At 43.7% G+C, this 60,948-nt stretch overlaps 1 protein-coding gene across 1 annotated transcript; it reads right to left on the bottom strand.

Annotated features, from left to right (window-relative positions):
* Positions 1-543: 543 nt before the first annotated feature.
* On the bottom strand, positions 544-31,682 carry ADGRF5 (adhesion G protein-coupled receptor F5; the record flags this gene model as incomplete). Its single annotated transcript, XM_075707746.1, has 21 exons — positions 544-623; positions 1,738-1,822; positions 5,453-5,512; positions 5,609-5,650; positions 6,553-7,917; positions 9,373-9,552; positions 12,912-13,108; positions 13,688-13,840; positions 15,029-15,247; positions 15,490-15,708; positions 15,841-16,005; positions 17,501-17,734; positions 19,283-19,495; positions 20,285-20,427; positions 21,102-21,160; positions 21,633-21,760; positions 24,220-24,399; positions 25,723-25,893; positions 27,928-27,988; positions 30,205-30,332; positions 31,646-31,682. Coding segments are annotated over 21 exons (4,119 nt in total), but the record flags the coding sequence as incomplete, so codon positions are not given.
* Positions 31,683-60,948: the final 29,266 nt, after the last annotated feature.

Here is a 60,948-nt window from a genome sequence, read left to right as displayed (position 1 = left end):
AGATCTGAAATGGACCTTCTCAGTTGTGAATCTTTGGTTCCAGAAAGTCTTAAATAGAAAGTGGAGAGCACTATACCTTATGCCTTTTCCAGACTCTAATATGAGGAGAGAAGCTATGAGGTACTTGTGTAGCTACACAGGCCTTCGGAATCATTCAGAGAGTTGATAGGGGAAATACTAAAGCCACTGGACAACAGCTAAGTATAGCACTAGAATTCATGGCTCAGTACTGCATAGTGCTAAGCACCCTCTTAAAGGCTGAGAATTCTTTACTGCCAATGTCTTTTCCAGCACTTGAAGGCCTTCAAATCCTTCTGAGTTTGAAACACCTTGTCATCTTCTGGGATTGGCAGCCCCTGTAAAATTCCACCTCTCAAAGCTTCCTGCCTTACACATTAACCAGAAATCCAGAAGAATGCACCAAGGCACAGTTTAGTCAAAGTGAAGCAGTCCACTTCTTGATGACTCACAGGTGCTTTTTGTGTGTGTCTTGGAAAGGGCAGAGGTCCTTTCAGAGTTACATGATTTAGCATTTGCAGTGCCTCAGTTAAGCAAAGAATATGACTTGGAAGTGTTTTCAGAGAAAGAGCTGGATGGCTCTGAAGAAGACACTCTGTATTTTCCTGCAAAAGAAAGCATAGTGGTTAGACATAAGGACAGATAGCCTGGTACATGTTGACACGCCAAAGTAAGGACAGTTAGACCTGTCCTGATGACCCAGGTGGCTTTGACTTGGTCTGCAGCCCTGATACTACCTGGATTACAGCAACACAAGCAACCACAGAAATCAATGTGTTCGGTGACACAGCCAGGATATGTCAGCTTGAACTGCCGATCATGCCATAGGGTTGTAATTTACTCACACAAATGGAGGGGCTTACTGGTCTTCCTTGAGCATGGGGACACATCTAGATGAATCCCAGCTCCCTCCCTCTTGTGACCATGAGGTTCTGAACTAAGACCCAGGTGCACAGAGCCCACAAGCAGAGTGTGGAAGGGAGTGCTAATAATATGGGAGTTTCAGGTGGCAGCAGCATGGAAGGCAGTTGTGGGCATATCTCATTCTTGTGGTGGGAGGCCTCTGTATCTGGCTAGTGTACTCCTGTAAACTTACTGTAGCACAGTCAGAGAGCAACTTCTTGTTTCATTATCTAACTAATAAACAGACTCTTAAAAAGCAGTTGCTTGCATACATTGAACTCCTTCATATCCCACTTTGACCAAATGTCACCATCTTCTCTGAACAATGGTTGGATGCAAAGATTACACATTTAGGAATGAAATTATTCATATTTTCAGCAATGCTTCTTGCAAAATAAAGTCATAACTGAAATGATGACGTCCATAAAATGGCTGCCAGAGAACCTTTGAAGAGATACAGCTCCAAGGTGGTGAAAAGTACATGAACAGTAAATGAACTGAGGAGCACTGTGTCATGGTATCATTAAGCTCAAAACAAAGCTCAGTTAGTGGGATTTAGGACTGGTGAAACATGCCACCATCCAATACTTTTTTTAGTGTTAAACAATTACACTGCTAGCATTATGCTACAATCATGAGACATTATGCTAGTGATTCCAATGACTTATTACAGTTCCTTTGTATTAGAAGCTGCAATACCATCTGTGGATGGATGGATAGACAAATAGGTTGATATCAGGATAGACAGACCCTGAGAGTGAGAACACAGGCAAAACTTTGTTTGTGCTTCAGTAGGAGAGATCTGTTGTCACTTACCTGCTTTCCCACGTAAGTTGTTAAAGGGTCTTGAAAATGGATAGGTCATAGCAAGCATTGGCGTCACCAGGATCAGGGAGGATGACTGTAAGAGGGAAAATTGCTTTTTGTCAAAAGCTTAGAACTTTCTTTTTAGCCACATTGAGGGGAAAAAAAAAAAAGGTTACAATAAAATGTTGTTCAGTAGTACAAGCAGGCAATCCACAGAGGAGCAAGTTAGATGTTTGTGAGGCATCAAAATCACCCATTTGCATGTTTATGATGGTGATGAAGGAGATCAACTTTAAAAGAAACTACAGGACACAACCAACCTGTCTCTAACGGTTGGTTGGGGAAGATGGCTTAGGCTCCAGAGTCTGTCATATCAGACAGTACAAAGTTCTGGTCCCTTATCTGAAGGAGTATATCCATTAAGGTAGCCAGAAAAGCTAGGATTTATATGCTAATGGATGATTAATTGGTTTAGTGGTGGACTTGGTAATGTTAGGTTAATGGTTGGACTGAATGATCTTAAAGGTCTTTTCCAACCTAAATGATTCTGTGATTCTATGATTCTATGATTGTTGAAGGCCAATAGCCTGAGATAATCAGAGGCAAATTTAACTTGACACACTAGAGGGCATTGGAACACAACTCTACAGTCCAGATGGGAAGGAAGAAACTTTTTGCTGCTGAAATGAAGTTTCTTTTTTTGATTCTGGAGTGGTCTGAGAATTTAATGGGATTCCTCCAAAAGATGCCTTAAAAAAAAGTATGGAAAACACATCTTGCTCTGTTCAATCCCTCTCTATTCATTAGGTTGCACCACAGTGGGGGAAATTAGGCAGTTTTGTGCATTGTCACCTATATCGTAAGGTGGTAGAGGAAGAAGGTAAATGAATCACATCTAAAAAGTTTGATCAAAGACTTTGATCTTTCTTTATTTATTCCTTATCAGCAGAACTGCCAAGGAAATATACCAATTCCTACTGCCTGGGGCAGCTTCCACAGTGTCAGCTAGAGCTGCAAGTGCCTGGCCCAGGAGATTTTGTCTGAAAAGGAATTTAGAATTGGGGTCCAAGACTTAACAACTTGTTCTCTCTACTTTACTCTGCTAGGTGTGTCAGTACAAGAGGGAATGAAGAAACTGACATGCTTAATGATAGTTGTATCATTTATTCTTTCCTTCCAGTTTCCTGGAAAAAGGAGTTTTTCCCACAGTCAGAATAGCACCCCATCAAGCAGATGTCATTTTCAAGCCAGAAAGAAAGAACGGTGCTTTAAAAATGCATTAGGAAGTGCTCCCAGACCTGGATTCCCAGGGTTAATCCTCTTGCAGAAAATGCTGGAATACTTGGGAGCACCAGTAAAAAAAAAAAAAACAAGGGGATGATTCTGGGGATCCTAAATGAAGAAATGTGAGACAGAAACTGCCTCCTTCCTGTCTTGTCCTGACACAAGATCTGAATGTGGCAGATGGTTGGAGCACTTAAAACTTACAGCACTGCTCTGCCTGGCTAATCACAGGCTGCCTCCTCCCAGGCCTTCAGCACATTGCTGGAGGGGACATGCAGAGAGGTCAGTACTGGGTCCAATACTGTTTTAACATCTTCATTAATGATATAGACGATAGGAAAAGTGCACCCTCACCCAGTCTGCAGATGATACAAAACTGGAAGGAGTGGCTGATAGATCAGATGAGTCTGCTGTCTTTCAGAGGGACCTCAACAGGCTGGAGAGATGGGATGGCAGGAATCTTATGAAGTTCAGCAAAGGGAAATGCCAAGTCCTCCTGTCCCTGTCCCCCATGCACCAAGATATGCTGGGAGCAGTCTGACTGGAAAGGAGTAAAGACAGAGCAGGACTTTTCTCGCTGGTGCCCAGTGAAAGGACAAGAGGCGGTGGGAACAAGTAGAAATATAGGAAATCCCACTTAAGAAGAAACTTTTTCATTGTGAGGGTGGTCAAACACAGGAAAAGGCTGCACAGAGAGATTGTGGAGTCTCCATCCTTGGAGCTACTCAAAACCCAAGTGGACATGGATGGCCCTGAGCTCTACCTGACCATGGGGTGGGAGGGTGGTAACTGCCCATAGGTATGCTGAGCGACATGCAAGATCATTTGAGAAATAAACTCTGTGTAAACATGCAGCTACAGTGAATCATCTCACAAATCACAGTTGGACCCGTGTTTGAGATGTCAGTCCTAAGAGACTGTTTCATGGAAAACTGGAAAATGATTTTCTGAAAGGAGTTCGGTTTCACTGTAGGTACATCCCATTTAGTCTTAAAAAGCCATGATTCTTACACAACGCTGAGATTAATTCCAGCAGCAAATAATGCTGCCTATGGTGCCATGAGACCTGTGGAGGTGAAGGACACAGGGAGGGAGGAACCAGGATCTGCTAAAGATCAGAAGGTGTGAAGGGAGCAGACACATGGCTGACACAAGACATTCTAGCTCCATGGCTGCCCAGTAGCTTATAGCAACTGAGCCCTGGTTTACCCTTTCAAACAGCCACTGAGTAATTTTTTTCAGTCTTGATCTCTGGTGCACAAATTGAAATGGAAGAAAGTCCATTTAATCATAAGAAAAAGCTTTTTTTTATGCTGCGGGTGGCAAAACACCACAGTTTTTTATCCAAAGAGTTAGTGGATTCTCCAGCTCTAGAGACACTGAAAACCTGATGGGACTATATCGTAAGCAACCTGCTCTAGTTTACCTTGCTTTGAGCAGTGGGTTTGGAATAGATGATCTTTGGATGTTCCTTCCAACCTCAACTGTTCCATGATTCTGTGACATCTCTGATCAGCAGAACGGCCTGCATTTCTGTCCTAATTGTATTCCTCAGCAGTCATTTTCCTGAGGCACTGTGCAAACTTTATGTTTTCTTTCAAAGATGGAAGTGGAACTGGTTTCACCCTTTAATGCGAATGCCTATCTCTAGCAGAGGCATTTCCAGACACCCATTCAAGCTGTGCTTCAATGCAGGGAGGAGTGCCAGAGTCATGGGTCCAGAAAAAGTCTCTGCGGATGGGAGAGAAGCCTTCCAGGATCTTCCTTAAGGATCTAGTCCCTGTTTGCAACATTATTTCTTTTTTTTTAGGCACTGAATATTTTGTCTTAAATGCAGGAATCTGCTGGGTATTGAACTCAAGTCTTTCCTGTTCTAGGAGTGTGTCCAGGACACTTGGTTCCCGAACCACATTCATTTATGTTCTATCTTTTGCTCATTGAAATCTGAGTCTTTACCACATGTAGACATGATTTTGACAAAAGATTCATACTTCCTCTCATTTTCTGTTCCCAGCATAGAGTGGAGGCTAACATGACTCCTTGTCTCATGAGTTCAAGTCGCAATATCTCCATCCTTTCCTGTTCATAGCTGAAGGGCATCTTCCCCAAGAAGTTCCCTTTGCATTTTTCTTAGGTTGTGAATGAATAATGGTGCCACTGAAATTTTCTGTTGTCTAACTTAAAGTTTCAGTTGCATTTTGTGGTTTATTTCTTGTGGAATTTAGAACAAATGTCCACCATTTTTTACCAATTATATGTGAAATAATGAACTTTGAAAAAGGGGGTATATTCATATTTACATTGTTAGTGTCTTATCTTTCTCTGACTAGTTCTAATAAATAATTCAGAATATGAAGTGCATTCGACTTAAAAGACACTTGGAGAATGTTAGACTATTCAGCAGTAACTCTGACATACATTCTTAGGTCAAGGATCTAACCTTTGTTTGCTGTGAACTCCATTTGGACATTGAATTCCTCTTCAGCAGGGCTTCTTGTATCTATTTGTTTTTTAAAAAAAATCAATCAGTAAATACAATTATGTTCAAATTCCAACAGTACTTTCACATAATATAAGAAATAGTTTGAATTCTTACCTTCTTGTCCCAGAGAGTCCCAAACACCAAAATGAATAATCCCTAGGAGACAGATAATTACATGCAGTTTGATAACACCAACATTTTAATTGCAGTACCTCATAATTATCTCAAACATTGTCCATGTTGACTATCTGAACTCCGAACTCTTTGATAGAGGGCATTTTTCTAACTGCATCTCACATAGTGGACTGCTGATGAGGTAGGAGTTCTCCAGGCCTGGCCTACTTAAACTGTGTGTATTTCTGGTCTACAAAAGTGACACAGATAGTTTGCTAGCACTAAACATATTTGGAAGAAGGGACCTTTGTGTATGGAAGACATGCCCTGCTTACGCTCCCCAGATAAGCTAGCAGGCTCACAATATAAAAGGCAAGTGAGTTTTGTCTGAAGCATACAATTTTGAGGTGACTCTTAAGAGACAGAGTATTTATAATTATTGTGTCCTTAAGAAATCCCATTGTACTGGGATCCTACTGGCCACCTAAACATGTTGTTGTAAAAATCGTGCTAACTGAAAACTCTCAGTCATGTGTAATTTGGTCAGTTCTTCTCTTTATTATTAGTACTACTCAGCTGTTCTTGGTGACTTTCATGTTGGTTATTACTTGAACCCACAAGAGCATAATATGATGCCTCCAGATGCACTGTAAATGAGACCAAACATGCTGAAGCTTGCCCATGTGAACATAACAGGGCTATTTTCCTGACCTTCAGGAATTAAGTTCTTCCCAAAGCTACTGGCAAAGTTGGAATTTATGTCAGCTTTATCTGTAAGGCACATCTGTTAAGGCAGCTGAGAATGCGAAACACTGCTGAATTCCTGGAATGGGTTTCCCAAAGAGCCCTTTGGGAATAAGGATGTGTAAGCACAGCACTGCAGGAATGTCACTACATGTTACATGGTCATAGAGGAAACAAAACCATACATATGTGTAACTCACCTGCAAAGCATTGAGCAGAGTAAAGAGAATGTGGAAAGCTTGATGGCTGTTTTTGAAGATAGTGGCAAGGCCAAATCCCCAGGTGAGGCCTAACAGTGGTGTCAAGATGGCCACACTTTTGCCAATTTGAAACAAAGAGTTCCTCTCCTGCTTTTTTGACCTATCCCCAATAGTTGGCCTCAGTATTTTTATTATAACGACTGCAGTGATGAACAAATTCATAGCCACAATGATCAGGGCAGGTATGATGAAGGCCAAGAGAGCTTTGCTGTCCTCCCAGTTGAGCCAGCAGACATCCTTTCTGGTGTAACTGTTCCTTGGCAGTGTGACAGCAATGGTGATGACTGCAATGACAAAGGGGCACCCATATCCCAGACAGAATGCCACTGTTTTCTGAGTGGTCTTGCTTGTGTCATGTAAGATGAAGACCAGTCTGTACAAAAGAATGAGTCCGAGGCTGAGCATCCAGAAGAAGACACATAGGTAGAATAAATGGATGAAGAAGGTGGCCATAAAACAGATACCTCTGTTCATCTGTTGGTTTTGGTCATTGATAGAGGCAGTGACAATGAACCAAATGTCAGCAATCAGGAGTGATGTAGCTATGTTGAGCATACAGACATGGCGCATATAGGAGGTTGTGGTGTTTGTCACATATTTCCAGACTAAGGATTCAATTATAATGCAGGCCGCCAAACTCAAGATTGAAGTGGCCAGGCCAATGTAGGTAATATAATCTTCAAAGATTACCTGGGAGTATTTACCAGGTGCCATCAGAATGGAGAATGATGTCAAGTGATTGCAGGAGCAATTGACATAATCTTCTGCTTCTGTGGGTATGCAACCATGAGTATCCCAGCCCCCTCTATCGTTGTTGAGCGCGAAGTTCCAAAAGACACACTGGGGCGTTTTTAGAGATGAGTTTTTCTTTGCAAAGGTCATGCTAATATTGAACTTCTGGTTTCTGTTGCTGCTCACAGTTGCTATCACTAAGCCATTCACATACTCGGACTCACTCTGGGGCAAAATATGTCCAAATTTTGAGGACATCACACTGACAATGGTTGAATTTTGGGTTAGAGTCTGAATTACAGTTTCACCAATAAACACATTAGCTGTGAGGTTTTCTGTACTGATGAAGTTCTTATTATAATCTGTGTTATTTTCTGTGACAACTATACCTTGTAGCTGAAGGGTGTTTGCAAAGACAGAAGGAATGATATTATTAACTGGTTGGAGGTGCAGGGAAAATTTTTCTACTGACTGCAGTAGCAAAGAACTTCTGTTTGTCTTCTGTTTATGCAGGTCTTCCCACACTTTATTTGTGGAATCAGCAACAATTAAGTCCACTGTGGAGAGGAAATTCTGGAACAACAACAGAATAATGTTGTTACTGAAATCCCATACAAATCATTGTTGTTTCTGATGGTAATTTCTGCATGGTCCTAGAAATTACTTTTGAAAAAGCCCACCATTTTCTTATTTTGCTCAATCCATGTGAAACCTTCAGGGGCTAACTCTCTGCATGCTCTATTTTCAAGTTAGGGTTTCCAAAAGTGGTGCTGCGTGGCTTTTTTTTACATATTACTTAGTATTTTTTCTTCTCCAGCCTTCTTTCCCTTCTTTCTTAGCCTTTATGCTATCTTTGATTTCTTGCTCTCTCTCATGTAGGGTTTCTTCAGCTACAAGACATCAAGTCTCTTCACACTTTTCTGCTCAGAAGAGCAGTGCTTTTCCTCTGTACCTCACAATCAAGGTTTGCAAGTATTTCTAAGATATGTTTTGCCATTCATTTGCTTTAACATCTAATTAATTTTCCTTGCTTGATCTCTATCCTTATTTCAACCTTTTTTTCTATTTCTGCTCCTACTCATAGAATCATAGAATCACAGAATGGTTTTGACCCTTAAAGATCATCTAGTCCAACCTCCCTGCCATGCGCAGGGTCATCCAACCTGACCTTGAGCACTTCCAGTGATGGAGCATCCACAAATTCCCTGGGCAATCTGTTCCAGTGTCTCACCACCGTCATTTTAAAGAATTTCTTCCTTATGTCTAACCTAAATCTACCCTCTTTCAGTTCAAAACCATTGTCCCTTGTCCTGTCACTACAGGCTCTGGTAAAAAAGTCTTTCTCTGCCTTTCTTATAAGCCCCCTTTATGTATTGGAAGGCTGCAATAAGGTCTACCTGGAGCCTTCTCTTCTGAAGGCTGGACAACCCCACCTCTCTCAGCCTTTCCTCACAGGAGAGGTGTTCCAGCCCTCTGACCATTTTCGTGGCCCTCCTCTGGACCTAACAGGTCCATGTCTGTCTTGTGCTAGGGACTCCAAAGCTGGATGCAGTACTCCAGGTAGGGTCTCACAAAAGCAGAGTGGAAGAGTCACCTCCATTGACCTGCTGGCCACGCTTCTTGTGATGCAGCCCAGGACACAACTGACTTTCTGGGCTGCAAGCGCACATTGCTGGCTCATGTCCAATTTTTCATCCATTATTCCTTGTCCTTCTCTCTAGCTTAGAATGCTAGAGATGTTTATGGGTCCCTAGAGGTTTCTAGTTGCTAAGCATACAGCAGTGTCTCTTTCATGCATAGGCTCCTTGTCTTCAACATTTTGACTTTCCATAAACTCTTCTGTATCTTTGCTGTCATTTTGTCTTTGCTGTCATTTCATCTTTGCTGTTATTTCATCTCATTCCCTTAATACTTTCCATTCCTGACCCTACCTAACTGTGAAATTTCTTCAGGGAGAATGTCGTCCTCTGTGACAAAAGGAGCCAAAGGGCTTGATAAGTATAGGTAAGACTTAAAATAAAACCTTACTTGAATAGTGAGCTCCTCTGCATTTGCTGGGATAGAGGAGACCATATCCAGGATGGTAATGATTGCATCTAGGTTTGCAGGAGATCTGCTTATATTGCTTTGCTCTTCTTCTGTCTTTTTCTTAAGCTCTGCAAGGTAGGTAGGTAGCTTTGCTTTTGAATTAGGACTGTTGACCAAGGACTGGAACAGAAGATAACAGGACATCACATGTGTGCAATTTGCATGGAGCTTGATCCTCTTCATAATAGCTACCCTTGTACTAGTAAAATAAACAGAGCTAGCATCATTCTAGACATGCTGGTGGTGTTCAACTCTGCCTGTCCAGAACAGGGTATCCTAACTGCCTGTTGAGAGTGGTCTCTCAGCTGTGCTAACTTGCAGACTGCTCCTGGGAATTTTGGGGGAGAAAATAGTTGACCTGGGCCCAAATCATGTGAGGGAGCAATCTAGCAAGTTAATACATACTTGAGTAGCTGTACCTCTGCTTGGACCTTGCTGTGTCGAATTTACTAAAATAAAGATAGGAAGTATTTGATGAAAGAAGGATAATTGTTCTCATCTCACCTCACTGAGAGAAGGGCAACTCTGGATGTTTTGTAGAAGTGAAGAGCACTATGATAGGGTACCTAGGCTGAAACCCGAGGCCCAACACCTATCTGTGAAGTGTAGTAGCTGAGGGGGCATGCTAAACAGGGCCTGGGTCTGAGGTTGGGCTGTGGCCCGGAGTTGTCCCTACTGCATTGTTGTTAGTGTACTCTCTAGCATGCTTTGGGCTTGTGCCAAGTAGCGTTCACCGAGGCAAGGCCTGAGCATGGTTCAGGGGACACCCCAGGCCAGTGAATGCGCCCGCTGGACGCTGTGAATAAGGTCACCTTGTCTGGGGGAGAGAGCGTTCATGTGTACGCATGCCTGCCATGCAGTGCCACATGCGCTCTGGGCCAGAGAAGGGCACCTAGCCTCTTTCACTGACTTGTGTGGATATAGCTGATCATTCTTTAGAATCATAGAATCATAGAATCGTTTATGTTGGAAAAGACCTTAAGATCATCTTAATGATCTTAATTAATTAATGACTGGATGATCTTAAAGGTCTTTTCCAACCTAGATGATTCTATGATTCTATTCTATTCTATGATTCTATGATTCTATGATTCTATCATCCAGTCCAAGCATTAACCTATACTACCAAGTCCACTCTAAACCAATCAAGGGTAGACTAGACTAAACCATGTCCCAAAGTGCCACATCTACCCATTTTTTGAACACTTCCAGGGATGGAGACTCCACCACCTCTCTGGGCAGCCTCTTCCAATGCTTGACCACCCTTTCCGTAAAGAATTTTTTCCTAATTTCCAACCTAAACCTCCCCTGGCGCAGCTTGAGCCCATTTCCTCTCGTCCTATCACTAACTACGTGGGAGAAGAGACCAACACCCACCTCGCTACAACCTCCTTTCAGGTAGTTGTAGAGAGCGATAAGGTCTCCCCTCAGCCTCCTCTTCTCCAGGCTAAACAAGCCCAGTTCCCTCAGCCGCTCCTCATAAGGCCTGTGCTCCAGACCCTTCACCAGCCTTGTTGCCCTTCTCTGGACACGCTCCAGCACCTCAATGTCTTTCTTGTATTGAGGGGCCCAAAACTGGACACAGTATTCCAGGTGCGGCCTCACCAGTGCTGAGTACAGGGGGACAATCACCTCCCTGCTCCTGCTGGCCACACTATTCCTGATACAAGCCAGGATGCTGTTGGCCACCTTGGCCACCTGGGCACACTGCTGGCTCATGTTCAGCCGGCTGTCTACCACAACCCCCAGGTCCTTTTCGGCCAGGCAGCTTTCCAGCCACTCCTCCCCAAGCCTGTAGCGTTGCATGGGGTTGTTGTGACCCAAGTGCAGGACCCGGCACTTGGCCTTGTTAAACCTCATACAGTTGGCGTCGGCCCATTGATCCAGCCTGTCCAGGTCCCTCTGCAGGGCCATCCTACCCTCGAGCAGATCGACACTCCCACCCAGTTTGGTGTCACCTGCAAACTTACTGAGGGTGCACTCAATCCCCTCATCCAGATCATCGATAAAAATATTAAACAAGGCTGGCCCCAATTCTGAGCCCTGGGGAACACCGCTCGTGACCGGCTGCCAACTGGACTTAACACCATTTATCACTACTCTCTGGGCTCGGCCACCCAACCAGTTTTTTACCCAGAGAAGACTACGCCCGTCCAAGCCATGAGCTGCCAGCTTCCCAAGGAGAATGTTGTGGGAGACGGTGTCAAAGGCTTTGCTAAAGTCCAGGTAAATGACATCCACAGCCTTTCCATCATCTACCAGGCGGGTCACCAGGTCATAAAAGGAGATCAGGTTGGTCAAGCAGGACCTGCCTTTCATGAACCCATGCTGGCTGGGCCTGATCCCCTGGTTGACCTGCACTTGCCTGTTGAGTTCACTCAAGATGAACCTCTCCATAATCTTTCCCGGCACTGAGGTCAGGCTGACAGGCCTGTAGTTTCCCAGGTCCTCCTTCCGGCCCTTCTTGTAGATGGGCATCACACTGGCAAGCCTCCAGTCATCAGGGACCTCCCCGGTTAACCAGGACTGCTGATAGCTGATGGAAAGTGGCTTGGCAAGCTCCTCTGCCAGCTCCCTCAGCACTCTTGGGTGGATCCCACCTGGCCCCATAGACTTGTGAGCATCCAGGTGGTGTAGCAGGTCGTTAACTGCTTCCTCCTGGACTATGAGGGCTCCATTCTGCTCCCCATCCCTATCCTCTAGCTCAGGGGCCTGAGTACCCTGGGGATGACTGGTCTGGCTGTTAAACACAGAGGCAAAGAAGGCGTTAAGTACCTCAGCCTTTTCCTTGTCCTCGGTGACAATGTTCCCCCCTACATCCAGCAAAGGATGGAGATCCTCCTTGGCTCTCCTTTTATTGCTAATGTACTTGTAAAAGCATTTTTTATTACCTTTTACAGCATTGGCCAGATTGAGTTCTAGCTGGGCTTTTGCCTTTCTAGTTTCCTCCCTGCAGGACCTAACAAGATCCCTGTACTCCTCCTGAGTTGCCCGCCCCTTCTTCCAAAGGCGGTAGACTCTCCTTTTTTCCCTGAGTCCCTGCAAAAGCTCCCTATTCAGCCAGGCCGGTCGTTTTCCCCGCCGGTTGGTCTTATGGCACGCGGGGACAGCCCGCTCCTGCGCCCTTAAGACTTCCTTCTTGAAGAAGGCCCAGCCTTCCTGGACCCCTTTGCCTTTCAGGACTGCCTCCCAAGGGACTTTCCCAACCAGGGTCCTGAACAGGCCAAAGTCTGCCCTCCGGAAGTCCATAGTAACAGTTTTGCTGCCCCTCCGCTTGGCATCACCCAGAAATTTAATTGAATTTTTCTAATTTAATTTAATTTTTCTAATTTAATTTTTTAATTTTAATTTTTAATTAAATATTTGATTCTTTAACACTTCATATATTTTAGATTATGTTAAGCAAAAAAACACCCAACAAAAATTTTTGCTTTCTCCTGTGTGCCCACCCCAACCTCTAGAAAACTCATAAATATTACCATGGCACTAGTCAGCAGGTTGTTTATTGGTGCAGTCAGGCATTCATCCTTTTCAAGCTCCCATGATTTGCTGGAGCACTTGTAAATTTTCTTGCCTTGGGTAAAACCATCTGGAATAGCTGACTGATAGCATGGCTTTGTTAATATGTCCCCTTCTATTCCAATGCCCAAGCTGTTTGAGCAGGAAACTTTATTATCTGTATTGAGAAAAAGACATAGAGGTAGAAAACTAGGAAGCAGGGAGATTAATAATTTACCCCCATCAAATCTGTGACCTCCTGAAGTTCAGAGTTCTTTAAATTAGTTAGGATTTCAGCTTGCTCTCTTCATTAATTATGACCTTTCCAGGTGTACATGTCTTGCAGTCCGAATTTTTTGGAATAATGATCATAATAATGATAATAATTTTTTGTTGGTGTAAGCTGGGAGCTGCATGACCATGTTTTAACACCAGAGACAAAGCTTGGTGGTGCAGGTTGCACCAGAAGAAAGTAGGGACAGAAGATGGCTGAACTATAACTGCTTGGGAACGTACTGGGACCACTGTCAAATACAGTGAAGACAAAACTTCTTGTCTATTTATTTTTTAAAATTGCAGCAAAATTGATATTTTCCTCTATATTTCAAAATTTCCTGTCAAAAAAAAGGAACAAAAATTCTTGGTTAGCAAAAACTGCTCCTGTTAGGTGTCACCAGTGAGAAATTTATGGCATCTGATTTAACAAAGATACTGGAATTTCCTATTTAACAGCTTTAAATAGTAACTTTTTTCTTACCAGGTATGAGGTGCAGACTTATATTTTCACTGTTGACTTCCTGTCCAATGCGGTTAGTAAACTTGCAATATGCTGTGAACTCTTTCTCTTTGCTGCATTCTGTTTCTGTGTAATTGTACATGTAGCAAAACAAATTTCCGTCTTTCTTTTTTACTGTATGGAAGGATTAAAATAGGTTAACACAGATTTGGGGTCAGTCAGCTAGCAGACAGCAGAAAGCTTCTGCAAAACTTTCTTTTCTGTGGGTCCTAGAGAAAAAAAAAATTGTGGAAAAGCTTCCTTTCTGTATGCTGATCTCTGTCTCTTACTCCCCACCTAATAAATCTTCTGGCACCTGCTGCATGATCAGTACCTTTTCAATTACTGGTGTATGAGCAAATCCTGCCCAAGCTCTCTTTTACTGTGCAGGAACCAAAATTTGCTTTAGAAAACGTTTTGGAGAATACTCTTCCTGTTTCTGCTTTTACCACAGGTTTTTCATTTAGGCTAGGATACTTTTTTGATGTTCTTATATGGTTCTTTTGAATTCAGGATCTGTACCACACTCCCAATGCTTTTCAATACGCCTGCGCCTCAGGGTCCCTGACTGCAATCCCTTCAGGCATTTTTCTCAGCCACCGAAGGACCCCTCAGTCTCCACCTGCTTTACGCTTCACCCTGTTGTTTTTGCACTCCTGCGTGTTTCCTGGGTTAGTTTAGGTAGCTCTTCTTTGCTTTTTTTCAAACTAACTGTTTTGTTAAAAACTTGAAAACTTCTGGTATATAAAAACATGCCAGGGAAGCTGCAGAACTGCCCTAAATTTGAGGACATAGAAGCTTAGGCTTTTGTGCTGTTAAACATATGTTACCTGTATCCTTGAAGAAAATAGAGTAGTTCTTTGAATTGCATTCTTAATGTGTTATTATATATTTTTCATTAATTATTAGATCATCTCCTTAAATAATGTTTCCTTGATACTCAATTCAAAAAAGTGGCAGAGTGGAAGATAAAAGCAAATAAATGGAGTTCAGCAATTTCTAATCTGAACAATGGTGAGGATGCTCACTTCTCACTGCCTGGCAAGCCAAGCCAAACATTGAATTTACCTATTATGTATTTTTCACTACAGCAGTGACTTCAGTTGCTCTTCTATTAATCTCAACCATGATCCCCAGGCATAGCAACCATCCTGAAAAAAGTCCATTACCCTTTTTTTACGCTCTCAGGAGTACTTGTGGGTTGTCAAAATAGCAGTAAGCATGAATTGGTTACACAGACCTAACTGAAAACAAAAAAAAACCCCAAGGACTGGGTTGTGACACATAGTGCAACTAGTTATTCGCAAGTTTATTGTTTCTTACCAACTGGAAATTCATATTGTTGAACCATGAATGTAACATTGTAACTTTCCATGGTGCCAGCACTTATGCAGCACTGAAGGGCTTGTTGCACTTTGCACTGTATAGGTGCTGTAATGGGGTCTATCAGGATGTCCTGCTTCAGAAGCGAGGAAATAACCTCGATTGTCATATTGGCAGAACTCTCCAGGTACTTCTGGGAGAATGTGCAGATGTAGGTGCCTGAAAGAAGTGACACAAAAACCATGTCTCAGTCAACAGAGGTGCTCCTCAGCTTTTGCATGGTCATGAGCCCTAATACTGAACAAGTACAGAGTTGTAGGCAGCATCATGTCTTGCTGTCCTCCAGTAGTTATGATTTTAACTCTTTTTTATTTACTGTGGCAGGGCTAGGGAATGCATGTAAATGATCTGGTATGGAGATTTCATTGCCTTTGTAGTCAATACAAACCAGGTTCACTCACCGTTCCAGTCCTGTGTGGCACTCTTCACTGACAGCACAGACGTGGCTGGAAATTTGCTATTTTTGACGCACATATGGCAGTCTACTGCTGTTGTGTTATTTCCAGACTGGATTTTCCAACTGACACTGTCATAATTGCTCACATCACTTTCACACGTTAGATTGAATGCATATCCCTCAGAAACTGATGCGCTTATGCTTGAAGATATTGTTACATGGGCTGAGACAACACAAGATAAATGTCATATTATTGAGAGTCACTTATAATCATTTGCTTGCAAACGACGTGTGCCACAGAGGCCACCTACATGTTAAAAAGCTGATGGTCTGTTACATGCTACCTGACTCTTACCTGTCTGGAAGTACGTCACGCTGATGTTTTGACTGCGCCTAGCACCATGTCCAGTCTGCAGCTCACATGTATATGTCGTCACTGTACCTGACTTCTCAGGTGCACATAGTGATTGACTGATGTTGAGCTTGTAGTCAGTGCAGTTTTCACTGAAATTGGAGACTCCTAAAGAGAAATAAACATTCCTTGAAGGGCTATGGATGTCCAAAAATACCTGGGCTCTGGGAAACACAAGCAATCACTCTAGCTAAAGAAGACCTTGTGGGTTTGTATGTAAACTTTGACAGCATGGCACTTTTAAGTCATCGTTGATGAAGTTCATTCACATCTTTTACTCTGGCAACACTCACAGTGGTCTTCCAAAGGCCTGAAGATGGCTCTCAGCATGGTACTGGGCACCTCCTGCCAAAACCTGTCTGAGAGCAACAACATTGCTTGGATACCTCAGGATAAGCCAAAATGAAGAGTATTCTCGTTCAGCCTAACCTCATTATCTGTGATATTTAGGATGAGTAAGATAAGTAAACCGGGAGTAAATACTGCAGATTTTATTGTTTTCTTATTTTGAAATAAACAGTTGGAGGTACTTGACAGTCATTCAACTTTAAATCTAAGACTGCGCGTTTACCTATAAGGGGAAAACCCCACTAAAGCTGTCCCATGGTGCAGCTGAAAGTGCATCTGGCATGACAGCAGAGTTTCTGGGGGAAAGCCTGACCACAGGGAATCAAGGGCAAAACAGCTCATTACAGTAGGCCAGGATCACCCCTCTCTCTGCAACCACTGCTGCACACCAGTACCTGTCCTCTGTGGAAACGACTGTGCACATGAGCTCTGAAGGTTTGCTTTCATTTTGCTGTCCTGCTTTCTGCTAAATTTCATTTATAACAAACAGTTAACAATAAACAGTTAATCCATACCCATAAAACATTGAGGGCAATAGGCTGTTTATTACTGAGGTTCATAGACATTTATGAGCGTTTCTATTGATGTTATTTTGTAACTCTTTGTAACACATTTACTTGGCGCTTTATTAACTCTTTATATCCATATTATAAGTAAAGTCTTGTGGGATGCCACTGACTCAACTGGCATGTGATGTATCGCAACTACAGTTGGAGAGGGAAACTATGCACTCAGTATTTAGCTATGGTGCAGCTGTTTCCAAGTGTACACCTGCCTCTCTTAGTTGCCAAATCTCAATATGTGGTACACAGAAGCTTTTCATATCCCAAGGGTGATTCTGGAGACAGTAGCAGAGACTGATGCACTCATCCTTGCTCTCAAAACTAGACAATGCAGAAACAAGTTTTTTGGAAAAAGTCAGTATGATGCTGGTCCAGGCAGCTGTTTCCAGAAAAAAGTGTTTTGGAAAAAGTTGGTATGATGCTGGTCCAGGCAGCTGTTTCCACCTGGGATGGCACAGTTTTATGGATCAATGTCTGCACAGTGCATGGAGATGCCCAAAATCCCACTGGCACCTGTGCAACACATATGGAGTCTGTACCACACTGTCCATCCATTTTCCTTCCCACACCCCCCCTTTGGAGCATACTCCGTATTAATCCTAGGACTTGGCCTTTGAGGTAGCCAATTAGGAGGAGATCTTTGAAGAACGAACAAACCTAGCGGGTGAAAGATGATCTTTTGTTAATCTTACCTGTAATACTGATTGCTCCATCTACTTTCCAGTCACCAGTAAGTGATGGTAAGTGTCTGTCAATGCAACAGGACAGCAGAGGACTGTTTGTCTGCATTTCAGGACTGTTGCATATAACATCGATGTTATTTAAGTTTGCAGTGATGGATAGTGGAGAGACTGTTATTGTTTTCGTGGCCTTGTATATCCGTGTGTGAAAATCATTTCTCTGTTCGAAAGTGCACCTATAGGAACCTGTAAAGCAAAGGTGATATCTTAGCATTGAGAACATGTTTTGCTGTTTTTCCTCTACATTTGGAGTTAGGAGCTGGGAGCTACTTCCACGCCTAGTTTTCACATCTCCCTGCTCTGCAGTGGCTCTGCTACTTGATAATCAAAATGTACCCTCAGGTGATCTGCAGTATGCTTTCTGCAGATTCCTGGTGCCAAAGGTATCCAAATTAGGCAGCTTCAATATTGATGGGTACCTGAGAAGACACCAACACTCTGGGACTGAAATACTTAAAATCTGGCTGAGTTGATGTTTTGGGGATCTGTATATGGCCCATAGTCCACATGGCAGCAAGATGTCATGGTAAGAATGTAGACTGACTGTGCAAAAGGTTCCTACACAGAATGGGTGAGAGATAGGTGCCCAGGGTGGGCTCCACAAGAGCTGGCACTCTGAGTGTAGGCACATAAGCTGCTCAGAAGCTACTGCCAAAGAGAGCAGAGTATTTATCAGACACATTCTCAGGCACTTGTCTCCTAGATGCAGCCAGGCTTCCTTCTGAAATCGGGAATCAGAGCTCCAAACTTCCTTCACACTTTAGGTACGTGGGTTCCCCTTCCCCATTGGGATAGTCAAATGAGTAGGCTACTTACATAGGAGTGGAGACACCAAGGTTCAGGGCATCCTTAGCCTAAAGAAGTTTGGACCCATGACTCCTACCTTGCATATGTGTGCCCAAATACCTGGTCACAGGCTACCCGTTTTGAAGTTGAATGTAAAATTCATGGTCCAAAGAGAAGAACTGAGTGGGAGCTTGAGTCAAAGCTCTGATAATACATGGTGATTCCCCTGATAACTCCTCCGAGCAAAATGCCACCAATTTACCTGTTTCTGATTTTCAAAAAGGCCTAAACGTGAACACTTGAAAAACTGTAACTCCGAGCTCTGATTAGTTAGCTTGTGTTTGCAAAGGGGGCAAGGGCCATCAAGGACAAATTCAACCACAGTCTCAGGTTACCACACTAGAAGGGTGGGAAGGCCTCACAACCATGCGGTCACCACTGCCTCCTGTGATATGGCAGTGAAGCCTGGCACTGAGAATACCCAGGCCTGTGAACTTCAGTCAGTTCACATCTTACCAGCAATGCCAGTCAGTACGTAGTTCATTAAAGAAAAAAACCCAAAACACTGGAAAATTATGAGGGAGAATGTATTTTTCACATTTACTTTAGGAAAATCATAGAATCATAGAATCGTTTAGGTTGGAAAAGACCTTTAAGGTCATCAAGTCCGACCATTAACTTAACACTACCAAGTCCACCAATAAACCAATTAAGAGGAGAGTAATAATTTATTTCATGTTTCCTGGCTTGGTGGCTGGATTATTTTTTAATGAAAGTAAAACTTGGAATCATTAATGTTGGAAAGGACCTCTAAGATCATCAGTCCAACCATCAACCCAACACCACCATGCTGCATTGTGATACCAGTCACTGCATTGCTCTTCGTTTTTTATAGAACTAGTCACACTAGAGATTTATATCTGCTGTTTTAATGACAGAAAGTCATACCAGAATCGTTCACCGTCGTGTCACTAATTTTAAGAACTGACTCTGAGGTTTTCATTAAAAATTTTCTCTCCATCGAGTAATGGAAGCTGGGTGAGATGATCTGATCGAAGTGATACCAGGTCGCATTCTCAGATTTTGAATTTATCTCACAAATCAGTCTTACTGTATCCCCTTCAAAAAAGTCTACAGGACTCACAGTGAAGTTTGTCTGATCTGGGAAGACAAAGAACAACATTCTGCATTATTGTCATTTCAGCTCATGTCTATATGGTGTCTTTCATGTCATGGGAATCCTAGATGCTTCACAACTAATATGCACTCAGCATCAGTTGCAGGGCACTACCTCTGATACGAGCTATGCAATTTTCCTGCAACATATTATTCTACTATCTTTGTTAGCCAAAGATCCCAGAAGGTTTTACGCAGAGAGCCAGAAATATTATCACCACCACTATTTTCTAAGTAGATAAACTGGGAGGAGAAGCAACCAGGTTGGAGTAATCCTCTGATACAGACAGTCCAGCACTCAGCGCACTGAGAATACAGCACCTGTGGGGCACTTGATCAGGCAACTGAATTGTAACACACTGTCCAGCAGCAGCATGGAAAATGTGCCAAGGAAGCTGGGGAACACGTTCTCATGTAAACTGCAAGAGGTTTTTGTTTTGTTTGAAGAAGTGGAAAGCGCTGGCAGCCTGATACGCTAAAAGTTGTCTCAGTTCTGGAGGTGAACTTAAGGATATTCAATCTCTCTCCCATGGAGAGACTGCATCAGGGTTCAGTGGAGTACCTGGAAGGATTTGGTTTTCCGTGGGAGGTACTGCGTGCATGGTCATCTCATGTAAGTCCTAAGCTTTGGTGGGACAGGATGAAATGAAACAGCCAGAGAAATAAATGTTTTTTGAAGATCCAGTACCAAATACTCAACAGTCTAAGACATGGTTCTGGCTAGAAATACTAAGGTAAAGGTTGAAGGAAAATACTGAGAAGCTTTAAACTTACTAGTTATTTCTTCTGTGAAGGTAGCTTTGTTTAGCTGGTATGATGAATTTAGAAATTGTGGTACAAATGTGTTGGAAATTGCTGTCTGATCAAAGCTTGCTGGTCTTGCTTTTACTTCGTAGTTCACAAAAACACTTCCAGGCCTAAACAGATAGAAGAATAAGAGAAGCACCAGAATGAAATATTCTTGCATATTAGTGGGTTTCTATGTTGTGGTGACCCATCTTGCATGGCTAGGAAGGCTTCACAGGGCTAACCTGTGAAGGCTTCTGTTGTGACTCAAGACTTGCTCTGGTATGCAAGAAGGTTGTGCTACAGCTCTTCCCAAAGCAAGAACACCTTTATGTGACATCTCCTTCATCTGCTATCTATTTCTAATAAACTTCCCTTAGAAAACCTGAAATACAGCTGCATTTAAATACATGTGGACTTAAGTAATGTCTCTTTTATCCAAATCCAATGTTATATCCAGAGTCAATGTACTAATTCATCTCCCTGATAACCTGGGAAATAATGTTAGGTTTACTGGCATCCTTTTACCCTTTTGGGTGGAATTCAGTCTTTCCCACAAAAGGTTTTAATCTAGATGGAGAATGATTATGTTTCTTAGACTTTTGCACAGTACTGAATTTTACCTGCAGTCTTATTTCCATGCTAATAGTTGGGCTTTCCTGTGCAGCTATTAAACTGTTATTTAGTATGTATATACTGGGCACAGGCTCTAGCCAGAGTGAATGTAGTCTTTGCTGACTGGTGTCTCCCTGAGACTTGACAGAAAGATTTGTTTCTTCCAGAAAATATGAAATTGTTTACTTACCTGAAAGCAGTTACTGTTGCCGATACAAAACCTGGTAAACATCTGTAGCTAGCATTAAACTGTAAACAAAGACATATTACATGACATAAGTCCTCTGTATATTGATCTAGCATGCTTAAAATAGGAAACTTTCCATTCAGCATTGCTGTGAGTAAGGGCATGTAGCATCTCTCATAGAACAGGCCTGGTGCTCTCCCCACTGTCATGGGTCAAATTTGTGTTGATGGTTATATTCCGTGTGTGCTCATGTGGATTTAAGCTAGGACCAATAATGTGATTTTTTTTCATGCTTTTGATGCAAAAGATTCCTAAATACTTCCCTGTCAGCCAGCATATTAAAGTGAATGGGAATATTGTCATTGCCTTTCAATGGAGGTCAGCTTTGGCCAACTTTGTAGCTACCACTGCTGCATACTTCACAGATCCCCACAGAGACAGTGACAGCGCACCCTCTTTCCCAGACACTTAGGGTAAACACCATATTTCTTAGAGAGCTTTCTGCCTTCAGAGGTAGAAAACGAAAGTCATTACCGCTTTTTCAAGGTCAGCTTTGTATCTTTTGTATAATTCAGAAGAAGAATCCCTGAGATCATCTGAAAAGTTTTTGTTGAGTCTGACTGACATATTCATTACAATAGGATCTCCCATGCCACAGGTGTCTGTAAGGAAAAACATAAAATTAGATGTAAAAATTAAAGCAATGCTTACAAAGTGATTTCTTAGCTTTTTCTTCTAACTTAACCATAGATTCTTAGAATCATATAATGGTTTGGGTTGGAAGGGACCTTTAAAGATCATCCAGTCCAACCCCCCTGCCATGGCCAAGGACTTCCACCTGACCTTGAACACTTCCAGGGATGGGGCCTCCACTACCTCTCTGGGCAACCTGTTCCAGTGTCTCACCACCCTCATCGTAAAAAAATTCTTCCTTATGTTCAATCTAAACCTTCCCTCTTTCAGTTTAGAGCTGTTGCCCCTTATCCTGTCACTACAGGTCTTGGTGAAAAGTCTTTCTCTGTCTTTCTTATAAGCCACCTTTAAGTACTGAAATGCTGCAATAAGTTCTCCCTGGAGCCTTCTCTTCTCTAGGCTGAACAACCCCAACTCTCTCAGCCTGGCCTCATAGGAGAGGTGTTTCAGCCCTTGGATCATTCTTGTAGTCTTGTGCTGAGGGCTCCAGAGCTGGACACAGTACTCCAGGTGGGGTCTCACTAGAGCATAGTAGAGGGGCAGAATCACCTTCATTGACCTGCTGGCCACGCTTCTTTTGATGCAGCCCAGGATATGGTTGGCTTTCTGGGCTGCAAGCTCACATTGTTGACTCATGTCCAGTTTTCATCCACCAGTATCTCGAAGTCCTTCTCTGCAGGGCTGCTCTCAATCCCGTCACCCCCCAACCTGTGTTGATACTGGGGATTGCCCTGACCCAGGTGCAGGACCTTGCACTTGACCTTGTTGAACTTCATGAGGTTCACATGGGCTCACTCCTCGAGTGATCAAGGTCCCTCTGGATGACATGCCTTCCCTCTAACAAATCAAGTGCACCATTCAACTTGGTGTCATCTACAAACTTGCTGAGGGTGCACTCGATCCCACTGTCTATGTCATTGATGAAGATATTAAATAGTACAGATCCTTGAGGACATCACTTGTTACTGGCTTCCACTTGGATGTTGAGCCATTGATGATAACTCTTCGGACGTGGCCACTCAACCAGTTCTTTATCCATCTAACAGTCCATCTGTTAAACCCATATCTCTTCAGTTTAGGAGCAAGAATGTTGTGGGGGATCATATCAAAGGCTTTACAGAAATCTAGGTAGATGACACCTGTAGCTCTTCCCTTGTCCACTGATGCAGTCACTCCACCCTATAAGACCACTAGATTAGTCAGGCACAATTTGCCCTTGGTGAAGCCATCTAATCCTAAATAAAAATCTGTCAAGTTGCCAAGATTCATCTGTATAATAGGAAAGTTGGGATTCTCCTAATTTTCTATACCTAATTTAGATGCCTGGCATCTATTAGATATTTAGACTCCGTCTCAAGTTGATGCAAAGCTATAGACAACTTCAAAAGGTGATACATTCAGAAGGTGATAGACAGCTTTCCTACAGTGGTTGAATTGCTACATTGCTCCAGTTATAGAGAGTTTGGATGAATAACTTTGATCAGATACTTAACTTTTACATAGTAAAAGTTACACAGGTTGAATCTCCACCTATGTTTTACTGAAATGAATGGAAAAATCCTCAATGAAATATTCTGGGTGAAGACCCATCAATGGGCATGAAAGATCATAAAATGCTTAGAGAGATACTGAAATTTTCTAAGCTGGGTCCGTTTAAGGACATGTCCATACCATGCAGTGGAGGAGTATTGTACCCAGGGCCCTGGACTTCTAAGGGGTGTGCGACTTCCACATGGAAGAGATACTAGCTCTAGTCCTGGAAATAGTACAGCAATATTGATATGGGGCTGCTCTGTGATAAAAGTATTGCCTCTAAGCAGAGTTCATTAGAACAGGCATGGTGACAACACTGGACTTCTTCCAGCTCTAGGGCTGCCTCTGGGTATGTCTGCATGTCACTCCATCACAAGTCAGAGGCAGAGCCTCGTGGGTGTTTGTCTTGGATTGCAGAGACAAAAGATAGTGCTCCACCTCAGTGCTGCCAAGCCTAAGTATCCAGTCATCAGTCAGGTTCCTAAAAACTCATGGGCACCTTGTCACGAGAGTCATGAAATAAAACCAAACAAAAGATATATGCTGGGTTCCTTTTCTTCTTTTGAGCACTATGGCACACTTTGGTCACATTTGTAAGTTCCTCTGTTGAAAATCTGATGAGATGAAACTTCCTTTGCTTAACAGAAGCTGAAAGTCCCAAAGAGGCATGTGAGTGATTCCAGGAGCTGGGGCTGCTGTATGGCGCTAAATCTGCAATTACCCACATCACAAAGAGAAGAGCTCTAGACCACCTCTACAGACTTTCCACATTCATAGACAATGTGGTAGCCAGCTCAGTCCTGCCATGTTGCTTTATCACACCTTTAACAATATTCCATCTTTTAACCAGTATATGAGTTGTACAATGATGAAGTTCAGCACTGTCTCTCCTTACCTTCAGTCTGAGGCTCACAGTAAGGCCCGTAGAAAGGCATTTCCTTCACGTAGCCACAGGGCAGGGCAGGTGCTAGGCTGACAGAAGGGCAGGTTATCAAATCACTGCACACTGCACTTGGCCAGGCATATCCATTTTCACAAGAGCAACAGCTATTGTTCTCACCACTGAGCAGACAGACTGGTGTCAAACAGACAGAGAAATACTATGAGAATGGTAGACAGAGCATAACGTATCACATGATATATATTTACCCTGCTATATCTTTATGCCAGTGATCTCAACTAAATATTGCCCTTCTTGTGAGTTCACTTCAGTGATGCAAACATGATAATCTGATGCCTTGCAAATCTTACTACACTAATTATAAATGACTAACCAGAAATGGGAACCAGACTGGTACAGGGATAAGTCTGATCAATTATTTTTAAGTAGTTGAATAGACATGTGAAGCCTGATCCTAAAAATTTACCTGGCCTATTAGCCAGGGTCCTATGATAGTTTTCAGATTGGATATTTCTATATTGTCTGGGCTGAAAGCAAATGTATAGCCTTTTAAAGATTGTAAGAGCATGTATAATCATTCAAAGTCCTGGTGGCTAGTGAGATGCTGTGTCATTCTGACTGTATCCTGACAGATGCTGCATGAGAGAAGGTGACATTATCACAAAGTGCTTTAAAAACAAACATTCCCTCTAATTAAAAAAAAACCAAAACACTTCACTGTAAGTTTTTCTGCTCTTAATGTGCCATTGGCAAAGTAAGGTATTAACAAAGTGATTTTTACACATTGCGTGTGACCCTGAAGGCCTTTAAAAGATCCATTTGCATGTTGTTTTGAGAACTGATGAACACTTCCTTTCACTGCTTTATGGGCCAACAATAAGAAGGTACCACATCTCTTCCTCTGCTTGGTGTGTTTGTATATCCTCTGCTGTATTAATTACTTGGATGTGATGTTGCATAACCACAACTCAGGTAATAAAACCTGTCTGATATCTTTCCCTGTAAGAATATGTTTAGTGAGTTATAGCATGAAAAGACTGCATTGCATGCAGCCTGTCTCTGTCAGCATCAGAGTACAGCCTCTTACAACAATTTACGTTCCAAATCCAAGTGGAGGGAAGTAAACAGTCTGATAACTGCTGTCGCAACTTCCTGAAACTTGAAAGTAACTCAGACTGCTTGTTAGTCAAACTGGAGCAAAATCCTTTGGCTCAGGCTTCCTCTCGCTTTGTCCCTTCCTTAGGTAAAGAAAAGCATTCAGGGCTATTCCTAATGCCTATGTTATATAAAGAGGAGTGGTGGGATGCAGGCAACAAAACCTGCTGTTGTGTGCTAGAGCTTCATTCTTGTTGGGTCTTTCAGTAGGCAGCAGAGACAGCTTGGTTTTGCTGATTTCTAAGGGTGATGGATGGTAAAACTGGGAGAGATCAAATATTGGCAAAAAAGCATGTCACCCAGAATATAAAAATAAATAACCAACCCAAACAAACAACTCACCTGTTGTAATGTTGATGTTTGAAACTGTCACATTTACATTTGAAATATTTGTTGAAACTGTAAAAGTAAGGTTTTTGAAATACTCTTTGATTGGCTCCAGAAAAGTTGAATCCATAAAGCTTACTTCAATGTCAACAGTGTACTCCAGAGTGGGAAGGTCAAAAATAAACACTGAAAGAGAAATAGCATGAGACTGCAAAGGTGTGTGTGAGGATAAATCACAAACTGCTGGTTTCCAGTTTGGCATTTGGGCTCTTTGTTGCTATTCAATGGTAGCTTAGTGTGGCACTCTGCTTTGGAAATCTTGCTTCCTACTCAGCAGATATTCTGCATACATTTTATCTGCTGCTTGACTGACAAAAGCCAGATTTCTTTGGTCTCAGAGCAATAGGAAGCTGATGTAAATGGCATAACTTATACAGAGAAAAGCTGTCTCGTCCCTTCTCTCCTTTGACTCAGCAAGAGGATGGGTTGTCAACCATAGACTGAAGCCATACAGGATTATCTTGCGTCCCCTGTCCTGCTAAGAGGCTCGGGTTTTTAATACACCGTGTCTTTGAACTTGCATAGAACTTGTGCTCATATATGTCATCATATGGATGCCATCCAGAGGGACCTGGACAAGCTTGAAAAGTGGGTCCATGTGAACCTCATGAGGTTCAACAAGGCCAAGTGAAGGTCCTGCACCTGGGTCAGGGCAATCCCCAGTATCAGCACAGGCTGGGGGGTGATGGGATTGAGAGCAGCCCTGTGGAGAAGGACTTGGAGATACCAGTGGGTGAAAAGCTGGACAAGAGCCAGCAGTGTGTGCTCAAAGCCCAGAAAGCCAGCCATATCCTGGGCTGCATCAAAAGAAATGTGGCCAGCAGATCAAGGGAGGTGATTCTGCCCCTCTACTCTGTTCTCATGAGACCTCACCTGGAGCCCTGAGCCCAGCTCTGGGGTCCCCAGCACAAGAAGGACATGGACCTGCTGGAGCGGGTCCAGAAGAGGGCCACAAAAAAGATCAGAGGGTTGGAGCACCTCTGCTATGAGGAGAGGCTGAGAGAGTTGGGGTCATTCAGTCTGGAGAAGAGAAGGCTGCAGGAAGACCTTACTGCAGCTTTTCAGTACTTACAGGTGGCTTATAAAAAGATGGGGACAGACATTTTAACAGGGTCCGTTGTGATAGGACAAGGGGTAATGGTTTTAAATTAAAATGGCATAGATTTAGACTAGATATAAGAAAGAAATTTTTTACAATAAGGGTGGTGAAACACTGGAACAGGTTGCCCCAGAGAGGTGGTAGATTCCCCACCCCTGGAAACATTCAAGGTCAGGTTGGATGGGGCTCTGAGCACCTGATCCAGTAGAAGATGTCCCTGCTCATTGCAGGGGGGTTGGGCTAGATGACCTCTAAAGGTCCCTTCCGGCCTGAACTAGTCTATGATTCTATGATTCTATGTCAATCTCTGACAGGACAAAAGTTTCCACCTCTTTTGTTTGTGCCTTTACTACTGTACTGGTTTTGTCTGGGGTAGAATTAAATTTCTTCATAGCAGCTTGTATGGGGCTGTGTTTTGGATTTGTAATGAAAACAGTGTTGATAACAAAATGGTTTAGTTGTTGTGGAACAGTGCTTACACAGCATCAAGGTTTTGTCTTTTTTCCCCCTTTGTCCTCCCAGCAAGCAGGCTGGGGGTGCACAAGAAGCTGGAAGGGGACACAGCTGGGACAGCTGACCCCAACTGACCAATATGATGTCATACACCATATGACCTGGAGTGTGATGCCTACACCATATGACGTCACACTCAGCAATAAAAGCTGGGGGAAGAAGAAGGAAGGAGGGGACATTCGGAGTTATTCTGTTTGTCTTCCCAAGTGACCATTATGCGTGATGAAGCCCTGCTTTCCTGGAAATGGCTGAACACCTGCCTGCTGATGGGAAGTGGTGAATGAATTCCTTATTTTGCTTTACTGATTAAACTGTCTTTATCTCAACCCATATGTTTTCTCACTTTTACCCTTCTGATGCTCTCCCCCATCCCACTGCAGGAGAGTGAGCAAGCAGCTGGGTGGTGCTTAGCTGCTGGCTAAGCAGCTGCAACAACTACTCCCCCTTGATGACTGGGGTTCAGTAACTCAAGAGGTGCTGCCCCCAATAGTGATTTCACCGTTGGCTTACTAGAAACCTGCTCTGTTACCATACATTTGTGTACGTACTCTTTTGCTTCTGGCTTTGCATCTCTGTCTGGAAGCTTTCCTCTCCTGGCACACTGTCAGTCTGTGGAAAAAAGAGAGTGAAGGTCTGTGAAAAAATGAAGTGAAGCTTTAGCTGCTGTTGTTGGCATGAAAGAATTGTGACAAAAATACCAGCACGGATAATTTTTTTCCTTCCACCAATCTTTGCTGCTCCCCGCTCCCCTTTTCCTCTTTAAACAGAATATTTATATCTTCCAAGCAGGGAAATGTTAAACACTAGCTGAGGGATGTACTGAGTTTGTAGGTGTCTGCATATCTCTGCAAGGCAATTGTCTCAGCATAAACTCTGTGTCTGAGCTGCAAACCTGCCATGGGGCAGATGCAGTACTCTCAGTCATGGGCCAGCCTTGCAAACTGCTTGGGAGACCTGGTCACTCAGCCTTTGAATCCAGAAAGTGGACTCATATTGTCCTTTGCTTTCCTCTTTGCTCTGAGCTTCCAGTTCTGCAGCAGCAAAGCCAGCCTGAGTAGGAGTAGAAAGGGGATTGAAATGTCTTGGCTCCAGCTTAGGTGTCAGGTCAGCTATTTTGTGGGCCATCAGTAGCACGCAGTTGACCAGGGTGGTGGAGACACAATTTCGGTATGACTGGGTTCACATAGAGTGTGCCAAGTGAGATGCAGACAGTCTTATTTTTTTTAATCATGCCCTAAAAGTACATTGACACCACAGTAAGCAAGAAAGGCTAAAGAACAAGCAAAGACACAAGCAGGAAATTTGCAACTTCGCCAGTTTCTTGAGTTCCACTGAAATCTTTATTTACAGAAAGGGTGAATAGCTTGGCAACTCTTAAGACATCTTTTTACATAAAGGAAGCATCTGGTGTGTGATTAGAGCCAGGCTTCATATAACAGCTGCACTGGCACTGAAGACCCCAAGGTGCATTGACATTTTTGCACTGCTAGGGGTACTACCTTTCACCTTAGAGGTTAGCTGCAAAAGATACAGAAAGCCCACTGTGATCCACTTCTTCCCCCAGGTTTGGTCTCAGTGCTGTCCTTTTTTATTCTCCCAAAACAACTACAGGGTATTACTATGTTGTTAAATACTTCACATATTTCACACCATTAAGTGATGACTCATTTGTAGGATCAACCAGGGATCAATGATGCTAAAAAAATAAAGTGTTACTCTTTCAGTGAAAATGCCTAAGTGCTGAACTGCAGAGAGTTTGAAAAAAACAGAGCAAACAAGATACTTGGTCACTATTAGACATCTGCTGAGGGGCAGACTGGAACCAGCTATATCTTGGTTTGCCAAGACAGGGGATGGTGGCAGAAGCAGCTTAAGGAGTTCCCACCCTCCTCTTCACCTCTCCTTGCCTTTTTGCAACCTGCTCAAAAAACCACATTGTGTTCTGGTTAGTCCCTCAGAACTAAGGTCCCTGTGGTGTTAGGGGTTGAATAGAGATGTTAGAATATGTTTTGGCTTGATAGGGTTCATAATGTAGAAGACAAAAGAAGTATTTTCTGGTCTAATAATAACTGTAATAGACCAAGAGCTGGTAGATTTAGACTAGTTTTCTTTACTAGACTATTTTAACTTCCATTTTGTCAGTCCCTTTGTTTCTCTGTTCCTCTTTGGTCATTTCTAGTTAGGGACTATTTCTGCAGAAACTGCCTGTTACCAAACCCATATACAGGACGAAGCACAAAACAGATTTCCATAATTCACACTACTGATGAAGCAAAAGAGATAATGTGAGAATTACTGAAAAAGTGGGAAACTGAAGTAAAGTCTGAGTCCAAGTGCAACATCTAAACACAAATCACTCAGGAGTGGTGTTTTGGTCATGTGCACTCATGTCCTACTGTCAAGACAGTGGTGAGTCTCCTATCACCTACCTATAAGCACCTCTGTGCCTGAGCTAGTTTTGTTGACTTACTTGGTTTCTCTCTCTCACAGGATGGGTGAATCCCATCCAGGAACAGTGCCCATGTAACTGTTACCTATAGCCACAGGGACAGCAATTTAAATCCCTTGCAGACTAAACCAAGTGAGAAACCAGAAGTTTTGCTCAGTTCCTTCTGGAGAGGCTTTAAGACTGGGAAGCAAGAGCCCAGTTCCTGGATTTCTCCATCTCTTTTACACACTGGTGAGACTCCGGGTTCAGTTTCCCCACCTGATCTTACACTGACTTCCTCTAAGGTTTTGTGGATGTAAAGGAGAGATATAGCAGGTGGGTGCCACAAGCAGAGACCAAATGAAAACCAATGGGTCTGGAAAAGGATACTCACTACGTCTTGGAAGAACGGATGAAAGGTTGAGTCCTGTGATTTCTGGCAACATGCTGTGACCAGTAGAAATAGGCAGTGGAGACCTGCAGTAATCTGGGACGGCATTTTGTCCAGTGACTTTGCTGTACAGCCTGAGAGGAAAATGAAGGAAAAGGATTGGGGAATTTTCAGCTCACTCACACAGTAGGAAATACCAGCACACTCTACAAAAAGAGTATGTTCAGACTTCTTCAGCACACTCTGCCTGTTCACTCCATCCAAGACAGAGCACGGAACAAGGTCTGTAATTATTCCTCTGCCACTGTCACCAGACTGTTTCCCTCATACCTCCTTTTTTCACGTACCTACTCAAAATGGAGGGAGAAAGAAATCGCTTGGAGAAAGCAGGGTCCTAAGTAGATTCCTAACAGGGACAAATGAGGTGCTAGAAATTCATCTGCCATGAGAAAAGTTGACTTTGGATCTTCAAATATTCCTCACAGTGGTATTTGGCAAATGCACAGCCAGAACATGAGGGAACAGTGAGAAATGTTGCTGTAAGTAAGGGCCTGTCCCGTTGCATCAGGGAGAGCTCTGCTATCGGCCTTGTCTCACTCTGGAGAGGGCTGCAGTAACATCATGGGCTCAGCTAGAGATTTCTGTATGTGTGTTACCCCTTGGCTAACAAGGGAAACAATGAAGAGTGATATTCCTGGAAAAAATCCATGTAATTTTGAGTTTTTAGTATACATCTCCATTAGTTGCACTGAAGATAGTAAGTAAATAACCTAGAAGCCATGAATACTGACGCACCAGAATATAATGTGGTGCCTGAAATCAAAACCCAGAAAAAACAACCCTAATTTATTCATGCAGTATCTTGGATGTGGAAACATAAAGGGAGAGGTAAAACATGCATGGACCCTTACAACAGGTGCTGACACATTTATGCAACCAGAGGGAATAGAGAAAGGGAGTTGAAGAATACGTAAAAATACGTATTTTGCTATGAATATGCACTTTCTGATTATTCCTACCAAAGCACTTCCCTAGCTCCCGAATGAACAGCTGGTAGAGAGAGCTACAGGAAAAGGCAGAACCCAAGGAGATTGTGAAAATCATTGTAAGAAAGGAAGGCACTGAGAAAAGACTCTTAAGAATAGTACTGAAGAGTACCTGATAACATCAGCTTGATTGAAATAATAAGCTTTTGTAAAATAGTGATCTTTTTGTACTGAAAAAGTTGTTCATACAAACTCAGGCTTTGAAAGGCTGTGAATCACCAGGTGAAAGCAGAAAAAACAGCGCCTCCTGAGATGATAATGAACATTGGCCACGTCTGCCTATGCCACCACATTGCATATCAGAGCTGGTACTCCCAAGTAGACAGGGCACTTAACTGTGACTTTCCTGCTCAAAAGAGCCCATGACAGAAAACTAATATGAGCACGATCTGTGGTCTCACCTTGTGAATGGATAGAGGACAGCAATGAGCTTATAGCCAAGCAACGTGTTTGTCGTCACTGATGTGGGTTTCCAACAGGCATTTGTCAGGGTTTCTCATCAAAAGTGGTTCTTAGAGAGATTCATCTGCAGTGAGAACTTCACCCAGATACTGACCTGGTTAAAAGATAGGAGTCAAAAGTCAGAAGAAATTATTTGCTTTTCCAATAGAGAGATGTTATCACCAGAGCTCCACAGGAAGGTGTGCGAAAGCCTGCGTCTTACCCTCCGTTCTCAAGTGATGTGGGAAAGGCAGTGATTAGTGACACAACACTGTGGAAAACTTTAAATGGTTGAAGCTAACAAAAGCAAAGTCTGCCTGTGAAGATCTGCATAGGGACCTCAGGATACTGAGTGACTGGGTCATGAAATTCAGCACTGATAATTGTAAGGTAGAAAGAAATGATCCTGATGTTATGTATTCTGTGATGGACTCTGAACTGACTATTACCACTCATAAATGGGGTCTGAGGAAATGTCAACTGAACTCTGAGGAGCAATTTAAAAAGGAAAATTAATTTTAAGATATTCTAGCAACAAAGGGAAAAAACACAAATCAGAAAACTATGCTATCTGGACATTTGAGCTGACCCAGTATGGCTGCTCTTATGCTCCTGTATAGGAATAACCAGAAAGCAAGACATCTCACTGATTCAGAATATTTTCCCAACCCACCCCAAAATCCATTTAAAAGAAAAGACTGTTACAGGGTTTTTTTTAATCCAATGGATGAATGGCTGGCAGAATTGGAAAAAAAAACCCCAAACCAATCCAGGGAAAATGAAGTGTCTGTTCAGTTTCCTGAGCCTGTCCATCAGTATATCCAACATTCTACAAAAGAGACTATTTTGCTATTTTGAAAACATCATCCACTTGTGACAACCTCGAGACTTCCATGGATCTGGCTGATCCCAAGTCCAAGATGGATCCCAAGATCCAAAATGGATCAAGAGGGAAACATTGCCAAGTTATAAGCTGTGACACAAGTCCTTGAGATAGTGACATGAATTAACAATAGAAACACTAACAAAACAAAGATTTCTGATAGTTTTGTATGTACAGCATCTGCTCCCAACATACAGTACAATAGCTTAATCTGTTCAAGGAACTTGTATTTCATTGGTAACGGGTTGATAAAACAGATACTAGAAAGGAAAAAAGGTCATTAAACAAAGTTTATGATGAGGTTAAACAGCATCTGCTACAGTTTTGCATGTATATTTTGCACTGTTCACAAACTTGCGTTCATATTCAAATGTTGTGGGTCACCCTCTATTTTCATATACAACCTTTGTGCAACCATGTAGCTGAGACCAAACGCCCTGTTAATTGTATATATAAGAAACCATATAGATGACAACTCATGCAAATGAGAACTGTGCTGCTACTCAGGCTTTGATAGCTAGTCAAAAGTCCAAAAATCCCAAAGCAGTATCTAGAAAGCCAGAATACAAGCAAACAAACATCACATTGCAAATGGGAAAAATATTAATGTCCTTCTCAAGTAATGTAGCTGTTCCCCTTGTTCATTTGATGTTTCATTGAAAAAAGAATCACTGCAAATTTTTCAGCAAGCAATTTCTCAAGTCTCTATGTACTTTCTGTTGCTACATAGAAGCTATGTGGGCACATTCATCATTTCTCATACACACTGTCTCCTGGGAGGCAATAAGTATCTTTGACTTATAAAACCCCAGAGAGCTAAAGAAGCCCAAGTTTGCTACCAAATCTCTTCTCCTCCACAGCATTCAGGCTGAAAAATGTTTAAAATTAACTCTAAAGTGCAGAAGATTCATAGAGGTAAATAGCAAGGTCTCACTTTAACCCAGAATATAGGTGATCTACATGACCTCCTTTTTACTTTTTCTGTAAGTTTCTTTTTCATAAATATTGCAAAATAATTACACCCTCTCTTGCAAATCCACCTGGCACAACACTTACTATCCCATATGTTTTAGAAAATAAAGATGACACCCAGAGATATAATATGGTTTACCTTCTTTTGTGATTCAAATAGAAGATCTCCTAATTAGATCCATCTTAAACATCCTCTGCTTTCTGTTACAGCCCAGGCTGCTTTGGTCTCTCTCAAAGGGAAACCAAGACACAGGAACTTGTATAATTAGCTAAACATGTTATTACTGCCCAGAAAACGAGCTGCCTCTTGAGCCTGCACTCAGTTTTCAAGTGTGAGGCTGACCAGAGATGCCACTGCAGAAAACCCACAAGGCATTTCAAGAGGAGACATTTCCTGGTACCATTCATCAGGCAGTACTTATTATTTCCCCTCTGCACTAATTTCTTCTACATCTTATCTGCAGATTACTTCATCAAGTAGACTAACTTCTTCCGCTGCTGTTACTTTACCTGCTTTGTTCTAACAAAAGAGGGTTTCGGGGACTGGAAGCAGTGAAATCATGTTTTGTAGCTATGGCAAAATATTTGTGGCCTTTGACTTAAACAAGGGAGGAAACCCCTGAACTTTTCGTACCGAAGCTGGCAGCGTGCTTGCTGTGGGCTGGACCTGGCAGGCATTAGGGACACGCATTGGTGCCCTTGGAGAAGCTGCACAGAGGTGCAGACCTATGGCTCTGATGACTACCATGGAAGGTGGGGAAAAGCAGGAAATTCCCAGAAACCAGACAAAACCCTGATGCCTTACGTATGTTTCTACCTTGAACAAAATCTGGAGCCAGGAACCCACTGCACAAACAGGGGACACCTGTCGCAGTAACAGTGGGGTCCTTGTCCCTACAGTGTTCAGTCACGGCTGGTTTATCAATGGAATTTGTTTCCACAGCGATGCGTGTGAGGCAGTGACTCACTGAGCTTGTGTAATTCCTGTGAAAAGTTTGGGATTAAACCCACGTTGTGGGGGATTATTTTTTAAGCAGTGATTAATTCAGGAGATAGGTCTATGAATAGAGTTCCTGTTCCCCCACAAACTGGAAACGGTCCCTGTGGAGATCCTGACTCAGATCCAGACTCATTAAGAAGTCCATGGGGGGCAATAGCCTCATGGTGTAGGCAGATGTCCCCAGGATCTCCAGAGCCACTGTGCAGCAGCTGAAGGCCAGGTGACACACACCAGTGCATCCCAAATGGGCGTGCGACTCCAAGGTAGACAATTGTGTCAAGCTGTAAATGCCACTTATTGTCACACTGCAGAAGGAAAATGGAAGCAAAAAAGTCAGTAAGATGATGATAAGGTGACAATGCCTTTCCCACTTCTACACTAGTTCCCACTTGTCACTAGTTGTGACATCGGGGCTGGTCCAGCAGTTACAACAGGGTCATGTTGCCAGCTGACATTGGCTGTGTCAGGGGAACAGGAGGGATGGCTGTCATGGCAGCATTGGGCATAGTTTGGGTTGCTCTTGGTGGTATCCATCTAGAGTAGTAGTGGTCATTTTTGTGTCACAGTGAGCTTGGACCAGGTCTTCAATCATTTATCAACTGTCTGCGGTGAGTGTGCTGGTTGCTCCATTTCTAACAGCCCTAAAACACGTCACAGCATTTTGCCTCTTGCTGGGTCTGAGTCATAAAAATCAAAATGTGTGTTTAGCAAAGTTTGCCCTGCAGCCTTTGCAGGTGTCAGCATTTACTAAGGATGCTAAGGATATCACAGTATGTGACTGTAAACTTGCCTTCAATGAGCCAACTTGAGGGTGCATTGTCCTTGGCAGTAATACAGCTTATTCCTGTTCCTTTTTCTGCAAACCTGGTCACCTGCTGCTCCCCACAATGTGGTGAGTCAGCCCTCAGCCTGCCATTCTGCATCAGTTTTAAGGTGATAAATTGGCATGATTGATGCTGTTGTTGCCCTTACAGCTTGTCCCTGCTGCTGCAGTGGCATCGGTCTGGTTTATTGCCCACTCAAGCTGGTTCAGGAATCTGAACAAGCAGAAAACGGAGGCTACATCTACAGCACTAAATGCAACCACCTGTCTCTCTGCACACGGGTTTTGTGGCTGGCCTTGTGCTGGTACCTTCCAGACCCCTCTCTGACCCAACTTAACTCACTGTCCCTGCAGAAAACTAAGCCAGCAACGAGGCGTCTAGTTTGCTTTCGTCTGAGCGAGTTTAATCAGCTCAGCGCCAGGGCCAGAGCAAGGAGAGCAGCAGATCTGTGGCCCCAAGCAGGGAAGGGGGAAGGAATAGAGGTGGGTGGGAAGGGCAGGAGGGTAAGGAGAAGGAGAACCTCTTCCTTTCTGCCCTGACAAGCAGTTCAGCATGAGCCCATGGTCTATCCCTACAGAAACAGCTGTGTCGTATTGACCCAGTGTTGCTCCCTTGGCTGTCTCCTTGCAAGTTTAGAGAAGCAGCAGTGCCAGCGCAGAGGATGAGGTGAAGAGGAGGGCAGGCTTGGCTTAGACCAAGCTAGCTGTGGTGAATCTACACTGTTCACATTGCCAGCCTTTGACTGGAAAACCAACCAGATTTAAACCCTCCCTCTCCCCCCCCCCCCCCCCCCCCCCTTTTTTTTTTGTTGCTGTGGCTTTCAACAATTTTAACCAACAGCACCTTGGGGTGTGGGAATGGAAACGAATGTCAGCAATGGGAAAGGATTCCTTAAAAGAGGGTTTCTGCTCAAGACACTGTATCATCAAACTGCAGCCTAAAGGTATGAGATATCTTATAGAATCATAGAATCATAGAATCGTTTACATTGGAAAAGACCTTTAAGATCATCCAGTCCAATCATTAACCTAGCATCACCAAGTCCACTACTAAACCAATTAAGGGTAGAGTAGCAATTGGTTCACTTTGCAGGAGAATGTGAAAATTGCACAGTGTCAGAGCATTAGTTATGTAATAAACTTGGTATGTGAGCACAGGGGGGTGTCCTGATCATCCTGCTCTTTTTTCCTGTATTCATTCATCATGTACTGTCATGTCACCGAAACTGAGACCTTCCTGAATTTTAAAGTTTTAAAGTTCCAACCCCAGAAGACTTTTACTTTAAACATCTGAGACTGTACTTAAAGAGGCATCACAGGCTCAGGAAAGCAAGCAAAAAGTGTGTTTGAGGATATCTGCTCTGAACGAGGAGCACTCATCCAAAACAAGGCGGAAGTACACTGATCTTATAATTCACTGGAAATGTGCCATTACGAAAGCACGTGAACACATTTCATCTGGCATGAACACGATAGACCAGTGTAATGCTTCCACATAGGTGCAACCTGAGAGATACCATTCAAAGCAAAAGTAAATATGGAAACAACTTAGAAATGAAGTTAACAAGATAACAGCCTTCTTGACTCACCCACCTTCATTCCAGTCCTGGCTGTTAGCACTTCAGTCTCATCTCTAGAATATAACCTCAGCAATTTGTGTAACCAAATCCTATTGCCACTTGTATACCAAACTCAGAAAAAGACAGCAAAACCTCTCCAAAGCTGGATGCAACACTGCAGGTTCTTACACCATTTGCCATTCTTACTATTTTTGAGTCTGAATTTTACATGGTCAGCCTCTCAGAGAAACGTGTTTTAGAAATGGAAGGGCAGAGTGAATCCCATGCATATTGGAATTAATAGGCAGATTATTTTGAGATAAAAGGTTTTGGGGTGAATCTGGCAATGCCTGGGACTTCATTTATTCTATCTCTCACATGACTTTATATCTTTTTGCCTGCCTCAATCTTGCAGAAAAGAATCTGGAGTGAGTCCTCGCAAATTGCTACCTAACTCCACTCAGCATGATGTTGTTGAAAACAAAGGTAATCTCATTCTTAAGTTTACTAACAAGTATTTTTATTTTAAGACCTGGAAGGTAACAAGAGTACTCAATGCTCCTTGGCGGGAGTGCTGTGTCTGGATGTAGCTGTATTGGAGAGCATCCAAAGGAGACCCACACGAATGCTAAGACATGAGCAGAGTACGACCTTGTGAGGCTGAAGGTTGTTCGGTTTAGATAGGAGAAGACTTAAGTAAGCACACAATAACAGTCTGTCACTTGGTAAAGAACTGACATAAATGTTCACAGCAATAGCTGGGTGAAGGATGATGTGAAATTACACAATCTGAAGCAAAGATAAATAAGATGGTGATTATGGAAAATGTGTAATTGTAAAGGTTACAAGCACTGAATTATGCTACCCAGGGCAGCTCTAAAGTTCCCTTCAGTGCAGGTTTTCAAGAACAGACAATAAAATCGCTGACATGGAAGAGAGCCCTTGATTCTGCCTCCATGTGAGTTTGTGGCAATGGGGCACCAGGTAAATTATTTACTGACCTCTTCCAGTTACGCCTTTCTGTTTCTCTACACTGCTTCGATTTCTGTGCAATGAAGGAGTTCAAAGAGATTCAGAGAAGACATGCAAGACCACAGATCTGTGTTTGGACTTTGCTATATCCATCTTAGACAAGTTCAAGTATTCCTTTCTGGACCTCTCCAGCACAACATTCCCACTGGTTTAAGCACAGAGGAGGTGAACTGTAGCTACAAGATCAACTGTATCTATCAAGGGTTTCCCCAAAATGATATTTTCAGAGAAGTGTTCTGGTTCACACCCTCTTCTACATCAAGTCACATTTTCCATCCTTGTTTACAAAGTATATACTTTTCCTTCTTGACCTATAACTTTAAATTCCTCTGCTCTTCTGTAAGCCTTCCTGTGAATTGGTGATGACCTTTCTGCATACTCAAATTGTCTGCATGGAAAATTAAAATAATTTAGTCCCAGCTATCTGCAGATCAGGCTCAAATCATACCATGACCAAGCAGGACTTCCTTTAAGACAGTAGCTCTGCAAGACTCATGTTTGCAAGGCACAGTAGCTGAAATAGGAACCACTCAGACTTGAATTGAGAGCATAGAAAATACTGACCAGCTGAATGGCCAAATTATCACATCCTTCAAGCACTCCTAATGATCTGAGAGCAGCTGACAGAATTTTCCATGAGCATTTCAACATAGTCTGGACAGTACCACCCCGCCCTGGAACGTTGTCCTAGCCCTCCCAGAACAGTTCACAGCTGGACTTACTACTTGTCAGTGGAGAACAGCAATCTGCTGGATCAGTGAGGGTATTCTAACGTGAACAAGCATTAACTGCAACAGTTACTAGCTAAGCATTAGCTAAGAGAGGGAGGAAGGTGCGAAACAGTCTGCCACATTTGGCAAGACATTAGCACTGTCCCAGTTGCTGGCTAGCTGTACAGCTGACCTGTCTGGGAAGCTGCCATGCTTCTGGCCTACCTCTCTCATGGGGCTAGGTAACAAAGTTCACCTGCACTTACAGCCATTTCACTCTGTTAGGATAGCAAAGGCCTGCTGAGAACTAACTTTTCTTAGAGTAGGTACCTCCATCATTGGCAGGGAGATTATGTCCACATAGTTCGTGGCTTCTATGGCCTTACCAGTGTAGCATGGTGCAGAGACAGCTGGGTTGTACCAGAGCCAGAAGTAATATATTGTTTGCATGATGTATAATCCCTTGCAGCAGGGTTTGGCAGCTCATGTCTGGTGGCCATACTGCTTCTATAGACACTCTCACAGCCCTGTGGCTCGTTACTTGGGTTCCCCAGCTCAGGTAACCTCTGTTTAATCAATGGGACCTGGCTTATTCCACCTTATCCTGTCTTACTCCCAGATTTTCACTCTCTTGTCTCTTACAGGCAGACACATTTGGTAGCCTCTCTTAGCCTGCCCAGCCATGTCTTCTTTCTAGAGTCTTTGGGAAAACATTTCTCATTTGATACCGGACTGAGAAGATTGATACCAGATGAGAAGATTTCCTGGTTCGGGATGCATCTGAAGCACAGTGTCAGGTTTTCAGGCTCCCCAGTGTGAGAGAGACATAGACATACTGGAGTGAGTCCAGCAAAGGGCCACGAAGATGATTAAGGGGCTGGAGAACCTGTCATACCAGCAGAGGCTGGGAGAGCTGGGACCGTTTAGCCTGGAGAAGGAAAGGCACAGGGGGATCTTGTCACTGCCTATAACTAACTGATGAGGGGAACTAAAGAAGCACCCACCCTGGAGTGGCTTCTTTGGTGAGGGATTATGAATGCAGAAACATTAAGTTGAAACAAGCATTTCTGTGTTAGAATACACAGAGTTATCCACCCTCACGCAGCCATCCCAGATAGAGATATTTTATTGTTGTTGGCTGAAACTTTTCTATGTTCTGTGTCTTGGAATGTGTCCCCTTTTGTTCAGAAGTAGAGATGAACACACCTTTGGCACCAGTGAGAAGAGTAAAACAAACAACTCTGTAGCCACAAGATGTCTTCAACTAGCAGAGTTCCTTGTGAGGTGAATATTAGTCCATAGCCTCAGCTCTTGGTCCTCTCCTAGGGCTGTAAGACACATCCTGGGTCACTGAGGCTGTGAGCCCCCTGTGTAGTCAGCCTCCTATATTCTGCTTTAGAGGTTTGTCAAGCCTTATTGTAAAAGCAGTTAATTCTGTGTTTTTCCTGCTTTGGTCACACTGAGATACTGTTCCCCAACACCTCTAATGGGTAGTGTTTGCTTAATGCCATAAGCAGATTTGCACTCGGTTGGATCCAAGGATCCTCTAGCCCAGTCACTTCTTATCCAGAGGGCTACAGCAGAGGCCGTAGGGAAGAGTTTTACAAAAACAAAGTAAGCTTGTAGCAGCAGATCTTCAGAAGGTTGTTTCCACCTCTCGTCGTCAGAAATATGGGGACTTCTGGAGGCAGAGACAAGACCTTGGTGTTCAATAGCCCTTAATGTCCTATTAAGCTTACACAAAATGATGCAAACTATAAGAAAACCTAGGAGAGTGTCAAACATCCACAACATCCAGGAGCAAGGAGGTCTAAATCTCCTTCAGTTGCTTTGAATCTGCCACTCATTAGGGTCAGGTCTGGTCCTTAATTATCAAACTGGATGGCACACTTGCTCCATGGCCTCATAGCAGCACACATCACTTTTACATTCCCCATCAGCTGTCTAGGCTGAAGAGCCCTATGTCATTCTAGCACAGCAGTCATCCCACCTCTTCGGTCCTTGTTCTGCTCTGCATCTTCCCAGTTGGGCTATATCTTTTTTGATCTTAATTAAGATCATTTGTCCCCATGCCAGCATTTTTCTGTGGCTTAAACAGCTCTGCCTGCCATCAGGCATTTTGGATGAAAGGCCTATGATGCCACGAGGTCTGTGGAGGTAAAGGATGCAGGGAGGGAGGAACCAGGATCTGCTAAAGATTAGAAGGTGTGAAGGGAGCAGATACATGGCTGACACAAGACAGTCTAGCTCCATGGCTGCCCAGTAGCTTATAGCAACTGAGTCCTGGTTTACCCTTTCAAACAGCCACTGAGCAATTTTTTTCAGAGACTCGATCTCTGGGGACAAAGCCCTTGTTTTCTGCGACCGTCCAGTTTGTTCTTCCCCAGCCACAACAGAAGAAGTTTCCCTTCTGTGCATAAAACATGACCTTTGGGTAGTGCGTAACAATTTGGATGATCGGACAATGTTTGTTTCAGACATAAAACACACAATGACTTTAAGAAACACACACCCAGGTACAACAATATTTCATGGGAGAGTTGGCTGAAACGGAAGGGGGGACAGGGGAAGTTGCACTGACCTTAGATAACATATCTGAATGAAAACAAAAATAAAATAAACAGCAATTAATCAAGGACTCCAAATCGAACAGTTTAGTGATAAGGATTCAAACTGGCAATAAACAGGCTGTGAGATACTTTCTCTGTGATGTTTGAGGAACTGTGTTATTCCAGCTTTGTGCCTAGCATGGTGCAGGGGGCTGAGCTAGCTGGCATGCTAAGGGATCTGTAGGACTTGAGCAGACGTTTTGTTTTCAGGGGGACTGTGGGGGCAACTTTTATGAGTTAGTTGTGTGCAAGCATATGTCATGGCACTCATAAGTAAAGGGATGAATTCTCCCCGTGCCACAGGCTGAAAATAGGGGTAGCTGAAACAAAAGTGAAAAAGGCAGTTAAATCAGCACTTTACTGGAAAAAGAAAGCCTTGCCCGATTCTTGCCCTTTTCCTGGCATTTCTTCCTCATCTCTACTCAGGAGGTTTTGCTCAATGCCAGCTAATGGCTCCTGCTTGACCTTTGTGTTGGAGTTTTGTAGAAGGAACAAAGAAAAAAAAAAAAAAGAAAATGTAAGACAATGAATTCCACTCTGCTATTCCAGCTCTTTGCACATAGCTGAGTACCATATGTTTTGAAAGGCTGTGGAAAAGCATACACAAGCATGCATTCACTCAACTCTGATAGATAGCTGGGATGGGAGAAGGGATGGAGCTATGAACTTTCTCTTCTCCCTCCTCATCCTTTTTGGAGCATCTGCAGTTATTAGTGGCAGGCCTATCTCACAGCTAGAATCAATGAAACAAGACATTTGGAGCTCAGCTGTGCATGGGTACAGGGAAGGTGGAACTCTCCATGTACTCACTCCCATATCAAAACAGTGAAGAGTGAGGTCTAACAACATCCGTTAAAGTGGAATTTCTATGGGCTTCAATGACTTTTGGATTAGGTCCCTAAGTCAGGCCAGCCACGGGTTACTTCTATAGACCAAAGCACTAGAAAGTCTGATGACTGCATGCTTCCTGCACGTTTCGTTTTATTAACCTCTTGATTTTTTTCCTGTTACTTCTGCAAGTGTAGCTGGCTGTATAGGAAGCTACTGCAAGTTGTGTAGGTGTCAGCCACAGTTTGTATAATCCTGCTCTGGACAGCAGGAGTTTCCTGCCTGAGGGCCTGGCCTGTCACACCTAACAACAAAAATGTAGAAGTACAAAATAACATCCACCTTTCAAACAAAGAATCATATAAATGCAAGGAAATCCCCTAGACCTGTGAAGGCAGGTCTCTGTTGTCCATATCTCATAACTGTCTTCTGTAATGATCAATCCTGAGAGAAAAAAATTGTTTATATTTTGTTCCACTGATCTCGCTTCCAGCCTTACTGTTTTTCTACTGGTCTGTATTCCAGAGCACAGGAAAACTCAGAAATGACAAATAGTGTTAGTATTTAACTTCTTTGAAAGCTACATTTGTCTATAATGTTTTCAAAATCATCAGAGCTCTTTCATCTTCATCATTGGCATTAGGTGTGAGATCAAGACAGAATATCATCAGCGTGGATGGGACTAGTTTGTTTTACTAATGTTCAGAAGACTTGAAGGAATATTAGACTTCAGATAGATGCTTGGCCTGGTTCAAAATGGCATCACACTTCAGCTTTAGACCAGGGATGGTCCAGCCTTGTGAACCCCTACGGTGCATGCTGGGCTCACATGGCGTAAAAGCATGGCAATGCAAAGACAACTTGCACCTGACAGCAGGTTTACTCATGAGATCCAACACTGAGCTGGGTAGAAGAGTGGCATTTCTCAGGCCCCGGGGTGCCTTTGGAGAGCTTGAACAAACCTGCTATGAGATGTAAGGCCAGAGTAGATGACCTGCTGAGGTTTCTTTCTGGGAGACCCAGTCAATAGTTAGCCTGTTCCCTGTCTCAGCCAATGCCAAGATTCACAGAAATGATTCAATGGACAGTGTGGGCCAGGGGCTGTTTGAGTCAGCCACACAGCCTGGGATGTTTTGTTTCAGAAGGAAAAGGAGAGTGCAGGCATATGGATGTGAGCTGTGCCCTGACAGATGGCCTCAGATTTAGGGAACAACTCTGGTCACTCGCAATGCACTGTTGCTATTGCATGTGTTTCTGCTAATCCTAGCATACCCTAAGGTAAAATGCATGTTTCAAGATCAGGAATATTCTTTAGCTTCCCTGCCCTCAATGAGATGAGGTTGGTGCCTAATTTTGATGGCATCTCCCATGGCAAATCTTCAGAGGCACTTGTGTTTCTCTCTGCTAACTGTACAGGCAATCTAAGTCTTACTTCAGTAGGAATCTCCTCTGCTTCAACACCCTCAGAAGCATCTGCACATACATAGGGACAAGGGAAGCCTTCCTTAACTGCCATCGGATGGATTAGGTCTTCACCAAGTTTGGTGCTATGATGCTGAAACAGTGCTGGAGCCACCATTGCAAGGCTGGCCAGAAATAAGGCATTTAGGAAAAAAAGCAGGCATCTTTTGAGACAGGTTTGCATTAATAGCATAAAACACCTCCCCTATGAGGAGAGGCTGAGAGAGTTGGGGTTGTTTAGCCTAGAGAAGAGAAAGCTCTGGGGAGACCTTATTGCGACCTTGCGGTATTTAAAGGGGGCCTACAGGAAGGATGGGGAGGGACTCTTTATCAGGGAGTGTAGTGACAGGATGAGGGGTAATGGTGTCAAAATGAAAGAGGGTAGATTTAGATTAGATATTAGGAAAACATTCTTTACTGTGAGGGTGGTGAGATGCTGGAACAGGTTGCCCAGAGAAGTTGTGGATGCCCCATCCCTGGAAGTATTCAAGGCCAGGTTGGACCGGGCTTTGAGCAACCTGGTCTAGCGGAAGTTGTCCCTGCCCATGGCAGGGGGGGTAGAACTAGGTTATTGTTAAGGTCCCTTCCAAACCAAACCATTCTATGCTTCTATGATTCTAACATCTTGTGTGTCCCTACTGAGATAAAGGTCAGTGCTTATCAACGGCAGTTGGACTTTTTAAGCCATAGGCTTGAAACAGGACAGATAGTGAGAGGAAGGAAGGAAGTGCCATCAGTCCTGTTTTACAGCTGGAGAGACTTGAGTCATGCACAGGCTCATTCAGGTTCTCAGCCATAGGATCAGTCAACCCAGATTTTAGGGACCCCATGTAGGAATTTAAAGAATTTGTCCCTCAAGAAGGAACAGTAAAACAATTTCAGGAGCAAAAGGCTTGCTGTGAACAGCCTGTCATAAGGCACATAGAGGCAGCTTTGGAATGAAGATCGTTTTTACACACTCAACCCGATGGCTGTCAAGGGCCAAGCCTGTGGTCACAGGAGCGAGCTGAAGAAGGAAATGTAGCAGACCTTTTCCTCTGTGCATGAACAATTGGGGGAAGCTCTGCAGTTATGAGGAATTTCTAAGGACAGTAAATTACATACTAGATCACAGCTCTATTATGGTTTTGGGGAAAACATTTGGAAATTAATATTTCGTATTAAGATTTAAATGGGGAATACATATGGCTCTGCTACTCACAGGCATCCTCAAGCCTAGCCTACTGCAGCATTTTCTCTCCTGTTGAGGTGGGTTGAAATGGAGCCTGGGTTGACAGCAGCCAACCATGCAAGCAGACCTTCTCTATCTCTGTGCCTCAGTTCTCTGCTGCCGAACAAGTATTAGCTGTCCCTACTTCACAGAGTGTTTAGAGAGAACCTGGGGCAGAAATAACCCATCAGTGCTTGCGCTAACAGCCTGATAAAGCAAGAGCTGTAGAAATACCTAGAAGGCAAATGAGACACAACTCCCCTTTCAGCCAGAAGGAACGATTTCAATGCCAAGAGGGGTCCATTGTAGGTGACCTTTGAGTTCTTCCTAAAACAAATACAACTTTGCGTAAAACAGGTGATTGAGATGACAAAAGGGAGTTAAAGGTTTTTTCTTGGCTGGGAAAACCCTTCTGTTTATTCAGAAATGGTCCATTAGAAGGTGTCTAAAAGGTGGGATAGACATTCTATTGTGGTGGGTTGACCCTGGCCTGCAGCTAAGTACCCACACAGCCACTCACTCCCTACCAGCCAGTGGGCTGGGGGAGAGAATTGGAAGAAAAAAAGAGACTACTAGCGGGTTGAGATAAATACATGTTAATAAGGGAAAGAAAGAGGAAAGAAAAAACAAATGATGCAAAGGCAATCACTCACCACCTCTGTCAAGCAGACAGATGCCCAGCCAGTCTCCAAGCAATGGCCACCTTGCAAGACAACTCTGCCCCCCACACCTGTTTTTTTTATTGCTGAACATGATGTTATATGGTTCGAAATATCCCTTTTGTGAATTCGGGTCAGCTTTCCCAGCTGTAGCCCCTCCCAACCCCCAGCCCACTCACTAAAGAGTCAAAGTGGGAAAAAGAGAAAGCCTTGATGCTGTGCAAGCGCTGCTCAGCTATAGCCAAAACATTGGTGTGCTATCAACACTGTTTTAGCCACAAATCCAAAACACAGCACCTTATGGGCTGTTCTGAGGAAAGTTAACTCCATCCCCACCAGACCCAGTACTCCCATCTTGTTTGGCCTGCTCAGATGGGAGTTATGATGGAGAGGGGAGCATTTTGGGGCAGAATTCATTACAGGCTTCCACAGGCATAAAATGAAGTTTGGAGAGAAGATATGGGCTGGGTGCAGAAATGGTGGATTAAGTTTACAACATCCATGCCATGTCGTAGGATTGTTGTCAGAGTGAAACCTCTCTGACAGGCCACCACCATAAGCAGATAAGCCGTCAGAATAGGCTGCAAATATAGTCAAAAATTCCTTAACAAAGTCCACCGGTGCAGCATTATAACATGCAAATATAGTACTGTAATTACTAGACAATCTGATACAGTGAGTTAGCTGCTCTGCAACAACTGCCCTTTCCTGCAAAAAATGTGGAGTGGATGATTCCTCCGTCAGAGAGAAACAAGCCATTGCAGATCACCTTTTGCAAGCTCTTTCCCATGCTCCCTGTTTCTGCACACCTACCTTGTGCCTTCCATCTCACCCACTTTCCTAACCAACCCCTCCAGCCCACTGCAGGGCCACCATCACAGCCGTCCAGTTCCTGCCCTCCCCCAGCGCTGGCTCAGTCCTTATGCAGAGTGCTGCCAAGCACAGGTAAGGGGACAAGCCACTGCTACATTACCACACACAGCAGGTGCTGGATCAGATTAGTTGTCGGGTCGTAACTGCCCATAGGCATGCTGAGCAACATGCAAGATCATTTGAGAAATAAACTCTGTATAACCATGCAGCTACAGTGAATCAGCTCACGAATCACCGTTGGATCCCTATTTGAGATGACAATCCTAAGAGACTGTTTCATGGAAAACTGGAAAACGGTTTTCTGAAAGGAGTTTGGTTTTACTGTAGGTACATCCCGTTTAGTCTTAAAAAGCCATGGTTCTTACACAAGGCTGAGATTAATTCCAGCAACAAATAATTTCAGTTTCAAGTGCAAGTGCATTTCAGCTACAACGTGCAAATATAGCCTGAAAACTAATGATGCCCTCACAGATGATGCAATTCACATCCATGCTTGCCTACCGTAAGCCCTTGTTTCTTCTGGCAAACTGCGAATTGCAACCATGAACGGCGGCAGCAGCAGCAGGGAGGCTTTCTTCATCAAGATGAATGGGTTAAAAAAGGAACTCTAGTAAAGGCTGCGCTGGTCTTTTGTGTTTTAACAATGAGAGGAAGCTCTGCCTAGTTTGAGGAATTTCCCACGTCTCCAATTCAGACTTTGGAAAACTACTTTATTAAGCCTGCCTAAGAGGTGTTAAAAAAATAAAAATAATCAAGGAGATTAGGACAAAGATATCTTCCCAGAGCCTACGCATGTTCTGTTTGTTTGGTTTTTAAACCTGGATCACCAGAAGCAAACTCAGAGGAATCGAAGGAAGCTAAATAATGACAAATGTCAAATACTCACACTGGGTTCCTGATGAGCTGGCCGAGTCATTACTGGGAATTCAGTCAAGTGTCATTGTTACGCAGATGCTAAAGAATTGCCCCTAAATTTCCTTCTTATGTATCACTTCATTCTGCAGCGTTGCCAGACATCACAAAACAGATTGACAGAAATAGATGAAGAATTTTCTGGGTAAGAGGAAGATCTATGGGTTGAGAAATGCCATTTTCACTGTGCAAGAGCAAGTGATGGAGCAAGGAGAAATGGAGCCTCAGGCTTTCAAATTCCCAACATCCTTTCCCTTGCTATTGCCTTGCCTGTTACAAGCTCATTGTCTCCAGTAAAACTGTCACTGAAAGCGAGAGTTACAGCATTCAATTACACCTTTCTGCCCCAAATCTGAAAGCTCCTAATGCAGGTAGGTGAGCAACGCTTTCCCACTGATGGGGAGAGAGAAACAAAGTTGTACAAAGTCACACTACAGCTGTGCTTTTTCTGAATCATGATCATTTAAGTGACCAGTGGATACTGCTGCACTGGAGATGTTTGGATGGAGCAGGACTTTTGGGGTTATAGACATCAATGGAGGTGAAAGCATCAGAAAGCATTGATGCATCCCCCCGACACTGAGCACTGACATTTAGTACTCCAGCACTCCAACGTAACACCATAAAGCTGGCTTTAATTTAAGCAGCTCAAAACACAAGTAGCAAAGAATGAAAACAAGATAAATGTGACACTCAAAGACAGTACACAGCAGTGTCTCAGCCTGTGGCCATGGGTGCCCCAAGTCCCTCTCCCCTGTCAGCAAGCATCACCTAATATGAAGCTGAAGGGGGATGCAAGAGATTGCTCTTAAAAGAAACAAACCCACCATTTCACACAGCTGACAAAAATGCAGTGCCTGTTATCTGCATTGCAAATCCCAGCCACTGTAAGCACAAAACAAAGTGAAAAAAATCCAAATGCTATTGCAGTTGATCTGTTTTTTTCTGAAACTATGTAGCATGCCTTAGGAGGTAATAAATGCAGTCCAGATTAGCACAGTATTTCCTTGCATGTCCCTCTTTACCTCTGCAGCCCTGAGCTTAAACTAGATTAATCATAGCCTCTATTAAAATTCACTAGCCATACTGACAGTAACACTTTGTCAGAAGTTTGAATGGCTTAATTCATACCCTGAAAAACCAAAAGCATCCTACAGAAAACTGTCAGCTAATCACTACAAAATGAAACATGCGGTGATCTCAGTTCTCCCAGTAGAAAACTGCAGCAATTTACCGGTTGTGCAAAGCTTACACCGCAATGTCAGAATCTGGCCCTGAAAATTCCTTCAAGCCGCCTTCACCTGCCCCAAAGCGTTAAACTGCACAAGAAGACCGATGCTACATTTCACATACATCATCCATACCTGCAGGACAACAAGTGCTGGTCGTGTCCAAGTCTTCTCCAAACTTGTCCTCCTGTGCTGGGAAGGAAACCTCCCATCCAAGAGTCAAATCCTGCCTCAGTCTCTGCCCTTTGTTCTCCCAAGAGCTCCAGACACACCTGCTTTTTTGTGTCTGCTGTTGGATGCTGGGCTCAGGGTTTGTTGTTTGTTTTGCTTTTCTTTTTGGAACAAATTAAAGAGCCTGTAAGCAATTCTCAGTAAGCGAGAGAGAGAGAACACTTTGGCTTGTGGTGATTTAATCAAGCAAATCCCGCGACCTCCCTTTCCTGCTATCAGTGGGAACGGAACGGATCCCTTCTCCACCAGCACGGGGTGGAGTTGCAGCTATGCTGGATGGGCAGGGCAGATCTTCCTTCTCCATTTGTTGTTGGAGAACACGGTGATTCCTGCTGGTCCGAAACATGGAGATGACCTCTGGCCAGGAAGGAACATGGGAAATATTTTCTAAACGCTTTCCTGCCATGGGGGGAAAGTAGATGCAAGGGACACTTGGGCAGGGGTGCTCACAGAGCTGCTGGAGAGTGTAATTTCAAGATGAGAAAAACACTTTTTTGGTCATCAGGGGTGTGGAAGTGAAAGAAATTACTTTTTTTCCTGTTCTAAGAGCCTCAGTTGTCACTATACACAGTGATCTGGAAACTAAGTTGTGTAGGTGCATCTCAGACTTTCAGCTACTGTGCCTTCCATGCTAAGAGGTGCTGAGATACTCTGCAAATTAATATAGGAGAGCTTTTCCACGTGGAGCTCATGCAGCAGCACCCCAGTGATGCAGCTGTGGCACAAGGGCTCCTTGTCAAGGTGCAGAAAAAATCTGGGCAAGTTCATGCATCCAGAAGGACAACTACCTCTGGAATAACCCCCAAACTGTGCTGCGCAGGCCCTGCTGCCTCACACTGGGGATCCCAGAGGGGTATTTTCACGCAGTAGCCAAATGACTGCACACCAGGAAGGTGGGGATATTACCCCAGGGCTCAGTCCTGGTGCAGAGGTTATGTTGGTAAAATGAAGGACACTGTAATGACCACCTTGCTTTTGTCAGGAGATCAGGTTGGTCAAGCAGGACCTGCCTTTCATGAACCCATGCTGGCTGTGCCTGATCCCCTGGTTGATCTGCACTTGCCTGTTGTTTCTGGAGGTATCAGCTTCTCCTTCTAGACTGTAGAAGTAGCCGAGGACAGCTCTATGTTTCAGGGTCTGAGTGGGGTGAATCTGGACTGTCTTTCTGAGGATGTCTTGAGGTGGAAAATCGTATATAGCACTCCAGTCTCTACAGCTGATAGCCCTTCTTTCTGGACACAACAAGAATTTATTTTAGAGAGGGAGCTGTATACCACATCTTTACATTCTTTCGATTATTGAGTGTGATCTGTATTTCCTTATATAGAACAGCAGCCTCTATATCTAACAGCAGTCACTTCATTTCAGCGGACTTTTCAGTTTCATTTCCTTTTCCTTCCAGCTCTTTCCTAGAGCTGGAAGTTTTATTCCCATTTATCTCCTTCTGATGGCTGGGATGAGTAAAATATGATGGTTGGGACATCTAGGAAAGAAAATGCTGCTGAGATACTTTGATTACAGTGACAGAGTGATTATTTCTTTAAAGTCGAGCACCTGAGTGATTATCTTTTGAAGTAGATAGAAAGTACTCATGATATGTGTATTGTTCATTCTTGTTTTCCTGACTTTTATTCCCATCTTATTGTGGTTTGCTGGTGGGTTTGGTGTTGGGTGGGAGATGGTTTCCACCCTCATGGTAGTTTCCAAGGTTTCAGAACTGTTCCTGTTCAACATTGAGATAAGTTTAAAATCTTCAAGAAAGCCTGGGGCAGATTTACTGTTACATCTGGGAACTGGAGAGAAATGGGTACTCTAGAGAACAGTTAGATAAATAACTAAAACAGCTCAGAAAAAATATCTAAATCGTTTCAGACTAGAGATGCTTATTCTCTCTATTGACTAACAGGAGCCTAGAAGACTAGCTCAGGAGCAGTTATCTACATTGCTGGCATTTCCAGTGAAGTGAGATGAACACTACTCTTTGTGGAAAGACCTTGCTGCAATCAATGTCTCATTATATTATGCAAAACTGAATGACTCTTTGGACTTCAAGATAAAAGCTGACAGGCATAGCTCAGCAACAGCATCACCCAACAACAATTCAATTTGCCAGAATGCAGACTGGTGCTTAGTTTGGACATACAAATTGTGAAAAGGAGGAAAGCCTGAACTCTTGGTATTTGAGCAGGTGTGAGTAAATGCAAGCTATGCCTAGGTTTGCATTAATCTGTTTTAGAGATGAGGAAAGGCTTGCAGGACCTCAGAAGAGTCCTATCATCTTTTTTTCTATATCCTGTGCTCTGTCTTTGCATGGTAAAGCTTAATCTGTTTGTACAGCACTGAGCACTACAGGGCTCTGAAGTTGTCTGGGGCATCTCAGTACAACTATATCCAATATAAATCATTAAATGCCATGGGTCACTAGGATGCTATAGCAGGTATCTCACAAGCCTGCCCTGTCATCAAGGAATGACACGACCATCAAGTGAGCTGCAATGTTCTAATGTGCATGGAGACAGCAAAGGGATATTTCAGTTGTCCTGGTGATACTGGCAGAGAGCAAAGAATTAAGCTTTGCTCATACTGGGGACAGCAAATCCTGACTCACTTTGCTCTAATGTGTTGAGAAGGAAGTAATGAAATGTCTCATTATACCTCTGACTTGAGTAATATATTTAGAACTGACAGTAGTGCCGAAGGCTGCATGTTTTCATACCAAAAGGAGCAACATGCTCTGCACTCTCACTGCAGCCAGTGGTCAACTGAAACTATTTATCTGCATGAATAAGGTCCCTGAAGATTACTTTTTTCTTGAAGCACAGGAATTCTTTTCAGTGACAGAACAATTAATTTGGGTATTAGGAGTACGTCAGTTGTACACTGCCATTGCCCAGCTTCATGGGTTTCTTTTAGGTTTAAGTGGCTTGGGTTTATAATGTGGGTTTTTTAGGCTAATTACCATATTTGTATGAATTTCATCATAGGAGAATGATGACTACAATAAAGTGTAATGTAATCATCACATTGAGAAGGCACAAAATGCTAAATGGCTATTTTATCTTCTAGAGAAAAGCACAGAAAAAGCAAGTGTGGGAAAGTGAAGCTGGACACATTTAATTTAAAAGCAAAGGTCCATATTTTTAATAATCCCAGCAATCAACAATGCATGCAAACTTCTGTGCGATTCACTAATTCTTAGCACATTCATATCACAGCTGGCTGCTTTCCTACATGAGGTGCTTCCTTTTTCTTCATTATTGGGCTTAGCTGGAGATACAGCTATTTGACATCTCTAATACAGGACCTGCTCTTTCAGCCTTTAGACTTGCTGGAGTTCTTTTATTATTAAATTAGGGATCTGGGTGCTTTAGTGCACTGTGGTTTTAATAACATGTTTTGTCTGGGGTTATATAAAGCTTCATGTGCTAAAAGCAGTATTGACAATAGGCATCCAAGGGCCTTCATAGCCGATGGGAAATCCCAGTGCAGAGACGCAAGACAAAGTAGGGACTTCTGCAGAATGATGGAGAACTCATTGAGCTCTTGTGAAAACCAATAAAGGAAGTGGAAGGCACTTGTAATTGGTAGCTTCTCTGTTCATGCAATTGTTGGATTTCCCCTGGCAGAAAACATGCAGTAATTCCTCCAGGGATTTTTGAGTCCCTACCCATTCCTTTCTGAAACTTCAGGCAGCTTCCTTTGGGTTAGCTGGGCCCTGTTTAAAATGGATGGCTGCAGGCAATGACCTATTTTCCCATCCTTTCTTCTGACAATGGACAATGAAGGAAATGCTTTTTAATGGTGCATTACAGAACAGAAGTGATCACCTGAGGGGTTTGGGTGTGGAGAGCTCTGCAAAGCTGTATTCTACATAATATGGGTCTTGAGGATTCCATACAATGAAGTGTGCTGTGGAATTCCCATTTATTATTGTAATTATCTGCACATAAAAGTTGCTAGTAGAAGTAATAGTCACAACACAGAGAAGCCCAGCAGTCAAGAGGGTACCTTTGTGTTAAAGGTGTACAGATCCAGACCTTCTGCTCTGAAGAGAAGGGCAAGTAGTAGCTGAAGATACACAGATGGGACAGGACAGGGACACAAGGAATGGTCCTGGTTCTTGCATGTCAAAGGAACAAACCAGGAAAATGCTTAGGTTAGACATGATGTGCGCAAGAGCAGAAGGAGCTGGAATAATGTTGTCATCATCCAGGTGGTGCCTTCAGTGAGACGGCCAGAACCCAGGTGGGGATGGAGGGAAGAGGATATCTCCTGGAGCTGGAATCAGGCAGAACCTGCAGGATTTAGGCAGGGCATGAATGGGAGCTCTTGAAGAGTTAAAGCTCCAGCAGTGCACAGACTTTGGCATGGGAGTGACCTCACACACATGAAGAATCCAGCTGGGACTGCTTTCAAGGCTGAGACCTTTCTTTTGAAGTCTGGTCAATGTGGCACATAGTCCAAAATGGTGGGGAAGTTGATGTGTTAGATTACGATAAAAAAGAAAGGCATTCTTCTCCAGGGCCAAAGGGGAGGGTGTAGGGAAAGAGGTCCAGAACCTTTTCTTCTCATCTTGTCCCCATGACAGGCACAAAAGTGTGGACAGATTATATGTATACTGCTTTTTCTTTTGTTCTCATGCTCCTTTCACTTGGTACTCTATTTACTTAGCACTTGATTTATTTACAAGAGAGAGGAAGCCTTACGTAGGTAAGTGTTAGGATAATAAACTTGCCTAGGAAGACATGGATTTAAAATCCTTGCTCTGACAACAAATGTCATGATATTAAGGTACAATACCTTGGGCAGGTCCTCCAAAGTATTTTCGGTGCTTATGAAGGTGAAGAAGAAGGGATGCACTATCTGTGAGAGGCTTCAAGGTGAAGAATATGGGCTGTACAACTGCTACTGATTCACATTTAACGTGTGCTGGCTGAAGTACGTCAGGGGTTGCATGTATATTTAGTTCATGGATTTGCATATCCTTTCCAGTGAAAAGAGACCTTTTGACCTGGTCAGAACACGTTTATGAATCATGCTGGTATGGGTAAAGAGCATTCTGGTCATACAGCTGCTTCCCAGTCACCCTTCTGCCCTAAACGTCCATCAGCTCACTGCAAATTCCAAGCAGGCATGAGACAGAAAAGGTCAGATCCCTCCATGAGAGCTGTGGAGTAACCACATGGATGACTAGAGGCAATCAAGCCCAAAGAAAGGCAAATACAAAAAAAGATTTATGAATCCCATCTTGCAGAGAGTCCGTGTATATATATATATATATATATATTTATATATATATATGTATACCATTCATTCAGCAAGCCATTTCCTCTTTTGCATAGAAAATGACTAGGCAAAACAGAAACTTCTGGCTATACAGAAACCTTTGTATTTCATGCAATTCCCTGTGAAAGTCACTTTTCCTGTGTGAATCTGATCTTTTTTTCTCCTTTGCAGACATGAATGAGATGTCTTCACTATTGTGTGTTTCCTCTGACCCACAGGTCCAGCTGCCAGACCTATTTTTTTATTAAATGAAATTATTCTTTGTTGTCCTTCTTTGCTCTGGGACAAAAAGCACTCCTGCCGTTGAAAAGAAGACAATGTTGCTGCACAGGTCCCCTGGCCAGATATCCATGGCACTTTTTAAGAGAAAATCCCATGTATATTGAGAGAAGCAAACTAATTTGAGGAAGGGGATTTTTTTAGCCATGAGTATGCTTTGTATATTGCAATGTTTATTAATTCCTTCCCTAAGACCTTTTAGACTGATAACACAGTTTCTCTGAAGGACAGAGATATTGTCATTTCTTGTAATCTCAATGAGAATAAATACCTACATGTTTTCTGTCAGAGGCTGGGCTAAAAGACAAATGCCTAAAGGACAAATATGTTTTGTTTGGCTGCTCAGCAGCTGGAAAAGATATCCAGCTAGTCAAACACCAGTTAAGTGTTTTCCAACTGTACGGTGAAACCTTTTGTCAAGCTGTGCTGGTTTGGGCTGGGACAGAGTTAATTTTCTTCATGGTAGCTACTATGGGGCTGTGGTGTGGATTTGTGCTGGAAACAGTGTTGATCACACAGGGATGTTTTCACTGCTGCTGAGCAGTGCTTGCACAGAGTCGAGGCCTTTTCTGCCTCTCACCCCACCCCACCAGCGAGCAGGCTGGGGGTGTACAAGAAGTCAGGAGGGGATGCAGCTGGAACAGCAGACCCCAACTGACCCAAGGGATATTCCATACCATATGACATCATGCTCAGCATATAAAGCTGGGGGAAGGAGGAAAGGAGGGATGTTCGGAGTGATGGCGTTTGTCTTCCCAAGTCATCGTTATGTGTGATGGAGCCCTGCTTTCCTGGAGATGGCTGAACGGTGCCTGCTGATAGGAAGCAGTGAATGAATCCCTTGTTTTGCTTTGCTTGCGTATGTGGCTTTTGCTTTACCTATTAAACTGTCTTTATCTCAACCCACGAGTTTTCTCTTTTACCCTTCCAATTCTCTCCCCCATCCCACCGGGGGGCAGTGAGTGAGCGGCTGTGTGGGGCTTAGTTGCCGGCTGGGGTTAAACCACGACACAGGCCAACAGCCAGGCTGAGCCAGGCGGGAGACACGTGAGTTGACTGGTGGTATTAGGAGGGGAGGGAGAGTATAGAAATGAAATGGGGGGACTATAGGGAGGTAAGGGATAGGTCTGTTGGAAATACAGGAGACAGCTGGGAACAGAGGCACAGAGAGGGTGCAGAAGGACTACAGTAGGGTCTAGGGCAGGTGCGGTGGCTTGAATATTGTTATGGTGAGTGTTATAGCGAATATAGTGGGACTCCACAGTACTGCAGTAGAAGGTGGTGAATATAAAGCTGGGGAAAAAATTCATTACTTCTATGGTTCATAAGACAACTTCATCTACCTACAGTTCTGTGCTAAACAAGTGGGAGGTTGCTGAAGAGTCCCAAATGTTCCTGCACCCTAAGGACTCTGGAGAGAGAAGCCCAGGCCAGTGTCCTGGGTGTGAGACACAGCGATGAGCCTGGAGCCAGAGCAGTGGGGAAAGGCACCCTGGCTCCAATGGAGGAGAATTTAAGCAGGCTTTTGTCAGTGTTATTGGAAAGAAAGAGGTGTTCACTTGAATTTTCATCTTCTAACAGAGACTTCCTTGTTTGCTTATAGCCTTGTGAAATGGGGAAACTCTGCCCCGTGCCAGCATTAAGGAAGGGCACGGTTTGTTTTCTGGGTAGAGTGGAAGCAATCCAGCACAATTTAGTTGCTTATCAGGGGAACGCTGACAAATGCCATCCCCTCCCCTCCCAAGAGCATACCCCTCTCATCCACCACCTGGTAGAATTTTTGCACTATCACGTTCTTGTGGTGGTTGGTTAAACTGCCTCCACATATTTTTGCTTTGTGCCTGATCCATGATGTTCATCTGTCCATTAGTTGTTTTTTACTCAAGATAGATGGGCCATAAGGAACTGAATTCCACTGCAGGTCAGAACCACCAGCAGATATCCCAAATGCTGGATAAGACGTTACCCTGAACCTTCAAGTGCTTTCCATTGGCATGGAAGTATCCAGCACAGCTTCTGGTTGACTTGCGATAGCATGTTTCTAAAGACTGACAAATTCCCAGGAAAACCGATGGAAAGGCACCTGCTGAGGGACCTAGGACTTGGCTTACAAATGCGTGGGTGGATGCTGAACCTACAGGGGAAGGAAACACCCAGTGCCAGGGAGCAGATGAAGCTAGTTGCTCTGCATGGCAGGAGCCAGAAACTGGCAGAGCAGTGCCCTCACTGATGGGCACAGTTCCATGGCACCAGAACAAGGAAAGCAGAACAGGTCTGGTGACATTGACTGGGTTCAGCCACAGTCCCATCCCCAGACAAGCCCATAGCAAAGGAGCAAGTCCAAGGTGAAACCAGGAAGTCATGTCAGCAAGTCTGTATTGGGATTAGCAAGGTACAAGGCTGTGCACACACAGATGCGCAACGTGGCTCGGTCAAGGACTGAGGGCAAAACTTAAATGTGGCTCTTGAGCCATGGCAGGATCCCCAGTGAAACATCTCCCAGCTTGTTCTCACGCCTTATCTGTCTTCCCAGCAGTCTGATCCCTGGTTACACAGCTGTACCTTTGCAGAGCTAACCTTGGGTAGAGGCAATCAAATCTCAAAGAGAAGAGGAAAGACCTTGCAAAGCCTGTCAGTGCTCTCAGGGCCATGACACTTGCCCTTAGACATCTGAATCCATAAGGAATGGCTACTGGGAAAATTTCAATGCATAGAGATGCAGTTATATTGCAAAACTCAAAGGTGCCTAGACCCAACGTGAAGAAAGAGGCAACACCTCACTTCTGAGCATTTGGTCCTACCATAATACTTTGCCCTCAGTTCAGTGTTCAGGCTTGCTGTTACACACGAGGAGGGCTGATTGCCTTGGGACTCAGAGCCAGCTGAAGCAAGAGTGAAATGCTGTAGAACAGGGTGGTATTTGCATATCAAATCTCATATGCTTTGCTAGATATGGGATCCCTCTCTCAGCAGCCTCAATTAGAGGCTTTTACCCTGGTTGGGAGCCTCAGTTGCACTAATGGCTTCAGGACAGAAAGCACATGCTGAAAAAGAAAGAAAAAAAAGGAGAGAGACTAATAGAGAAAGACAGATCTGAGCAGCCAAAAAAAATAATTTCTTAACAAAGAAAACACTCACCTCAGTGTTAGAGGCCAAAGGAGTCAAATGCCAGACACGAGCTTGATTTGCAACTCAGTTCCCCAGATCTGAGACCCAAGTTTGGCTTTTCTTTGTCCCCTGAGCTCTCTCATTTGCCAACACCAAACTGACTCTGTGGTATGCAGTCGTACTGGTTTGATTCCTTAGGCTAAGCTTGGCATCTTTGCCACCCATGCAGAGCTGATGCAGGTGTTGCTGAGCAACTGCAAACTGAACCTGAAAGAGTTTGGGTGAGATAAGCATAGTGGCATGGCCTCACCCACATCTCTTAGCTGTGCTGAGACTTCATTGTATTGGTATTTCTGAAGTAAAACAGGTATGGGTGTGAAAGTGCTGTGTCTAATAACAGTTTTTGCTGGAAAGACCCTGTGCTTTTCAAAGTAGACAACTCCCTAGCCAAAACTAAGCACCCATAGGGATGTGAGTACTTAATTGCCACTTCGGGTGCCAAGTTCTGTTTCCATTATCAATAGCCCTCTTAAATACTCTGAAAGTCCCAATCATCCATCGCCTAAGCCTATAGATACCTCTGCCTGCTCAGTACTTATTTGGGTAGAACCGTGTGCAGGTTTCTGAGAGTCCCTTTCTGAGGAGCTCAGCCTGGACTAGGTCCAGACACCATCCGTGTAGGGAGGCATTTATGAGGATTACAGGCTGTCCCTGGCCAAGCCAAAGATCTTGGGCTGCATATGCATTTTGTGATTTCTTCCAGACTTGTTTTCTCCCAATAGCATTTCAGATCTCACCTCTAGAAATGACTGGAAAGCCTGGGGGATTGTGGCCCAGTACAGTCATATCACCTGTAGAGCAGGTCTGGAGAGAAAACCCTTGCAGCACATCCCGAAACCCCTCCAAGAGAGAAAGGGCAACACGGAACAGGGCAATACCAAACTATCAGGTTAATGCATCCTGAAAATGCCATTTAAGGATTAAAAAGGTTTGCTTGTTTATTAACCAGCACACCTGGCCCTTTTATTAGTGCATCACAAAGGTGTTTCTTTCTTTCTGGTTAGCACAAAAATAGAGAAGAAATATCAATAGTGGACTTCATATATGAAAATAAATCCCAGTCTTAGGTTAGGGTGTGCAACGGGTAGATGTGGCACTTCGGGACATGGTTTAGTCTAGTCTAGCCTTGATTGGTTTAGAGTAGACTTGGTAGTGTAGGTTAATGGTTGGACTGGATGATCTTAAAGGTCTTTTCCAACCTAAACGATTCTATGATTCTGTGATTCAGCAAGCTCAGCTGATGTTTGGCACAGGTTTGACCTTCTCAGTGGTCCCAGCTGGACAGAAAGGACAACAAATATTCAGCTTGTATTTCCTCTCACACCAGTTCTGTGCCAACATAATTTCATTGGCACCAGTGTAAATCCTTCATTTGCGAGGGTGGGTGGAGAGCGGGACCAGACCTGCGGACTGGCAGGTGGAACCCCTCCTCTGGGACTCTTCTTCCTCAAGTGCCAGTTCACTGAACATGCTGATCCTTACAGAAGGGCTGATGCATTGTAGGCTGTCCCACAGCCCAATTTTTGGAGTGTAAAATCTGTCTGCGGGGTTTGGGAATGGAGGCTGAAGATAGCTGAGATTAGAGGTAGTTGAAAGCTGGACTTTCCCTCCAGCTGAAATTCATTATGCACTGGAAAACATATATCCTGCTCTGGGACCTTAAACAAGAATCTCTAATAGGGTCTCTAGGAGAAGGAAATATAGGAAAAAATACTTTGAAATAAACAAAATACTTCATTTTAATTATCTGATAAACGATACTGTGATTGAAACAGAGGCTTATCCATGGATGTTGGTGGTTTCTCTCATCTTTCCTAGCTGTCAGCCAAATCAGTGAATACTCAAGTTTTACAGAACTTGAGCACTGGGAGAAAATTATCCTGGGCCAAGGTGTTGAGAGCCTTCCACCAAGCCCAGAAGTAGTTCTTGTTGCTTGTTGAGTATCCCAGGTGTCCAGGATGTGCATCCCAGGTGTCTAAGATGCCTTGGCTCCCTAGCAGGGACACACTAGGACCCTCAGTATGGGATTGCTCTGCTGGGCAGAGTTTCCCTGGAGGCATCACTGATGGTGGCTAGGGCTCACAGGCAGTGAGAAAGCAGGCTGGCTTCTAGCACACATAACCCTGCCAATGTTTCGTCCATACTTTTGTGGGGTCAGACACATTTCCACAGGACTTCCTTTATGATACAGTGTCATTTCTCAGTTAAAAAAATAAAAAGTCCATGAAGAAGACCGATAAGCTTTCAGCACTGGCTTTTCTCCTTGTTCCCATCTGCTCCCAAGGCTGATCCAGAGCAAACCTTCTACCATTGCCTGGGTTAGTTGTACATTTCCTGCAATCATTGTTTGCCTGCTATCCTTCCTGTTACAAAAGGGAAGCTAGCAAGATAAATTTCTTTGGACTAGTCTACACTGGCCCTATCTTATCCCCCAGCAAGGAATGCAGAGGTCCATGTGCTGTCACCCGACATACCTCGGAAGGGTCTCCCAGGGGGTGAGACAGTGCTGCTGACAGCAGGTGAGAGAGACATGGTGTAGTGGAACTTTGTTGGATGGATGTGGCACATCCCCTGTTTTCTCTCTTTTCCCCAGATCCCTTGCACAGTAGCTGGCTCAGCACATTGCTGGCTCATCCAAATCCACCATCCTCATGCCTCCAGCACCATGAGGCATGGGACAACATGACGTGGTGCTGCTGCTATACATGATGGAGGCTGCTGGTGCATAGGCATGACCTTGGGATCTCCGTGGGCAAGTGCCTTGAGCACAGACTTCATTAAGTGCATCCCTCTGGCCCTGCTGATTGCACGGGGCTTGTGCTCACGGCATAGATGGGTGGGCTGTGGTTGCTGTGGGACCTCTCTCCACTGATGCTGTCTGTTGCAGGATGTGTCCCAAAGGAAAAACATCATTCCCCCTCCCACTAGCTTGCAGGTTTTAGTCCTGCCAAGGACTGCACACTGGTACCAGCCCATGCTTACCCATCTATTCATGTCCAACTACAAGGGGCTATGGGACAACACCGGTCTGTGTACACATGGCCACAATGTCCATTCCCATGGCCAAAAATCAAGGTCAGATGGGACAGACACCAGTCTCCACTGCTTTCAGGAAAGAGCAGCTTTTGCTTTCTCCTGCTGTTTCAAAGGTTTTAAAGTTGGTCAGATGCTGCCTGTGCAGCACAGCCCAGTTTTCACATTGGTTCTGCTTAAAAATACACATTGATCTAGCTCAAAACACCAGCAAATCTGACCAGCCTGAGCTGTGTGCTCATGGGACTGTTGGTTGCAGGTTGTCCAGTTCAGACTACAAAGGATGCTTGTAGGATGTTTCTAAGAGGCCTCAGATGGGCAAACTCTGTTTGTCTTATCTTGAGTAAACAGGTGGTACTTTCTGATAAGGAGACATGATAGAAGCAGGAAGGAAAACCTGAGGTATGGTTGTCCACCAGCATTGCTCCGCCGAGCAAGAAAATAAATCTTGTCTTTCTACGTGATTAGGAAGGCCAGGGAAGTCTTTCATCCAGCCTGCTCATTTT

Source organism: Pelecanus crispus, chromosome 3, assembly GCF_030463565.1.
Source record: "Pelecanus crispus isolate bPelCri1 chromosome 3, bPelCri1.pri, whole genome shotgun sequence".
NCBI classification, from domain to species: Eukaryota; Metazoa; Chordata; class Aves; order Pelecaniformes; family Pelecanidae; genus Pelecanus; species Pelecanus crispus.
The sequence above is the reverse complement of the archived record's forward strand: the minus strand, read 5'-3'. Positions and strand labels throughout refer to the sequence as shown.